At 42.0% G+C, this 69,449-nt stretch overlaps 1 protein-coding gene and 2 long non-coding RNA genes across 3 annotated transcripts; all 3 read right to left on the bottom strand.

Annotated features, from left to right (window-relative positions):
- Positions 1–23,349: 23,349 nt before the first annotated feature.
- Positions 23,350–26,610, bottom strand: LOC147249203 (homeodomain-interacting protein kinase 1-like). Its single transcript, XM_086227193.1, has 10 exons — positions 26,337–26,610; positions 26,010–26,201; positions 25,738–25,916; positions 25,539–25,662; positions 25,227–25,346; positions 24,794–24,880; positions 24,491–24,678; positions 23,979–24,215; positions 23,690–23,863; positions 23,350–23,580 (listed from the first exon to the last, which is right to left on the bottom strand). Exons 1-10 carry the CDS (start codon positions 26,517–26,519, stop codon positions 23,466–23,468), a joined length of 1,599 nt encoding a protein of 532 aa, XP_086083319.1. The 5' UTR covers positions 26,520–26,610; the 3' UTR covers positions 23,350–23,465.
- A 3,390-nt stretch (positions 26,611–30,000) lies between these two features.
- LOC147249201 (uncharacterized) lies at positions 30,001–34,871 on the bottom strand. Its single transcript, XR_015119556.1, has 3 exons — positions 34,774–34,871; positions 31,183–31,329; positions 30,001–30,242 (listed from the first exon to the last, which is right to left on the bottom strand). It is a non-coding gene; the product is annotated as an uncharacterized LOC147249201 (long non-coding RNA).
- LOC147249202 (uncharacterized) lies at positions 31,753–34,772 on the bottom strand. Its single transcript, XR_015119553.1, has 3 exons — positions 34,032–34,772; positions 33,078–33,652; positions 31,753–32,913 (listed from the first exon to the last, which is right to left on the bottom strand). It is a non-coding gene; the product is annotated as an uncharacterized LOC147249202 (long non-coding RNA).
- Positions 34,872–69,449: the final 34,578 nt, after the last annotated feature.

Raw genomic sequence — 69,449 nt, 5'->3', positions numbered from 1 at the left:
CACTTTGGCTTTCACATGCCCTTCATTCTGCTGTGGTGGCTTCAAACCCAGCCTGGTATTTTAGGCCTTACAAATCCATCCGTCCATCCTAACCATTTATCCAAAGTCGGCTCGTAGACGTAGCAGCTCCAGCCAAGAACCCCCAGCTTCCCTGTCCCAGGTCACACTGACCAGCTCTGACTTGGGGATCCTGAAGTGTTCCTAGGCCAGCATTCAGGTGCGGTCCCTCCACCTGATCCTCAGCCTTCCCCGTGATGTCCTCCCACCTGGATGTAACTGGAAAACATCCCAGGGAGCCACCCAGGTGCCATCCTGACAAGACGCCTGAACCTCCTCACTTGGCTTCTTTTTGACTCAAAGGGGCAGCGGCTCCACCATGAGTCCCTCGTGGATGACTGAGCTTCTCACCTACTGAAGAAACACAGGCTGCCATTTGTACTCAAAATAGCGTTCTTTTGGTCATGAGCCATATTTTATTTCAAACTGCTCCCAATGCTGTGTTTCTCCAGCCCATTTCACACTCCAAGATCAGGACTTCGAGATAATTGAACTCTTTCACCTTGGGTGAGGACTCATTCCCTACTTCAGGTGGACAGTCCACTGTTTCTTGCCTTAGAGATCTTAATATTAAAAATACATTTCCTATGCTTAAATGATTATCACCTGAGATGCTCACAAATCCTAAATATAAGATTAGCCTTGTAAATGAAAAGTTAATAAATTAGGATGTGATGGTGATGTAGTAACTACTGAAAATGCTCTTAATAATTAAGATCAACAAATGTTGCTCGTGTCCATCCATCCATCTTCTTCCACTTCTCCTGTTAAGGGTCACAGGGGGTGGAGCCTATCTCAGCGGCTTTCAAGTGAGAGGCAGGGTTCAACCTGGACAGGTCGCCAGTCCATCACAGGGCCAACATAGAGAGACAGACAACCATTGGCTCTCCCAGCCACGCCTACGGTCAATTTAGAGTCTGGATTAACCTGGTCCCCTCTTGATGTCTTTGGACTGTGGAGGAAGCTGGAGTACCAGAGAGAACCCACGCAGGCACAGGGAGAACATGCATAGTACAGAAGGACCCCGTGGCCCAAGCTGGGGCTTGAACCCACAACCTTCTTGGTGCGAGGCGAAAGTGCTGACCACTGCACCACTGTGGATTGACGTTAATTATTTCATGGCAAGAAACAGTCTTGCTCCTTCAAATCAACTGAACCAACGCTCACCTACATCAAAACTCAACGATCCACTTGGGCTTTTAACACCAAATAACATTTTAGTATGATGAAGTAGCCTTGTCTACTTTTAAGCATTTTTTATTGAATTGTTTGCTATGCTAATAAGCTTCCTAAATGAAAAGTAACTTATATATTTGTGTCCTTTGTATATGTTTCTTAGGATGACTGGTTGAAGCCTACAAAATGAAGTGCTGCTAACCAACATACTTAACATGTGGACATCATTTGTCACAGCAGGTAAGTAAGAAGTGGCATGTGACACATTCTCTTTGGTGATGAATTGTTTACTCTTGGGAGTAGGAGGGAAGCTTTTGTCTGCATAAATAGACCCCAGGTAGCAGATAGGTGGTATCTGGGAGATTGATGTGTTGAACTGTTTGCATTTAAGATTAATAGTGAGAAAACAACATACACACTCTCAAGTCTCTGTGGTGTTCTGTGGGAGCAGCTCTCAGACCTATGTTGAAATATCAACAAGAACAATGAAAGTCTGTTGGACTGTACAGTCATGGCTCATTTGAAACAGGCCAATCAGCCAATCCCAGCGTGTAGTGAGATGGGGGGGGGGGGGGTGAAGAAACCCTCCCTAAATGAGAAAGTCTTTGGAACAGTTGTCTTTGGGCTGAATTGGATTTGAATGTATATTAATGGGGCAGCATGGCGGTGCAGTGGTTAGCACTGTCGCCTCTGTATGCATTTGTCCTCTTAAACTGCAGTGAGATGAACCTCGTAGCCACCCCAGAGGGGTCTTGTCATTTCCTTCCATTACAGTAAGGCTACAATAACCTGAGAAATAATGGTTCAAAAAATTCTGCCAATCAGATAATACTTTTGAACTGACAAGTGTTTCCCTTTTTTATTTTCTCTTCCCCCCCCTTTTTTTTAACCATGATGTTACCTTCTGTACTTTTTTTGATTATTGTTTGGTGGAGGCCGGCACGGTGGTGCTGTGGTGTCTCCTCACACCAAGAAGGTTCTGGGTTCGAGTCCTGGCTGGAGCACGGGGTCTTTCTGTGCGGAGTCTGCATGTTCTCCCTGTGCCTGCGTGGGTTCTCTCCGCCCTAAAGCTGCTGGGATAGGCTCCTGCCCCCCCCATATCATCCATTTAGTATAAAAGTGGGAGTTTTTGTTATTCTTTTTGAGGAAGAGTGTGCGTGATCAATGCCATCAGCAACAATTTACACATTTACAACAAATGAGGAAATTCCTAATGCATGAAATTAGTAGGCATTCACCTATTTGATTCATGAATGTATTATAATTAAAGTTAAATATTTTCTTCATTACATGTCAACAAAACTTGAATGATAGTTATTGTTAAATGTTCCCACCCAAAAATGATGCTTTCTTTTAATTAATTTGTGTATTTGCTCTTAATGTAAAGAGGGAAAACTGCTCACTGGAAAGATTCAAGGACTGAAGTAGGACAAATGTTTGCCTCACAGTAAAGGGCTGAAGTAGCTACATTGTGTCTGTATAACTGAATGTAATAAGGACCCCCCCCCCCCCCCAAAAAGAAACTGAACATTCAGAGTTTGGAGAGACCTCTTGGTATTGTCTCTTTTCTCAGTTGTCTACTGTTGTTGTGTTCTCAGACATCTCGCCCATCTGTCCTGACAGAGGTCATAACCACAGTTTGACCCAACAGCAGGCCTTTGCACAAAAGTTTGTCCACTCACCCAAACATTCTCCTCTCCAAGCACAGCCCTGGAAAAACAAGCACCGGCACACTTGTTTACTCCTCGTGTGTGTGTGTGTGTGTGTGTGTGTGTGTGTGTGTGTCTGTGTGTGTTTGTGTTTTGCATTTGCAGTCTGTCCAGGCAGGGCCCCTCCCCTCTGCCCTCCCTCAAAACCAAGAATGCAGCTGACTGGTGACCAACTGCTCCTGTGCTGTGTACATGTTTTATTATGAGCCCCTGTCTCACCAAAGGTAAATGATAAATTGTTGCAGTTAATCTGACAGCATTTATAACATTTATTCGTCCTTTATAAACAATAATTGCGTAGCCTGGTTTTGAAGGAGCTCACAGTTTCTTCTGGATTTGTGATAGTCCAACATTTAAGTGTTCTTTTCTTTTGCTTTATGATTGTGAAATTTAGTTAAAAGGCCTTTAGTCAATGTTATCGCGCATGTTAAAGATACAGGTTGAATATAAGCACATAGGAAAAATTGAATCTGATTCATGAGCACCACTGAAGCTCCACCCTTCTAATGTATTACTGTAAAAATACCATCCATCCATCCATCCATCCATCCATTTTCCTCCGCTTATACTGTCAAGAGAAGGGTCGGGGGGGGGGGGGGCAGGAGCCTATCCCAGCAACTTTTGGGCGAGAGGTGGGGTTCACCCTGGACAGGTCACCAGTCCATGGCAGGGCCAACACATATCGACAGACAACCATTGGTTCTCCCAGCCACGCCTACGGTCAATTTAGAGTCTGGATTAACCTGGTCCCCTCTTGATGTCTTTGGACTGTGGGAGGAAGCTGGAGTACCAGAGAGAACCCAGCAGGAACAGGGAGAACATGGAGACTCACACAGTCTGCGTGCCCGAGCCGGGGTTCAAACCTGGAACCTTCTTGCTTTGAAGCGACAGTGCTGACCACCGCACCACTGTGCCACCCTCTGTAAAAATACCACGTTTACATTTTCCAGTACTTTCTTGATGTTGAATGTGTGTTTGATCAGATAATTGTATTAAGAACAGACAGGGATTTCTTGCTTTATTAGACATAGTCTGCAGGCTAGAAGGTAGGCTTTGGTAGAGCGGATGGAGCCTGTATGACCCACTCGATGGTCTCTGGGTTACAGACACTCCACGAACAGCTGACTGCTGTTGTGGAGACCTGGGACTACAGGCAGTGTGTTTCTGCCTCCACCAACTAACTCTTCAGTGCGCTCTGGTTCATGGTTATCAGGCAAATGATCCCAGTCAATGAAATATTTCTCACTTTGAAAATGAAACCAAGTGTTTCAGCTCAGGCTGGAGATGGTGATCAAGTAACAGGTATGACATTTATCTTTGTTAATGAATATCAATATTAATATCAATAATGAGGTCAGTTTTTCAGATGTTGGTGTGATGCGTCACAATTTGACCACATCATGGAGGGACAGAAACCAAGTCTGGTTTGATAGATTTTGAGCATTTCCATAACCTGTGTCTATGTAAGTCTTTCTTTTTATTGTTTTTTTATATACCACTGGATGGCGCTGTTGTGCTGGAATTGAAACTGAAGTTGCTTGAGGGAGAATGGATAGCATGGCAGCACACCAGCTGGCAGTACTGATGACAAGCAAAGCATTCATATAAACTCCTGAGTTTTTAAACACTTGAGCGTCCACACTCACAAAAAGACAGACAACTTCCCACTGTGCCATTTACATTTCAGTGCAAATACCTATATAATGTATTATCAGGGATAACTGATTTTCTCCATTAAAGAGTAGCAGATCTCATTACTATGTGTGTGATGATGTGCAGCTCAATAACATACAACCTCAGTCTTCAAGGAATGAATGAATGATTTCCGTATATTCCCATTTGTCTCGAGGGTATGAAAATAAGCTCCTCCTTTGCCTCATTAACTTAAACTGGATAATTTCCTGAGTGATTTTGTTCATTCTGCTCTTCAAGCATCTGCCTAAATGCTGGCAGGTGCACAAATTTCTTTGGGTAACTGGGATTCGGGGTTGGCTTCAGGCATTTTCATGGAACAATATTTTTTAAAACCAGGTGATAAATACATAAGTACATCCAAAGAGCTGTCATCTCATTTGCCTTTCAAGCCTTCTTGATGTAACATGTCAAAGTAAGCAAAATGATCCTTTGCTCTTATTTGGACAGAAAAACAATCACTGCAGAACAGAGAATGTGTATAGAGATAGCTGGCCATCGATAGACAGTAGCAGTTTAATAATGATGTGAATGAGGGGTAAAATAAAAATCATCATATGTTAAAAGAAAGATAGATGTATGATGGGGTGAGTTTTAATGTTGCATGTTTTGTGATTGCGTTTGCTTTCCGGTGTTTTGATTATGTTTATGGAATGTTGCATGTCATTTTGTTTTGTGTTATATTGCATGGTGTGTTTTGTGCTTTTTACAGGGCTTGGTTACTTATTGGAGATTTAAGTTCAATTGCATGAAGTGTTTCTTTTTTCCTAAGGGTCAGGGTTAGGGTTCCGCTTTGAACTTGACACGGCAGCAGTCGCCTAATTAACACAAGGAACCACAGGTGCTGGTGAGAGTGGGTGTAACCATTCTTTGCATTTGCAGAGGCAGTGAAGCAGAGCAGGGGCAGAGGACAGAGGACCGAAGGGAACAGCCAGACAGCCAGGAGCCCTCCACTACAGAAGGAGAGCACCCACACCTGACGTTATTCCCCAGGAGGAGCGCAGATTGAGTATCGGACTGTGTGGACCACAAGTGTAGAGGAGGGAGACTGTTTTATATCTGGTCTTATCTGTTGGTTATCTCTTATTCAGGTTTCAAAAGTGATGATGATGATGCCTGTATCCTCGGGTGCACCATCGGTACCAAAGTGTGGGGGCCCAACTTTGGAGCTCAAATACGGGGATTGGAAAGAATAGTTACAGGGGCTGGTGCAATATGTTCAGACTAAACAGCAGATAGTGGTTGTTTTAATGGGGGCATTAACAGAAGAAAAAAAGAGGCAAATCAGTGTATGAGAGGAGGAAAGTTGTAACACAACTGTAAAAAAATCTTTGCAGCGCTTGATGGTCTTTATATGGGCAGACCCCATTGGTGATGGTTAGAGCACAGTTTTATAGATGCTGGCCACTGTTGCCCTCAGGAAAGAGGTACCAATCCCTCCAGGCCCGCACCTCCAGATTCATTAACTTGTTTTACCCCAGTGCAATACAGGCACTGAACACATTTCAGTGCTAGTGCATAGTGCAATATATTTACCAACAGTGCAATAGCCAGTATTTATTCATCCCACCTCTTACTGGCTGTTTTTTGTCTGTGTACATATATACACATTATTTTTACTTATCTTTTTTATTCTATCCTTATATTTTAATCAGAGAGTTGTCTTTTTAAATCTGTTGTACCGTGAGTGCGATGACACTAAAGCATTCCAATTCTGATTGATGAACCTGTACAATCATATGTTGTCAGGCTAAGGGAGCTCCACTGCAGACTGCAGCAACTTGGCCCAGATGGAGCCCCAGTCAAGGCAGTCATTTCAGCAGCAAAGTTTGGGATACCAGACAGTCCAGTCCAGTATAACACCCTGTGTTTTCCTTGGCACCATGGGGCACACCAGCAGGGCTCTATACACCAAAGTCCTATCCGTACATCCAGTGACAGGACCTCCGTGCTGCCGCCTGCCTCTGTCGAAGGGGGAAGAGTAAAATCAGTGCCCAGCCTGTCCCCCTGCCGGCAAATTCAAAGCCAACCTGGCCTCTAAGTTTAGTCACTTACCTTTAAATGATAATGTGAATGTCCATCAATGTAATCATGCCACCACTCCAGCTGCCCTGCCGTCAACAAGGCCGGATACCCTCCGTGAGAAGTAGTGGGTGTTGATACAACAGAGTGTGGAGGTCAGCACCACCAAGCCAGGGAGTCAGTGCGCGTGAGTCCGGTCGTGACCAAGGAGCCAGCAGCTGCAGCAGGAGGAGATAGCAGCAACCTGTCTGCACAGTCCATCTTCCCCACAGATATCTGGCATCTTCGTTTTGGGAGTGGGAGGAACAACTGGTGATTGCAATCACTGTGTTCAGGTGCGTTCGTCTGCAGCAACATTTACCTTTGTTTACAGTTTATGATCACAAGGAAACCAGTCCAACACTTCCACAGCACACAATGATAATAGTTGCGCAAAGCATCAATAAAAAATCTTGTCCATCACTTCATAGTGCACAGCAATACAATAATAAACAAACCGTTTGACCAAATATGGGGTTACCTGATCATACTAATAAAACCCAAAAGGCAATGCTTTTCAACCTATGACAGCACTCCCAGAGCCCCGGGCTGTTTCTGTTGCTCGAACACTGGTTGGCTAAGACAAGGCCGACTTCTCGTCCACCTCCACAATTTGCATGATTTCCCTGTCTCCATAGGGCAGTACCAAAAGCTGGGTTGTCTGTTTCAGGTGGAAAAATCCAACATTCATGGAGCACGTGATGTCAGCCTGACACCTGATGCTGATGGCATGGTGGAGGTGAGGTTGGTAGATGTCAAGAATGAGGTGCAGGAGGACCAATCGTTCGGAGAGTTGAAGCCGGCTGATCGGCCTGACCTGGCTCAGGAGGAACAAGGTCAGTTGGCAGCTTTGTTGCAAAAGTAGGGGAGCATTTTTTTGAAACGCAAGGAAGACCAGCATGGACACCATGAAGCCACCCATCTCCACAGGGGATGCAGCCCCCATTAGAGAAGGCTTCTGTCCCTTACCGCCCCTGATGTATAAAGATATTCGGATAGAGATATTTGACTAGTTTGTTGGAAAATGGCATTATAACTGAAAGTTCCTGGCCTTGGCAGCCCGCATTGTTATGGTGAGGAAGAAAGACAGCAGAAACAGTCCAGTTGACTACGACACAGCACCACAAGTATTGACGACAGACGAAGTGATAGAAACTCTAGTATTAAAACAGACTGTTCTGGAGATGTACAGCAGGTACCCTGGCTTCAAAGGCCTTAATGAGGAGTTTGATATTCAGTCGTGTGAATACATGTCTCATACTGCCATATTTAGTCTAATATCAGCCTGTTTTGAGTGTCTTTGTCCTTCATGAGGGCATTCTACCCTGATTTAGGGTTACATCCCCTCAGTTTAATAGACAAAGGCTCCTCTAAATCACCTGTACTCAACCTTTCCCTAGTCAGGAGCCACTGTGACAAAATGTTCATCTATGTCACTTTTCTACCTCAAAGCAAGATGCAATTGAGAATATGTATAATTCCATCCATTTTCTTCTGCTTGTCTTGTTAAGGGTCACGGGGGGCTGGAGCCTATCCCAGCAGCTTTCAGGTGAGAGGCGGGGTACATCCTGGACAGGTCGCCATTCCATCGCAGGGCCAACACATATAGACAGACAACCATTCACACTCACAGCCATACATGGTACCGGGAGAGAACCCACGCAGGCACAGGGAGAACCGACCCTGGAACCTTCTTGTTGTGAGGCGACAGTGCTAACCACTGCACCACTGTGCTGCCCAATATGGATAAATTGACTACGTTATTAAGGTATTAAAAACATCTTGTTTAGTGTAGTAACTGTAATTTATTATTATCACTGCAACCATAAATTTCATTACTGGGAGTGTTTCAACAGTTTTAGTTAAATGATCATTAGGGAAACTAAAGACACAGGAATGGCTTGATGATCAACAATGACAACTTCCTGTCTGTTGACCAATCACATACTTTGAATTCTTCTTCTACTGTTTTCTTGCTGGTAGCACCAATCAAGAGCAGCCAAAGATCACCAAAGGACAAGATGGTTATCTGCCACTTACTGGCTTCCTATTCTTGGTGGAACACTGTGCTGCTGGACTTGCTCATGGTGCTTCTGGTGGAAACCAAATCTATTAGAAGAGAGGCTTTGAAATACTTGTCCAGTGAAGGTAGTATATTTAATATATATTGTATTTATGTATATACTATCTGGGTATCATGTGGAACTATGGGCATTCAGGATGGGGACATCGACACTTACGATGCAGCCACAAGCTCCAAATAACACAATAAAATTTGTAAACTGAACATCTTTGTTGTGCAGATCTCTTGCTTTCCTTATCCATGAACACATCCCATTGGGTTTTTGATGTGTGTCAGGTTTTTTTCATTTCTTCAAAAATGGAGGACCCTTCCTCTCAATGATGAACCGTATGCATTACATCAAAATTGATGTATGCCAAAATTCTTTTTCAAAATCTACCCATTTTTTTCTATCAATCACATTCTTGGTGTGACACATTGAATTAATCTCCTAATAAGTAGAACTTTGAGTACGTATTGTATTATTAGGATATGACTCTGTGCCCAGAACTGTTATTATCAGTTTTAGGCTGAGGAGGTCAGTTGCTAACAGCTCACTGTTACATTACATATCAAAGAAATCTGAGCTATCTTAATACAGTTTCTGATATACCACCTCTCTTTCTGGATCACTATGACATGGAACTTGAGGGTAACTAATTCCTCACGTCAAGTTCTTGGACATGTATTGTATCCAGATCCAGCAGTATGATTCAATATTCTCTTTCTTCAGTTTATTTACAAGCACACATGCCTACTTCTCATAGTGTAGATCCTTGCTGTAAATATGCTGGCAGATAATTTATTCTTACATCAAGCAGGTGGTTACGAGGAAAGAGAATGCAAGTAGATATTAACAATCCAATATTTAGTTTCATTGGAAAGGCAATATCCTATCAGGCAGTGCAGGGGCTCTAGGCACTGTGTTTTCATTTACCATCTGAAGCAGAATGCACATTAAACCTGGAATGTATCTGCAAATGCCTTAAGCAGGAAATGCGTTTCACAGTAATCCTAGATCTTACTGACACCTGCCAATCAACTAATAGTCACCTATTTGTGATGGAGGAGACTTAATTAAATCAAGGAGACAAGCTACTTGCTCAGACACCTCCATGACTCATCATAGCAACAAGTCTCATTCTTGTCACATCAGCACTGGAATGAGGCAACAATTATTGGGAAGAATAGTGAAATTTGGTTCCAATAGCTTCACCCAAAACTGAACTCACAAAAGCCACATAAAAGCAATAACCATTAATTAGTTCAATTCATCAAGTTAATTGGCTGTGTTTAAATAATTGGATGGAAATAAAACAGAGCGTTAACAGCAGATCATTAGTTGGCTTAATTTGCCCATGCACTTGGAGAGAAAAAAGCTATGCAAGCCTTCATTAAACACACATCAACATTTAATGATGCCCCTGTATGCACAGTAAGAGCTTTTTCCACTCAGGCTGAAAAAAAAATTTGTATAACAAGATGACATATGATGAAGCAGAAATATCAAAGGAAAAGGGAAAAACCTGTTCACACCCCTCAGTGATCTGATGAGAAGATGAAGATAAAAGATGGGCAATAACAAAAAATGGCTTTACTTTTCTCTTTTTCTTTATTTTCCATCCATCCATCCATATTTTATACCTTTTATCCATTCTGGGTCAAGCGGGACAGTTGGAGCCTATCCAAACCCAGGGGTTCACTCTGGATGGGTCACCAGTGCGTTGCAGGGCCATCAGGAGCAATTAGGGGTTCAGCATCTTGCTCAAGGATTCTTCGAGATGGTCACCAGAGGGGAGTTAGGATTGAACCAGCAACCCCCTGGTTGCTAGATGGCCATACCACCTACAAGCCATGCTGCCCCCTTTTCTTGATTGTGTTTGTATCATTCCAAATTGCTTTAATGGGATATTAAAAATTGATTCATTTTATTGTTTGTAGGCCTGGTTACCTGTAAACATAGTACTGACTTATGACTATTAGCTTTTAAAGATGATATGAAAGACATGAACTGGTGCCAGATGGGTGGGTCAGTGTATTTCATAAAACTACCTATCCACTAGGAATTTCAAGCACAATCATCTGAAGGGTTTACAGAGAATGGTCCCCCAAAATAAAAGAAGTATCCAGTGAGTGTCAGTTCCCTGGGTGACAGTGTCTTGTTGATGGTAGAGGTCAGAGGAGAATGGCCTCACTGGTCTGAGCGAACAGACAGGCAATAGCAACTCAAATAACCAAGTGGGTTAGCCATGCTGCTTGTATTAGCATGAGAGGAGACACGTTAAAAGAAGACTGGGATGGAGGAGATGGATCAGAAAGTGTCATGTAAGGCACAGTGATGCAGTGGTCAGCACTGTCACCTCACAGCAAGAAGGTTCTGGCGTCGAGCCCTGGCTAGGGCACGGAATCTTTGTGTGGAGTTTGCATGTTCTCCCTGTGCTTATGTGGGTTCTCTCTGGTACTCCAGCTTCCTTCCACAGTCCAATGGCATGCAAATGGGGACTAAGTTAATTGGATACTCTACATTGACTGTAGGCGTGGCTGTGAGTGTGAATGGTTGTCCGTCTATATGTGTTGATCCTGCGATGGACTGGCGACCTGTCCAGGGTGAACCCCACCTCTCACCCAAAAGCCGCTGGGATAGGCTCCACCCCCCACGACCCTTAACAGGATAAGTGGAGGAAAATGGATGGAGGGATGGATGGATCAATGCAGCCTGGGCCTTGTCCTGGATTGGTAACTGGTATGAAATTGTGGATCGTGAAGACCTCTACGTTAAAGCAGATGGGCTTGGGTAGCCGATGAACACCATTCCTTACAGCTAAGAACAGGAAATCAAGGCTATGATTCACACAGGCTCACCAAAATTGGACAGTAGAAGACTGAAAAAACGTTGCCTGGTGTGATAAATCTCAATTTCTGCTGCAACATTTGGATGGAAGGGTCTGAACTTGGTGTAAACAACATAAAAAAAAAATTCCAGCTTGTACCAACAGTTCAGGCTGGTGGTGGTCATGGTGTCATGTTTTAATCTCTAACTTGACATGACTTTTTTGACAAAAATGAAAAAGGTTTTTAGAGTGTATCATATTGTTCCTCACAAGGATTAAATACTCATTTTGGAATCTTGTGAATCCCCATTTGTTGATAAATTTTCAGCTGTCATTCATATGTTAGGTACTCTTTAAAAGTATATCTTTGGTAGTATCTTGCCAAAAGAACTCTCACTCTCTGTAAAACAGAACATGACCAATCTTTCCACGATGTGAAAACTGGCACGCTTCAATACTTTTTAAATTCTTCATCGCTGCTCCATCAACTCCTGATGACAGGTATAAGTAGTTAAAGATGTCTTTGACTTATGCATGTCATCATCCTAAATTGAAACTGATGATGGATGAGGCAATATGAAGCTGTCAGAGGTACTTGTCCCTTGTTTTATGTTCCCATTTTAAAATTAAAGCTATAGCATTGTCATATTTATTTTAGCTTGGTAATACAAAAAAGAGACTAAGAACACTGATCTAATGATTGCTGGAAGTTATTTTGTCGTTCAGCAGAAATCGAAAGACAAAACACTGAAGATTTAAAAGACAGCAGGGCAGAATAAGGTGAATAGCACCAAAAGCAGTGCCCCTTTAATGTGACTATCATAATGCTTGCTGGTCGAGCATAGCAAAAAATTCTACTGTGTGTTTTTCCTTGTAACATTTCCGCACACCATTTGGAATCAAGGACACAGATAAACTGGCAGCATGGTGGTGCAGTGATTAGCACTGTCGCCTAACAGCAGGAAGGTTCTGCGTTTGAGCCCCAGCTTTGTGTGGAGTTTGAATGTTCTCCCTGTGCCTGTGTGGGTTCTCTCTGGTACTCCGGCTTCATCCCTCAGTCCAAAGACATCAAGAGGGGACGAGGCTAATTAAATACTCTGAAATTGACTGTAGGCGTGTCTGTGAGAGTCAATGGTTGTCTGTCTATATGCATTGGCCCTGTGATGGACTGGCAGCATGTACAGGGTGAACCCCGCCTCGTGCCCGAAAGCCGCTGGGATAGGCTCCACCCCCCCCCCCCCGCAACCCTTAACAGGATAAGTGGAAGAAAATGGATGGATGGATGGACACAGTTAAACCACTAATGATTAGAGCAACCACATGTCCCAAGGGTTCGTAAGAGTCAAGAATTTCTCTTGAAATGGAGCGAATTGTGCCCAAAACAATGCAGTAATCCGGAGGGAAAATGAATAGTGAATACCTATCGACAATCCAATGCATGTTAACTGTGATGCTTACCTGAAGAGGAGATTACAAAGGAAGTCCAAGGTTTAAAAGCCCCAACATTCAAAGTTAAAGGCCTTTGGCATGAGTTGCATCTCAGAGAAATTCAAGGTGAACTTGGATGTACAGTGCCTATTCTCCTCTCAACTGACATGCTGTCACTGATGGAGTTACCACAAGCAGTCTTTTCATAAGCCTGCTCAAATTTGAGCAAAGCATTCAGTATCTTCTTCCAGAAACCAGTGTCACATGTGTAAGCATGTAACAGAGCAAGCAACAGACTTTATTTGGTTTGAAACAACAAGCAGAAAGCCACACTAATACATTTGATTTGCATGGTTGGACAACTGCTGAAATGTGCTGCCTTAGTTCCCTTAGAACTGAAGAGTCTGCAGAGAAAGCTGGATAACTAGGACCACAACCAGGATATCAAAACAGCCGGCAAAGAATCAACAGAAATGGTCATGACAGCAATGCCAATGCAAGGTACCTTCAGGTGATTGGATGAAGGCTAACAAGTCCCACAGAGACGGGACTACCTTTCTCTCTTAGAACGTACCAGAGAGAAGGCTGGAAGACCAACAATCATTCTGTCCCAGTAGGAGAAAAGTTTGACTTGGACCTGAACAATAGCTAGGAGGTGTGACGGTATGTTCCTGGTTTAAGAAACAAACCTCATTATGACAAAAATATAAAAAACACGTTCAACATTATGACCCTGGTCCTGTTTAAATGTGATTATTTTCAGTGCAGCAGAAGCAAACTATATTTATCCAAATAGTTGATCAATACTCAGGTTTCACCTTTTCAACATTCTAAAAAAGCAGCATTTGAACAGCTTTTGAATGTCAATTTTCAGAGTAATTGTTAATCCATGAAGCTTGAATTTTTTTCTTTCACAGAAAGAAAGCATAGGGATTTCAAACAATTGATACACAGTTTTGCAAGCAAGATACAATGTAGCAACTACGTCATTAAACTAGAGATCAGATGCAGCCTTGTGTCGTTGCTATAGAAACGAATTAGCTCCAGCTGAGCTAAAGTTATTCAGCATCAACATTGTAGTGTTTTAAAAATGGAAAAGGAGGAATCCATTGTCAATTTTAATTTACAGTAGGAAAATAATTTTAGGACTAGTGAGAGAGCGACAAGGATGATGGAATGACACTGACAGCAGCTGCCAATGTTAGGCCTGCAATGTTGCCAGCAAAAGACAAGGCCCAGTGTACCAGTTTCCGAGATCTGACAGATGAGGAGCTGCGTACAATTGAAGTTGGAGCCCCTGAATCAAACATGAAAAGGCTTTGCTATCAAGGTTTAGACCAAGTGGAAGAGCCACCAGAAGGATAGACTGATAACTGACCTGGACACCTGCAGTGCTGATGAACTAAACACATTTTAAAGGCGTTTTAATGCTACAGTTAAAAGCGCTGCAGGCAAGACATACAGTGTAGCGATGATGACTGGCATCAGCGCCTCACTGAACCGTCACTTCTCAAGGTTCAATTTATTTGCAGACAGTGAGTTTACCACCAGCAACAGTGTGTTCAAATCCATCATAGAAACCCATCAAAAGACTGGCCAAGACAAGGGAAACCCCCCCCCCCCCCCCCCCCCCACACACACATCACAGAGGCTGACCTGAAATTGCTACATGAATCCACACATCCCTGTTAGGTCTTGTCTCCAAAGTGTGGTTTGATGTCCAGCTTTGCTTGGCGAGGTGAGGCAGGGAGGGCAATCAGGAGTTGACTGTGTCCTCATTTGCCATAAAAGTGGATGACGCCAGGGATGAAAATGTCAGTTTGTCATTAAATCTGGTGATGAAGAACCACAAACATCCAAATGATCCAAACAAGGAGAACCGCCGAGGCGCAATGTATGCGGAGCCATGCAACCCCAGATGTCCAGTCCTTAGCTTAAAATATATCTCGCCAGATGTCCGCCGGGTGTCCCCGCCTTCTACCTACATCCACTGAAGGACCCCCAACCCCATATCTGGTACTCCACACAGTCGATGGAAAGAACTACCTGGGGGACATGCTTCCACAATTGACCAAAGCAGCTGGTCTGACAACCAGATACACCAACCACAGTCTTAGAAGCGCAGTTGTCCACCGTCTGAGGCCGGGTTGGAGTCCAGACAAATCATGTCTGTTACGACTAGGTTATAAATAAATCACTGTGTGGTAATAATAACGTAAAGTCTACTGCAGCCTACCTCGTCCAATTGATCTTTCTCTGCCATGAATTGCCCTCTGTCCTTCTCCATGTCTCATTTTACCATCAATGGGAATGTCCAGTTAATACAAATCCATGAATCAGTGAATAGCCTGAAGAAAATTAATTCTCTTGTTTAGCCTATAGGCTATTTATTAATTTGAGTTTGAGTGTATCTCACCAAAACAGCCAAAATATAATGGCTAAATAATTGTCATACGTTTATTGCAAATAAAAGTGATTCAACTATTGTTCCAGTTTGCATTAATAGTCTACTAAGCCTGGAGCCTAGATGAATGCATGTTTGATCGATTGTACTTGAAATCCTCCAACCACAAATACAAACATTCCATGATGGAATAAGGAATGCATGTTTGATTGATTGTAATGAAAGGGGCCTACTTTTTGAGGGAGATGAACTCGGAGTATACATTTTATAAGCATGCAACACAAATGATAAAAAGCACAATTATGAAAGTATTTGAATTGTTTTGTTATGTTGGCCAGTTGGCAAGAAGTTGAATAAACGGGATAATCACCTCAAGGCAGGACAATAAACAGTCTGATATGCCCTCGTGGACGGCTGATAAACGCGGCTGACTTCGTCTTGGATGATAAGCTGTCCACGAGGGCATATCAGACTGCTTATTGCCCTGCCTTGAGGTGATTATACCTTACATATCTAGGACATAGAAGCATAGCACTGTTACTGATATTAAATGATTTTTGAATGCTTTAATTCATGTACTTTCAATTCTCTCTCTACCTCTGTAAAGCACTATGAATTGCCCTGTGTATGAATGGTGCTATACAAATAAATTTGCCTTTGCCTTTATATTTTCACACCTTATGAGAGCTGCCTGTATAGAATAGAATAGAATAGCTTTATATTATCATTTCACTTTGAAGGTAAAATGAAATTGATATATTACGTGTTACACATATAGTGATATAGTGTGTTTGTAGACTTCTGGACCAGCTGCCTTATCACCATCATCCCACTCCTCCTCCTCCACCTGCTCATCATCATCAAGTCATCACAATCATCATCACAATGTAACTTTTACCAGTAGCAGAGTTTAAACCAGAAGGAAAACAGAGTTTGAGACAACTCTGCAGGCCTTCATAAATTTATCTGCAGAGGCAAAGTCTGCAGACGCAGCAAGCATAGCACCAACACCAGGAGAAAATGGGATGATGATGATGCAGTTTTTAACATGTCTTGCAGTGGCTTCTGCCCATCATCCTGGATGGATGCCAACTTATACGTGGTACCAGCCAATGCCACAACCAGCACCACCACATTCTGCCCTGCAACCCACCCCAACCCGTGAGCTACATGGATGCAGATGATATTCCTCTGTCCTTCACCCACCTTTAAGTCTTTATTTCCCCACTGACATGTCAAGTCAGTTTTATTTGTATAGCGCCAAATCACAACAAAAATTGTACATGTGCAATAAACCCTTTGTTTGGTGATTTTCTTCTTTTGTTGTAAAACATTAAAATTTAAATTTAAACATTTGTGCACTACGGTAGTTTCACTCAGTGTTGATGTTGGTAAATCTGTTGATTTGTTTCAGAAAAGAAAGCTGACACACTGGTTTTAAAGACTTTTATTTCATGTGACAAGTAAACAGGCAACAGTCACAGTCTAAAACATAAAAATATTCATTCAACCCTTCTAGAGATGTACTTTACATTAACCACCATCTTCCCGATATGTCTTACTCACTGAGAGTGGGGCTCCACAACATTTTGCAAGACGACAGAATGACTCCCTTTATTACTGTAGGGAGTTTTTTGTGTTGTTGGAGGGGGCAATGGTGGGGATATGAGAGCCATTTTTTATTGGGGAAAACACCATTTCTACTCTGAACCATCCACAATCTCATGCGCTCTGTCCTCTCAGGGCAAACGATTAAATTTGTGCTGGATTATTTATAAAGCATAGCAGGCATCCCTCACATAGTTTGACACTGTGGTGTTGCCAATACCAAACAACTCAGACAATGTATTGGAAGCTGTTCCTGATGCAAGATACTGAATTGCCAACACCAGTCCTTTTCTCCTGTTTTATGGCACTGGAAAAATGTGTGGATCTTTTATGCAGCAGCAATTGCAGTTTCCCTCATATGTAGACAGACAAATCTGCAATGTTGCTGACTGGCCATCATTGCTTATCAGTCAATGTCCCAGTAACAATTCTGTCACATCAGTCTTGACTTAATGTGCACTCATAAAGTCCTCTTGGGTCTTGCAGCTCATTACTTAGTTAGATGGTGTTGTCCATGACATCTGACAATTTCGAAGAGCCCATGGAGATATAGTGCTTCTAACATCTGGGTGACCTTGGTTTTTCGGCATGTGTTTTTTTTACATGCCGGCAAACTTCCTTGCCTTTATTTCTGGAGACCAGAAGTGCATTTTTCTTCTACTTTTTCTTGCTGACAAGATTTTAATGCATTGCTGTTTCCCATCTGTTAAAAACAACGCCTTTGGTCTTTGCAGGGGGAAATGATTAAGGTGTTTATTTACATGCAAAGCGGGGACTGAGATCTGATCACATAGCCCCAGCAGATGCATGTGGAGATACAGTTTACAGCCTAGTGTGGACACACACAGCAGGGATGTCCACTTGTGATTGGATCACATCAAGATGGATCTTAATACCAGGTGGGTGCACGGCCTCAGACAAGGAAAGAACATAAGAATTCCTATGGAGCAGGATGAGAGGCAGGACAGGAGGAGGAGGTTGAGGGAAATGAGTGAAAGGAAACAGATAAAAGAGTCAAAAGAAAACTGATAAGGAGCCCAGAGATGATGTTTGGTTTAGAGAATTGGGAAAAGAGCAAAGAAGAGGAGGGGGAAGATGAGCAAATCAGATATGAATCTTTGCTGAATCCAAAATTTATGATCTGAATGGTTTTGTTTAACATTTTCCTTTCAGTTGAGAACATTTTTGGGGTTGCATCAGGTGAAGAAACACAATGAATGTAAATATAGAACTTGATAATTTTGTTTATTCGTATGTCTGTAATTTATTGTATTAGTATTTTCTAAAATCCATGAGCCTGTTGCAATGTTATTTCTGCTGTATACCGGTCTGGTGTGGTCTGAAAGAAAATCTAAATTGTTTCTCTTGTGTTACTTGTCATTCCTTATGTTTTGCTTCCTGTCTTATTCCGTTTCTCACCTGTGTCTCATCTGTTAATGAGTCCTAATCAGTCATAGCCTTGTTTTGAACCGCAAAGCACAGGCCCTTGGTACAGCCAACCCCTGCAGGACCTCTGTGCCCTCTATCATGATGGTCGCACTGGCTGGATCAGATGCTGTGCCGCCTTTGGTGATTAGGATCCTCATCACCCAACTGTCAAGATCTCCAATTTGGCCCTCAGAATCCTGAATGTAAGAATATCAGACACAAATCAGTATTCATTGTCTGGCACAATCAACCCCCTAGCTACTAGGCTTGTCATGAGCACCGATACTTGGGTACCAAGTCGGTACTAAGATGTGACGGTACTGACATTTCTAGAATACCCGAAGTACCAGTGGTACCGAAGAGCCAGATGTGGCCGCTTCTTTAGTGTTGTTTTTTTGGCTGTAAATGAGCGATTATCTGGCAACCCTCCCACGGTGCTGATCACGCATCTGGGTTGTCAACTACAGCGACAGCTGCCCCTCAATTAATTGAGAAGAACAACGCCAAAAGTCGCAAATGGAAATACTTTGGATTTGAGGCTGATGAGGAGGGATTACTTATTGATCCGCAAAAACCGATATGCAAAAAATGCCGTCACCGTACCACGGTGAAGGGGAGCAACACATCAAACTTGGCAAATGAGCTGCCTGGCAAAGTAACATGAACGTTATGTCCAGCCTCATCTGTCCCTCATAATAGTTAGGTGACGTTGTCTGGCAGCTCGTTTACTGAATCGCCAAACGTACTGTTAAACCACCCCAAAATAATGCATGTTAATCAAACGTTAATCCTTGTTTGAGAGGGCTGGCATTGCTGTTTAGCCAATGTTCTAAATTGTAACTTTTTTTAGGTTAGGATTGTGTGTGTGTGTGTGTGTGCATGCACGCGCGCGTTTGTAATAGGTTAAACTACAGGGGATTTATTGTTTAATTTATTTAATTTTTGGTATCGAGTATCGTGGAATTTAAGTGGTATTGGTATCGACTACGAAATTTCTGGTATCGTGACAAGCCTACTAGCTACCTATGTTTGTTTTTTCTTTTTTTACCAAAGTGGAAGGCCAATGGTATAACAGTGCTCTGGAGAAAAGAAAAATTGTTTGTACCGCATTTCCATTCAGGACATGCGCTTTGGTAAAACAAGTTACTATGTCCCTGTGAATCACTGAGTGCAGAGCAACAGGCAGCTGCCAAAAGAAACAAGAGGGAAGGCAGAGACATACCAGTGAGTGAATGACAGTCAGCACGAAAGTAAAGTTCAATTTCGCTTCAATTTCATAACTTCAATTTCACTCCTAGATAGGAATGTCTAACAACCAATTTATCAGACAATTAAAAAATATCAATGAGCTGTGCTGTGTCCATGAGAAAGATGTTGCCACCAAGCAGCGAATGGCAACCTCTCTGCGAATTTCAATGGTGTTGTTCTGATAGAGAATTCAAAAAGAAAAAAGGTCAAATATCTACTTTTTTTTGTTGCAGTGGTTGGTTTAATTTCTCCTATTGTAAATATCAAACCATGCACCTTCAGAAGTTCCATGATTTTCTGGAACTTGTATTTGGCAGCCCCTCCTCATGACATCACCAACGGCATCAAGTTTAGTATGCACTGGTCCAGATTCGCCATGAAAGTTGACTCCAGATTAGCGGTGGTGATTCTTCCTTAATCTGCGACACAAAATAAAGCAGAATTCAACTATCATTCAGTTGAAACCATACTCCTGCTTAATTGCCTATTCCAAATACAGCAACAAAATAAAGGAATGTCTTCTGGTCTTGTGCGATTTAAGGCTGGCTCATGTTTTGAAAGAGCAATAGCATTCCGAATGGAGACACGGCAGAAATTGTACACCATGCACATGCCATAGCCCATAGTGTCAAGCGTGGTCTTTCTGGGAGTTTCATATTTGCAAATTTTACAACACCAATTCATTGAGAAAATGTACCCAGATTCGGTGAAAAACTTCTAAATCACTCAATTGTCAGATCAACAAGCAACAAATCAGAATCAATCAGTCAAACATCAACAGCTGTTGTCTCTAATGCTAACGAAATGCTAAAATGGCGGTCCGAGTGCTCACCTTTCAAGCAGCATCAGCAGCCATGCAGCAAGAAGTCCCCGACAGAGAACCTGGAAGCGCACCATTCCGGGTGAACAATAATAAGCAGTGCCGAACTCTTCAGACTGAAGACGTGAAATTCCAAAGCAGTTAGCGCGTTTCTCTGCAAGCAGACAGCGTGCCTCGCCTATCCAAAACGGCTGCACCTAGAGCCTCTCGTCTGATGCTTGAGAAGCCACGCCCACGCACCTTTTGAATTTCAGTATGAAAACGTGTGTAATGCCAACTTGATATTTGTGTCTTGTTGGGAAGATGCACCGTTATGGAGTCAAATTAAAGCTGCAAGCAGCGTTGTTAGGGCCTGAGCCCCCGCGCGGCCGTCACTGACACCGGCCCGAATCCAACGGTGTATTGGTCAAGTGTGTAGGCCTTGTAGTTTAGGAGATAGAAGCCTGAGTCTGATCAGAGAGTGAGAGCAGAGCTGAGAGCTGGCCCTTTAAGAACCCCTCCCCCACTGCTCTGTCTCTGATCTGTGCTGGAGTGGAGAGCAGAGGAGGATCACCAGAATTGTGGTGTGGAAAAGTGGAATAAGTCGGCATATGTTGGTCAAAAGTGACACATAATACCATATTTTTGTAGGGATTTTGTCAGGAATGCAGTGGTGGGTTTTTTTAAAGCTGTGGGATGTATGGTGTAGACGTGAGAAGTGTTTGTTTGACAGTATGTACCCTGAGAGGACACGGTCTCCCTATAGACTTCCATTGTAAGCGTGAAACGTGTCTCCCCCACTTTGAGGGCTTATAAAATCCAAACTGAGAAATTCATATAAAAACTTTGAATAACTTTTAATCAGCACAGTTGGGAGAGTAATGCGTGATGTGTGAAAGTTTGGAAGCGATACCATCAATGCCCTCGGAGGAGATAGATTTTGTTCGGGGAGTAAAAAAAGTCCTGATTTTGACAGTTTTGTCCAAATTGTGGGCATTCTGTTGTAGATAGGTGAGGGATCAGGGTGTACTAATTTTGCGTCTTCATGAGACGAGTCCAACGGTGTTGGTCTTATGTTTGTGGGACATTTGTGGGAGGAGTTATAGCGTTCCAAATCATCTCAAATTATCTTTTAGTTGTGTGGCTCCCTAGGTGGCGCTATTGACTTTTGCGTTTTTTTTTGTTGTTGTTTTTTTTTATTTGTGAATGTTTAGCCAGACCGGACAAGTGTGCTGAATTTCAGCGAATTTCATGCATGTTAAGGGGGTGAAATTACATTATGTGCATAATGCGCATATTGCGCGCTCATTGACAGCAAGAACAGTCTAGTACCAGGTTTTGAATGGGTGTGTATGTGAAAACTGGCTCCGAGCCGTCTGGTTAAACTGCCTCATGGGTGTCTGTGGGCCTGGGACACTGGGTAGTGTGTGTTTTTAGTGTTTTTAGTGCTGCTAATGTGTTGCTCTGCCGAGCAAACGTAATAGGGTCTTCGCCTGAAGTACCTTCAGGCTCAGGCCTTAATTACATATAAATGGATATGGATCATTTTTTTCGACTTGGTTTAACAAGATGCATAAAGTTGATTACTTAGGTATAAAAATAGATGCTGCAAACTTAAATGTTTGTATTGAAATTGAACATCTACTTTAAGTTGAATTTATTATCCCTTTGCTTTACTTGGGTCAATTTAAAGTATCCAATTAGCCTCGTCCCCAATTGCATGTCTTTGGACGTTGGGAAGAAGCTGGAGTACCTGGAGAGAACCCACGCAGGTACAGGGAGAACATGTAGACTCCACACAGAAAGATCCCGTGCCCGAGCCAGGACTCAAACCTGGAAACTTCTTGCTGTGGGGTGTTGTGTCACTCACTGTAAAGTGTAAACTGATATTTTGCTCAATAAATCATTGAGTTATATTGATGATCTGTTTTTTTCATGTATGCATGTCTGCCTGTTCCCTGTTGTTAGCACTGTAGTGGGCAATTAATGTAAAAAGCAGTTTTCAAAGCATTTCCAGGGGTAGAGCGGGAAGGGTGGGGCTATGGGGGCTGCAGTTGTGTGGGGAATAGACACCTCAAAACTGTAATAAAAATCACCCAAAACTGATTAAAAACTGCAAAACTTCAGCGGCGCCGCGTGCCCTTTGGGGGTGCACTTTTTAAAAAAATGCACACCCTTTGGGCCCTTCCAGCAAGACTTTTAAGCCACTTTCACCCCTGGAAGGGATGCCTGATCAATGACCAACCAGATCCACTCTTATTTATTCATTACCAGGAGCTCATTCATTCCTTCATTCTTGTGTACGTCATCATGGTGGCTTTGGCACATCCTGCCATGCCCCAGCTGCCAGGCTTCTTTTCAGGCCCATGTTGAGGCCTCTAGCCTTTACTCAATCAGGCCCCAGCCCTTCTCCCACACAGGACAGGAGAGGCCGTATCCACCTGCACCCCTCTTTCTGTTGTCTAATGCAGCTAGCAGGACTTGTCTAGGGGCATTTACCTCACCACATTCCCACTCAGGCTTCCAGTCCATCTCTACTGTGATTCAGCCACATTGTTTCTTTATTTCCTGCACCATTTCAAGAACCTCATCGAAATTTGAAGGAAGGCTTCATGCACCAGCTGTCATGAGCACTTTCTGTGTCTCAGCAGAGGTTTCACAACTCACGACAGAAAGAAATGAACGCCATTCACACAAATATTAAGATGTTCAGTATGAAAATCACACCCATGTATCAATCTTGAAAATCTGGCCAAGAATTACTGATATTTCAAATTTGGAGAAAAATGCAACATATTTAATTTTTCGAATGAACTGACACAAAACAAGCTGAGTATATTTTTGAGGTTAATATTATTGTGTTTAAACAAACACATTAAAAAAATAAGAAGAACAGGTAAATAAAACAAGAACAGGTCCATCCGAGCTGCTGTTCTCTCTCTCCTTCTTGTGCCAGGTTTTCTCAGGCGACTCTAGCATGAGATTTCCAGGTTCCACCATAATTCTTCCTCCTTCTGTGACCGGACCGCCTAAACAGGCCTCTGCTGTGGGTGTGGCCCCACCTAAGCGTCTTCCTCCTGGAAGAAATTATTTGTCAAACAAGACGTTTAATGGCACAAATTGCATTTCTACTTTACTGAAATGTATTATCTCTGAGTCTTTAAATACTGATGTAGGTGAGCCTACCTGTGCTGATCTCCAGCTTCTGCAGTCCTCATTCTTTTGGGGTGGGGGGCTGTGCTCATCCGATCTTCTGAGTGTGCTCGCTTTGTCCCCCTGGTCTCACCCCTGTGGCCACTGCTGAGAGGAGAGTCCAGTTTGCGCCTCTTAGCAGGGGGAGGGGCCAGCTGATGGAATCGCCTGGCCATGTAGAGAGGAAATATTATTTTGCTGTTGTTGTGTGCGAGATGTGTTTGACTTTTTATTGAAAAATGTTAATCTTTCAGTCTTTAAAGACTGATGTGGGTGAGCCTACCTGTGCTGATCTCTAGCATTGGCAGTCCTTAGTGGATTGGGACTGCGCTTCCTCTTCTTCCCTTGACTACCACTCTTCTGTCCACTCTTGTGGGGAAGGTGGCCCAGATGGCTTTTCTTAACAAGAGAAGGACAGAAGGCCTCACGGACCGGGATGGCAGTCCTAGGGGGAAACTGCTGTGGAGCTGGCTGTGTCCTGATGTTAGCAATGGACATGATCTTGAAGCAGGACTTTGCACTGAAAGAAAATCAAGTAATCCATGAACCTTGAAAATATAACATATACAGAATGAATCATATTCAGATGAAGCAAATGGATCAGTTCTCTTTACTACATGGCCTGTATGGCCTGCACCCGTCATCAACTCAGTGCAAATGCAAAACTTATTAAAAATAACTTGTAGGATAAAATGTAGCAAGAGCTCATTCATATATGTCCCAGACATTACACATAAATCCACAATCACAGAGAGAAGGGAGGAATAGTTCATCAAATTCAGAGTTTGGACTTACTAGGAGCTGCTGGAGTGAAACCCCGTCAAGTGGCTCATGGTAATAAAAGGGTGCTCCTGAGCCTGGCAGGGTGTCATCCGCTGGGACGGATCGAGGTGCAGCAGTCCTTTGATCATGTCCACGAACATGAAGGTATCTGCTGCCCTTGTAGCCTGATCTTCATCCCAGATGAAAACTTGTTTGTTGCACTGAAAAATCAAATGAGAGTTCAGATGGATCACTCAGCTCTCAGAGTAAATAGAAACATCATTGGCATTTTTGGAGCGTGTTACACCTTTATTCATTTCTACTGAGGTCACTTACATGCAGGAGATCATCCAGGCTGTTCAACCAGATTGCCCTGGTCTCCTGTGATACAATCCCAGCATCTCTTTGGATCTGCTCTTTTGACTGGGGGGGCAGAGTTCAAAGTTATGTCAAGACATATGCCTAAAAACATTTATTTAATCCTCTCAAAATACTCAATCAAAACTAAACCAATGCTTTGTGTGTGTCAATGTAGAGCCTCCTTCTCTTCCTCTGATTGCATCTTAACTCCACATGTCTAAATGAGGCACCAAGTACAGGCCAATTAGAGGTTCATTCTTTAGAAAAACCTTTCAGTCAATGAAAACAACCCTCATCTCTTACCTCTCAGGAAAAAATGATGAGTAAGTGATGTTGTTTGTCAAAATATGAAGCACTGGAAAAAGTGTGTGGATTAGTAAGATTCAAGCATTACTGGAGAGCTCCATACCTTTAATGTCCAGGCAGTGGTGTGAAGTTCAGAGGATTTCTGGAAGAACCTTTCTGTCTTGCTTCCAGAAGCCAGAATGTTCTCTGGGAGCTGACCCTGAGTCCACATGATGTACCTCAACTAAAGATACAACACAAAGAAAGTCTGTTTTAAACAATTCATTCATTTACATAAATAATATAACGAATGCACAAAGGAGTGTGAAAAGAATGTGAAAACCTGTAAAGATAAAATGTACTAAATATACACTTGACAGGTTCAATAAAATCTTGATCTGAGTTCAAAACAGAACAGACCTGATATGCTACTCACCATGTCATATTCAGTCATTGCATAGTATAGAGGGACACCAAGGTAAAGACCTGCAGCGGTGCAGCCGAGAGACCACATGTCTATGGCCTCATTGAACGGAGCTCCCAGCAGGATCTCTGGAGACCTGAGAGAGCATCAACAGTTAAGCTTCAGCCACCAAGACAATACTCAGAGATCAAATAGGGTTGCAGTTACTCACCTGTATGGCCGGGTCTGAATATATGAGCCCACCTTGGCAGAAGACACCTCAAAGGCCAGGCCAAAATCAATGACCTTGAGTCTGTAGGGCTCATGCCAACCGACCAACATGATGTTGTCTAATTTGAGGTCTGCATGGATGATTCCAATAGACTTCAGGTGATGAAGAGCATTTGCTATCTGAAAAGTTAAAGAACAATGTTAAAAGTATTTATTCACAAATCTTTTTCTGAACTCTTTATTACTTGCAGAACTTGACATGATAGAAGAAACCTGAGAGATGAGAGGCCGTATCTCTTCCAGTAGGAGAGGTGTGTTCTGTCTCTCATGCATGAACTGCTGGAGACTCTTATCAAGATGCTCAAATTCGAGGCATATGTGTCCATCGTTGATGAAATGGCCATACCATTTCACAAGATTGCTCCTCTCTGAGTGCAGGCTGCTAATTTTCTTTAAGGCTGCAATCTGAAAATTTATAAGAATAAGATTTTGAAATGTCACAAAGGAGGTGGCACAGTGGTGCAGTGGTTAGCACTAGACTCATGTCACCACGTACTATCACAAGTGTGGATGCTGAGAATCCTCAGGTTGCCTTCTTACCTCTTCAAGGGCCATACCAGCAAAATATCCCTCATTCTTAATCATTTTGATGGCCACTGTCTTCTGTCTTCTGTCACTGTTTTCATCTGTCTTAATACATTTGGTGACGAGACCAAAGGAGCCTTGTCCAAGGTAGGACACCACCTGGTAGGTGGAAGTCTCGGAGTGTAGCCAGCAAGTCATGGGCTGACCGTGGTGAACCGAGGAAGATATGTTTTTACAGCTAAGAGAAGACTTTCTGGGTGGCAGCTGATTCTGGTGGACAACTGTTAATGTGCCGATATGGATGAAATGTTTTTACTGACGAAGCTGATTTCTTTTATATGGGCTTTTGATGTAACTGATACGTGTCTAAATTCCGTGCTCTGTGATCTCTAAGAAACCAGTTTCTTTCTTCTTACTTTGATCTGTCTTTGATCTCAAGCTGGATTGGAAGACGATCGATCTGCTCCAAAGAGGTTCTGGCAAACCATTTGTCACCTCAGATGGGGAGACGGCAACTTGCTCACACTGTTTATGGTGGTGATGGGAGAGGCTGCTGACTTCAAATTGATAGATAGTTGGACAGTGCTGTACTTTGAGGAACTCCTCAATCCCACCAACACATATTCCATGGAGGAAAGAGAACCGGGTGAGTACTTCATCTCCAAGGCAGAAGTCGCCAAGGCAGTGAAACAACTGTGCAGCGGCAGAGCTCCGGGGGTGGATGAGATCTGCCCTGGGTATATCAAGGCTCTGGACGTTGTCTGGGCTGTCTTGGTTGATTCATCTCTGCAACATTGCATGGACATTGGGGAGCAGTGCCTTTGGAATGACAGATTGAGGTGGTGGTCCCCATTTTTAAGAAAGGGGACCAGAGGGTGTGTTCCAACCATTGGGGGTCACACTCCTCAGCCTCCCCAGAAAGGTCGATGCCAGGGTACTGGAGTGTCGTGGTTGATAGTTGAATCTCAGATTGAGGAGATTGGATCAGCTCTTTACTCCCACTAGGGTGCTGGAAGGGGCATTGGTTTTGTTTTCAACCAATCCACATCTGCTTTGTGAATTTAGAGAAGGCTTATGACCATGTTCTCAGGGGTGTCCTGTGTGTGTGTGTGTGTGTGTGTGTGTGTGGGGGGGGGGGTTCTCCATGAGTATGGGGAGGATGGCCCCTTGCAAAGGGCCTTTCAGTCTCTGTACCGAGGGAGTGAGAGGTTGGTTCACATTGCTGGCAGTAAGTCAGACTTGTTCCCAGTGAGATTTGGAACCCACCAAGGCTGCCGCTTGTCAGGTTGTTGAGTTTGGTGGTGGGAGGATGTCTCTGCTTTTTGTAAATGACGTGGTCCTCTTAGCTCCATCAAACAACGACCTCTAGCTCCTGCTGGGGCAGTTTGCAGCTGAGTGTGAAACAGTTGGGATGAGAATCAGCACCTCCAAGTCTGAGACCATGGTCCACAGCCGGAAAACGGTGGACTGCCCACTCCGGGTCGGGGCAGAGGTCCTGCCTCAGGCAGAAGAGTTTAAGTATCTCAGGATCTTGTTCTCAAGTGATGGAGGAGGATGGATGGAGCGGGAGATTGGCAGATGGACTGGGGCGATGTCTGCAATCATGCAAGTGCTAAACCGGTCCGTTGTGGTGAAGAGAGAGCTATGCAAAAAAATGAAGCCCTCAATTTACCTGTCGATCTAGGTTCCTACCCTCACCTATGGTCATAAACAGTGAAGATCGAAAGAATGAGATCGCAGGTTCAAGCGGCCGAAACGAGGTTCCTACACAGGGTGGCTGGGCTCTCCCTTAGAGATAGGGTGAAAAGCTTGGACATTCGGGAGGGACTTGGAGTAGAGCTGCTGCTGCTCCATGTCAAAAGGAGTCAGTTGTGGAGTCCTGTGAGGATGCGCCTGGATGCCTACCTCGGGAGGTTTTCAGACATGTCCTAGCTAAACACTTCCATGTTTTCCACATTTTGTATTGTAAACTGTTTTCTTCTCTGTAACAACATCTACTGCACATCTGTCCGTCCTGGGTGAGGGATCCCTCCTCTGTTGCTCACCCTGAGGTCTCTCAGATTTTTCCCTGTGAAAAGGGTTTTCTATGGAGATTTTCCTCAGTCGATGTGAGGGTCTAAGGGCAGAGGATGTTGTTATGATGCCAGGTGAAGCCCTTTGAGACAAACTGTTTGTGAAAACCAGCTATACAAATAAAATTGCCTTGCATCTTGCCTTGCACTAGCGGGAGGAGGCCTCAGGGCTGAACCGAGACATGCTGGAGGGATCTTTTGGCTGGCCTGGGAACATCATGGTGAAAGTTGCTGGGGAGAGGGTGCTCGCTCTCTCTCTCTCTCTCTCTCTCTCTCTCTCTCTCTCTATATATATATATATATGTATATATATAAAAAATGTCAGAGGGAGAGTGGTGAGATCACTTATCAGGAAATTCCTGTTAAGAGGGGAAATAGAGAAAGAATCTGCTCATTAGACGCAGAGAATTTGAGGTCATCCTCTTCAAATGGGGATCTTTTATATGCCGCTAGAATCCCTCCAAAAGTTCCAGAGGTAAGGAGTGTAACAATAATAAAGAACAGTAGGAATCAAGGGAACTGGAACAGGAACACATCACATGAACCCTGAAAAACTGCAATTCTGTCTTGGCATATCAAGCATATGACCTTCAAACGACATTTGTAACAAAATACAGTCTGTAGTTGTCCACTCTTGGTTGAAACATGACGTTTAGTCAAACTTTTCTCTTTTTTTCCTAAAAGAATCAACTCAAGGCATTTTGTCCAATCTAAATGTCGGCAGTGGCCTTGATGGGAATCGAGTTTAGAAGCAGCACACAGAATTTGAGTGTGAATGGTTGTTTGTCTCTATGTTGGCCCTGCGATGGACTGGCGAGCTGTCCAGGGTGAACCCCGCCTCTCACCCGAAAGCTGCTGGGATAGGCTCCAGCCCCCCCTGCGAACCTTAACAGGTATAAGCCGAAGAAAATGGATGGACGGAGGGAAAAAAAATTAACGCAACAGTTTCCATTAATATTTCTCAGTTATGACAACTTAATTTGAAATTGCATTGAACCAACAAACAATATTACATTGGACAAATTCGCTTTTCCTCTTCAGTCAAAGCTTATTTTGAGTAATGCTCACTGAATCACTGTTATCATAAGGATGAGTTTTTAAGTTGGTAACTCAAAAAAAATATGTTAAGTCCTCTGACTTTATCATACTATTTTAAAGTAGTTTAATTTGTTGTCTGGTTAATAACAATGCACACAACCTTTTAAGTTGCAGAAATTAAAAAATATACATATATCTACTTTTTAAAAATATTTTTGGTGCTTTCAAGAAAGACAGTTCAACCACTGCTTTTGTGCAATTAACTGCTTATTTTTATTTTGAACTTGAGCATTGCAAAAACAAAGTAAGAAACATTTCAACTGCTCCTCTGTGCCAAAAGTTTGTACTTCCTATGTGTAAGTGTGACCAGCTCAAAATTGCCATCGAAACTACAAAGTCTGCATAGACACAGAACAGCAAAAGCCAACTCGTCAAATGTTATGGCAAGAGACAAACTGAAGAGACTAAAAGCTGCATAGTAACATCAGTATAATCACAATAAGTAAGCCATCAATCATTCTGAAAACAAAAAGAAAAAAAAGATTCTCTTTGGGCTAAAATATGTACATATTTATTAAACAACACTGAAGGTTGAACATACTGTATAGCATAATACTAACTAGCCTGACAGAGAAACCTTCTCAGTTTATTTCTGTGTTGCCTCTTCAAAAATCACGTCACCTGAAGGAAATGTGACAGTTTTGGTGTTCTGAAACAGACGGATCTGCCATTTTTAGGGGGTAGAACTGTCTCCAACAATGGCCATTTTATTCATGGGACTTTCAGAGCCGGTCTTGACCTCTTCGTTGTCCTTTTAAAGGAAAAGAAAAAGGAATTATTGTCTTTCATCGTTTACAATTGACCTTAAATTTGTCTTACAGTACATCGTCTTGTTTAATTCGTTTCTCGACCGTGTTATGTTGCATAAAATAAGAGAACCGGTTAAACCACAGCCATTTGTTCATCTTTTCCTTTACAGTGCTATCAACACTTACATTACACTTAAAGGGAAATCCGAGTGTAATTTTAACCCAGTGTCTAAAACATCATGAGCCTGAGATTAAAAAAGCTTCTGATGTCCACAAATCATGATCACAACAAGCACAATTCTTCATTAACAGCACAAATAGGGTAAATAGTTTGTATAAAAAAAAAAACTCACACTTTTCTCCAGCTGCTTCTGCCTAATAGTGTGTTCATGGTAAGTGGAAACTCTGAGCATTGAACAATGTAACCTTCCGGTTGAAAAACCAACCAGAACGTTTGATGGCTCATATTATGTACTGGCACCTAATTTTATTGTTGATGAAGTATGGTGTTGCAAAATGCCATGTTACAAAAATATGTAGTCGTGGTGCGTACGCCTGAAGCAGCTGGAGAAGAGAGGGTGGGTTCTGTTCTCGTCTTCTTAAAATACAAACAGGCAATGGGGGTGTTCTACTCGGACTCATGGTGTTATACACCCTGGATAAAAATTATGCCAGCTTTATTTTTAAAAAATCGACTGGCAGTGAGTAGCGCTGGAGCAATCTTATATTACCGACCCCAAACTCTTTGAACAGATCCTCTTCTTTCTCTCCGAGGTACACAACAAGGCACCGGATGGCTGCTCCTCTCCACATTTCAATTGTGTTGTGCGATATGAAACAAGGGTAGTGTGGGTGTCAGGATAAAGTATTCAAATGAGGCTAATCTGCAGTATGTCGAACTGCCCATAGCGCATTCAGGCAAACTCTCAATATTTATCATACCTTAATAAGTAGGTCCTTAATTTGCCTGATCCTTGCTGAAGCTCCTCCTCTCGATGAAACCACATCCATTAGTTTCTTGGTGCACTGATCAAGTTTGGCCATGAAAGTCACCTCCAGGTTTACCACAGTTCTTTTGAACTCATTTATCTGTGGAATATAACGTGAAGAAATTAGCGACAGTATTTCCAATAGCATTGATGGGGACCAAATTATTAGAGTGAGTGAGTGAGCACTTGGAGAACATGCACAAGTCATCAGCACATCGTCTTCAAAGTCTTGCAGTGAGTGAGGAGTGTGTTTTCTGCTTTTGTGGGAGCCAAATGTCCCATGGATATTGGTGCTAAAATCATAGTTTTTTAAACACACATACCACAGTCTCGTATTTTTTCAAATGGTGACTGAGGTGGACAAACAACTCCATCTCTGATGAGACTGCACTCGTGCTACAACACTGGCAAGTAGGGCTGAACGATCTTAGAAGATCTAATTGCGATTTTTCTGGCAGATATTGCGATTTCGATTTTCTTTAAATCAAGCTTCAGTGCAATATTCACCATGTACAGTAACATTTACAAACATGACAGAAAATTACATCATAGCATTAAAACATTAAATGCCATTACTCTAATGCAAGAATGAAAACTAAAGTTAAGAATTGATTTCAAATGTATTTATTGACAAGAAACATGCATGTACATTCTATGAAGTCCTTGACCAACGGCAGTTATTACAACTGAAACTAAAAAGAGCCCTCTTTGGCTGTTAACTTAAAGTAGTGCAAAAAAATCCTTAATTGTGTTAAGTTAAAAAAAAAAAAAGTTAAATAAAATACAAAACAATTCCAAAAAAAACAAAAAACTAAATTCAACAATTACCAAATGATCTTGCCCAACAGCCTTATACTCAAGTAGGTATAGGTCAAGGTCAGTCTTTTATGGCTCAAGGGAGCTAGCTTATCAACATCTATAGCAGCAGTGAAAGTACTTTATTCAACCCTACATTAAGAAACCTGGACTCTTTTTACAGTAAGTGAAACTGAAAAGTAATGGTAATAAAATAAAACTTACTAAAATAAAATGACCCTACCTCTTCCCTTCTGAAAAATGTCAGACATTACAATAGGTGGGTTGTTCATTTATGGCTCAGCAGCGACCAAATATTGCAAATCTATTCTTTAAAACAATATGGCAAAAATAGCAAATATCTTTTTTTTTTTAAACAAAAGGCTGACACCACAAGTCAGGGTGAAGTGCAGAACAAAAATAAAATCTCAAAAGTACTAAATCAACAATACTTGCTTTCCTGACATCTCTACGTCACTCTTTACAGATTTTTTGTCAAGAAAACCAGCATGTCAACCTTTGATGGTTTTAGACATGAGCGCTGACATGTGACAACATTGCCACTGGCACTAAACAATCTCTCTGATGGCGAACTGGTAGCTGGTATGCATAGGAATTTACAAGCCACTTTGCTCAGCCATGGAAAGTTAACATTGTGCACTCTTCACCAGGCCAGTGGATCTTCCTCTCCATCAATAGTAGGAGTCACCAGGTAGTTGTCCAGTTCAGCTTTCATGGCATCCTCCAACTGCGTAGTGGAAGAAGGAGGGACAGCCTTGCTCTTTAAGAAGCCGCCCAATGTCCGCTTCCCCTTCCCTGTGGTGGATGGCTCTGTCTCTGCTGCACCCTGGGGCATGGGATCTGTGGTGCTGACACGAGCCCTCTTTTCCTGCAAAACACAGAGATAAGAGCTGTCAAAGTTTTGCAGTCTGATGTGATTTAGAGCAATTGGGCATTCTATGTAAACATTAAAAAATGTAATATGTAAATATCACTTGGATTTGATGTGGCATTTTGTATTATTAAACTACACAAAGAAACAGGACAAGTTACCTTTTGTGCCACCTGTTCCATTTCAATCTTCACTCTTTCTCTGATGTCTGGGACATTCTCTGCACTTATGTAGTCAGTCTTGAATCTAGGATCAAGGAAAGAAGTAATGTCCACTAGCTCCTGTGTGGCTGGGTCGCTGTATTTATCTTCAATGTAGCCAAGAGCTCGATTTGATTTTCTTGGTAAGATCTGTGTCCTCGTCACTTTTAGTCAGGGTTGATGTTCTCAGGAGATGGAGAACTGGCTTCAGGTATGACACACTTACATAAGCTTCACCGGACAGGGCATCTGTAAACTCCTGAAGAGGAGCAAAGGCATTGTTTATCCAAGTGACATGTCTTCAGACAGGACCTGAGACAACACCTTGCTCAGCTCCAACACCCTCCCGATCATTTTTTGCCTTGAGCCCCATCTCGTCGGACATTCTGTTATCAGTGAGTGCTCTGGTACATTTAATTCTTGCTGTGCCTTTTTCAGTGCCGTTTTCTTTTTCCAGCTATGAGAGAAGACACCAATCATCTGTTTGCAAAGTCCTGTTGCCCGTTGAACTCTTGCATCATCTTTAACAGCATTTTCTGGACAAAAAAAAGAACATAAACATTAAATGAGAATTACAGGCTGAAAATGTAAGGATAATAATGGTAAACTTTTGCAAGGCAGATTTTCTAGCAAGAGAACAAATTAAAACCAAGAGAGTCATTATAGACAACAGTAAGAAAATAAATTATCAAATCAATAGTGGATGATGAATACTGTTATGTACACAGTATTCATCATCTACTATTGATGATAAATAATCTGTTATTATAATATTAATTATTCAAAGTAGGTATTTGTAAGGGCTTCAAAGAAAAACATTGAGAAAAGCTATACGGACTATACTGAAAACACGCACACATCATATTAAACCCGTATGAATGGATAAATTAAACAAACACACACTCTTACACTTACCAGTTGCAGGATACAGTCTGTGTCCAAAACATTGAACTCTGGTCCATGGATTAAGTTCCATAGCTTTGATGACGTTTGCTGCATTATCCGTTGTGATGCACATCTGGTCCTCTTCTTTCAGACCCCAGTTTGACAGACACTCTCGCAATCCCAGGGCAATATTCTCTCCGGTGTGGTCAGTGAGAAAGTATGCTGTCTGCAGGCAGCGACTTTTCAACTCAAAGTTTTCATTTACGAAATGTACAGTCAAACTAAGATATGGCTCGGTCGTTCTGCTTGACCACGTATCAGTAGTTGTGGCATAATACTCCACATTTTTCAGCTCTGTTACCACTTTTTCTTTACACTCCGCGTACAGCTGTTGGATGGTAACCTGGTTGAAGTAGGTGCGATAGGGAATCACATATCTTCTGTCCAGCGTGCGGAGGAGGTTTTTAAATCCGTCTTTGGTGACGGTGTTAACAGACACCATGTCCTTCGCAATGTAGTGTGTTATGGCAGTCGTTATTTCCTGGTGTCTTCTGCTGCTCTTATCATTCGGAGTTACACTGGCAAAAGATGCTGTAATTGTAGTCTGTTTGCTACTATGGGCCTGAGTAGTATCTTCGCCAGACTTTTCACCGGACTTTTTTGTCATGCACTCATCATGCAAATGCCTGTGGTGATTTTTCAAGTGCCGGTATAAATTGGTTGTGTTTCCGCTGGATGTTGCAACTTTAGCGTGGTAGGTTTTGCACAGTACCTGTTTCTGGTGCATGTCTGCAGCCTCAAACCCAAAATACTCCCAAATGACTGATGTGCTGTTTTTCTTGGGGATTAAATCCCCTAATGCCGCTTCTGGTCCAGCTGAAGCCATTTCAGAAATGAAGGAGCAGGTGGAGCAGGTTATACTGATTGGTTAGCGTGACCTGTCCACGAGCAGCATGCCGCTTCTGATTGGTGAGCTTGGCAGGATGGTAAGGAGACGGCATGTATGTGTAAAATAGTTGACACAACAGATCCTGGGTCAGTCAGGAGCACTGCAAAAAAACCGCAGCTTTGGCGATCACATGATCGCGTTATCTGAAATTGCAGTTTCTGCAAATTGCAATCTGCAATTTCGATAAGAAAACGTTAAATCGTTCAGCCCTACTGGCAAGTGAAGGAAAGAGTTTCTGACCTGACACCTTGCTGAACTTCACGTCAGTGATTTCTTGATAAATGTGATCTCAGGCTTTATGTTCTGAATGAACAAAACCAGTGCTGGTGAATACATGGCAGACTCACAACCCATCTTTCAAAACAATGACACATTTAACAAAATGTAAATCTGAATAAAGTCATTTAAGTTTACATCCTTGCATTTACTTGACTAAAATTTCCACCTCCAGATTTTAAACAGGTAGACAAAATAAAATGGAGAATTTACTCACCACTTCGATTCCTCTCACAGAAACATCAGACCACCATTTGGGGGAAGAACACAGCTGCACATGTGAACTCTCTCTCTCTCTCTCTCTCTCTCTCTCTCTCTCTCTCTCTCTCTCTCTCTCTATATATATATATATACACACAAACACATTTTTTTTAAAGAAAAAATGTGTTACCCAGGTAACAGTGCTGTAACTTAGTTAGCAGTCACATGGTTAAACAAGGTAGGGGGAAGAGCACAGATACACATGTGAATGAATTTTTTTTTTCTTTAGAAAAAAATGTGGCTGTGGCACTTGGATAACAGTGCTAGCGAGCAGTTACATGGTTAAACAAGCTAAATTTTAATTATCTCAATGATAGTCTGTCTTATTCAGCTGTTTGGGTAGGAGATGGTACTTAAAATGGAAAAGTCAACGTTGAGAAAAATTAAGTTATAAAGCTAAGTTTATTATGTAATGGCAACTTGAATTTTGTTTTAAGCTTACCAACAATGAAATTTGAGTGTACATGACATGCTAAATTAAGCTTTTGTAATTACCAACATAATTATTTGATCACAACTTAAAAAAATAAAGTTAGCAACTTAGAAAGTTTATCTAAATCAATTAATTGCATTTTTTAAATTGCATATATGTATTAAATTAAGTGGTGTCAACAGATACTCTGACTTACTTTTTAGAGTGCAAGCAGAGATAAAATATCAGACCCAGCAACATACACACAGTAAAGTCAAAGCGCAGAAAAAGAAGTCAAAGCAGGAACAAAGATACAATTATCTATAAAACAAAGGTGGTCAGGGTCAGAAATTGCAATGAGGATTCCTCAAAGACCTACATACTATTGTCTTAATGGTTGTAGGATAGAAATAGAGTGGAAAGTATATAATGAGTAAAGGCAAACTGGAAAGCATAAAACTAAGTGAAAAAATATGGTGTGAAATCTGATATATAAATAGCTGAACATATTTCAATAAAACTTAATATCTAAAATAAACTGACAATGTAAAAGAATGTAGATTTAGCAGAGTAAAACCTACATTAGCAGAACCACAACGAGAACGATGACTAGTTGTGGCTCTGTGTGCACTTGGGTGTAAAATAAGACATAAACTTGTTAAAAGGCTGATCATAACAGGTTGAGGCCAGTTTTCAGTCTTACTGCAGGACCTTTCACAAATTAAATGAGAAACAAGAACAGCATGAGCCATGTCTAAATCCATCCATTCATTTTCTACCGCTTATCCTGTTACCAGTCCCGAGGGTGTGTGTGTGTGTGTGTGTGTGGAGCCTATCCCAGCAGCCTTTGGACAAGAGGTGCGGTACAACCTGTGTGGGTTGCCAGCTGCTCAAGGGGCCAACACATATACACGAACAACCATTCACACTCACATTCATACCTACAGTCAGTTTAGAGTATCAATCAGCCTAGTCTCCGATTGCATGTCTTTGGACTGTGGGAGGAAGCTGGAGTACACAGAGAGAACCCACGCAGGCACAGGGAGAACATGGAGACTCCACACATAAAGACCCCGTGCTTGAGCTGGGGTTTGAACCTGGAACCTTCTTGCTGTGAGGCGACAGTGCTGACCACTGCACCACTGTGTCTAATTAATGATGGCCAAACACCAATAAGACAGTTTGCAACCTAGTGAACACTTCTCTTTTTGTCAAAGACCAACATGAGTATGAACTGAGTCCCATTGCTCATCTTACACAATGATATGAGAGCAGTCGCGTTCTCTAGATTTGTGATGAGGCATGTGAACCATTATTGGTTTTAATATTAACTCAGTTATGTACATCCACAGTTTTCTTTGGTGAACTGGTACTCAGATAAAATCCCATATGGAGCCATGAGGTGTATGCCTTTTAGCCATCTAAGAAATAGTTATCTGACAACCTGATGCAAGAACATCAAACCAACCTTCACTCCAGGACTGCTGTGTGCATTGGTTGGCTTTTGTCTGAAATGTATCCTGCCGCGCCCTTGTGTAGTGAAGTCTTATGACCCAGTTCTGGCCAGTCAGCGAGTGGCGAGTGACTGGCGTGGTAAAGTTTCTGAAAGGCTGTGAGGATAATAAAGTGGCACCATCCATCTCTTCATTCTCCCCCAAAGAAAAATAACAGGAATATTAGGGGGCACAAAGATTGAGCTTTTCTATTTGGGCTTTATTTTCCCCTCACATCTTTCAGGGCGCTGGGCTAAGTCCTTCACTAAGCTGCACCTACCCTGAGGAGCAACCGAAGCATTCAATATGCACTCAGTCCATTAGGAACTGAACTGCCTGCATTAGCACCAAACCAGAGAGGAGATTCAATTTCCATGGAGCTGAGGGGGAAATGCTGAGGACTCACAGTGAATACAATAACAAATGTCCTGAAATTGATTAAAGACAGACTGGAGGACTGTACAAGAGTCTATACCAGGAATGAAACTCCTCTGACTCTGATGTAAAACCATAGCTTCAATGCTTTATGTTCTTTGCCACAAATTCACCTTCCTCTATTTCACAGCCTTGTGTAATATAGGAATAAAATCAAGAGTTTGTGCATAGAAATTCACATGGGTGTTACCTTTAAAAATACCTCAAGCTAACAGATGTCACTTGAATATCACAGTACATCTGTTTACATGTAATCATACATCCACATATATGGCCCTGTGTTATTGTATCAAGCAAGTTCAAGCCACAGACTGAACCTACTGGAATAGCTCACATTTGATCATGATCACAAAAGCCTATTTCCTGATTTATTTTGCTCCAAATATGAAAGAGCATTACCACTTTACCAGCTGAGAATGTGCAGTAAGAATATGTTCCTGGAATAAAAGCTGTCATCTTTGTTGTGTGGACCCAAATGCAGACACAGGTTTCTTTATGGGAAGGGAGTTAAATGTAACAAGAAGGGAAGACAAAACAGAACTGAACCAAACCACTGTGATAGGAGAATAATGGAGCAGGCTGAAAAGGTTGGATAAATCAGGGAAGGACTGTGGCCAGGGGGCCGACAACAGAGAGGGAGAGAAAGATGATCCTGACACGAGCAAGTAACCCCTTTTTTCCCCATTTAATTTTAACCTTTATTTTGAGTAAGTAGCTGAGGTTTCCACAACTTTACATCCTGCAACCAAACAAAGAATAAAGATGTCAAGTAAAACTGTAACGAGATGACATACAGTGGCTAGACATCACAGGTTTGAAGGTAAAGCAGTGGTTCCAAAACAGCTGAACCCCCCCCCCCCCCCGTGTAACTGGAAATATCTTCAGGCCCCGCTGTAAACTGGACCCCACCTTGCTTTACAGAATTGATACATCAATCAATCATTAACACTGATCATACAAACATTTAATAACAACAAACAAAGATACAACTACAGTTAATAAACACTGTCAAGAGTCAGTATGATCTAATTATGTACTTGGCTAATGATCCCAGGACAATAAGAAGTCATTGATGGAAAGACTAGGAGTAATTCCTACAGTAATTATTTGAATTCACATTTAACTTTGAACAAAAAATTGACTCAAAGTTAATTAATCAGCACAAGACAGGAACAAAGTTTCAGCACAAAGTTCCTGAAGGGTATCCAGCACAGACCAAGTGGACACAATGCAGAGTCAGGGACACAGGTTGGAATATTTCTCAAGTACTTTCATCAATCAAATATTAAAAAAAATATAGAAATCCAAATCACAGGTCAAAAACTTGGAATCTCAAAACAAAATTGGTCAACAACACTAGGAATAAAACTGAGAAACAAATGCTGGAGTGCTGACAGAAATCTGATGAGACAATCCAGCACAGAAGGAAAGGCACAGCTCATAGATGCACTGGGCAGATTGGAATAAGACACAGGTCTATGACATTAGGGGAGTGCAGGCAATCAACAGTAGGGAAGAAAGTAAGACAGGGGAAAACACACTGCAAAATAAAAAAGGTAGTAGAAAGACAGGACAAAGAACTAAACCAACCTCATAAACAGACATACAGAACTACTGGGCCCTGACACAGGGAACCATGGAACTGGTGCAGCAGGGGGACAGTTAGTTGCAATACAGTTGTTAGTTGTGTTCGCAAGAGTCTATCAGTGAGGGAGCAAAGCTATGAAACTAGAACACACCTGAGAGTTCTTTTGTCTGATCCAGTGCTCCAGTAGTTTTGTTTACTTGTAATCTGATAGATTATTTCATTATCTTGGCTCAGCCTTTACCTACCAGTTGGTAGATTTACACTTTGATTTAATTTTGGACCCTGTGTCCCTCTGATGCCACTTGTGAAGAATGTCTTGCAGTAAGAGCCAGTGCTGTGTCAGAGAGTCCCCTTGTGCCCTAACTGCCAGGTGGGCTACTGTACATCTTGCCCTCATACTTACATTAGGGACAGTGAGGTAAAATGAGCCAGTGGGTAAGTTGACCCACCCCTTGTATCTAGGTAACCGTACACATGTTTTGTCATGTGACCATAAATTCAGGAACCACCAATCATTTCTATCTTGCTGTGATGCAGAGAAGCACATGAGAGAAAGGGTAAATTTTTTTTTTACACAAAAAAACTGTTTTTTGCTTGTCAAAGTACATTTTCTGCATAAAATGACTTTTATGTCAAAGCAAATTTATCCAGGTCTAAAATTATGGGCAATGAAGTGAGTGCCAGATTTCTCAAGAAGAAACTGAGGCATCACTGACAGTAAGAAACTCACCTGTGTATTCAAGGAAAAGGATGAGGCATCTTTCACATGGAGTGGTGTGCTGAATAAGCTAGATCAACCTCAAAAGGGTGGAGGAACTGCAAGGAGGTAGCAAGAGTTCATATTCCCCTGCAACCTTGACAGTTGGAATATTGAATAGTTCTTTTAATTAAATGGTAAAATGGTTTTAAAACTAACTGGTGATTTGTTCTCACACGTTCAAAACTGCACAATATGCTCAAGTTTACATTTTAAAAAAACTTGAAGAAGAAGGAAGAACAGCAAAACCTTATAAAAAACCTTAAAAAAACCTTATACACACATTTAAATCATTTATTTATGTCCGCATAAATACATAGACAATCTCCTCAGAGACATTAACAGCCACTGAGTCCGGCCCCACCCACTCCAGGGCCACGTTGGACCGGCCGCATAGGTCATTAAGGTCTGGCCGGTCAGACCACACCCCAAAGCCAGGGGCGCAGGTGTCCAGTTTGCCACTGGGTTTGTTCTTGTAACCCAGGAAGCTTGGCTCCGCCCCCTGCTCCAGAGGGACCTTGCTCCTCCTCAGGTCCAAGAACAGAGAGGCTCTGGCCTGCTCTCTGACCTGCTGGTCATCGCTATTCAACATGTTCAGAAGATGACTGAGTCTTGTAGCAATGTAAGTCCATTCAAAGTTCGGAACCCCTAGCCCACCCGCCTGCTTGGTATGAAATATGAAATATTAAAATATGGGGGTTAGGGAGTTCACTGTTGTTCAAAACATCCTGAATGGCGGCAGATCGTTTCGCTTGCCAAAGGTAGGACAGCTTGTTTCGGCTCACCTTCCCTCTCCACTGGTCGCCTCCCGTTGATGTTAATGACGGCTGCACAGTCTCTCGGATGAACCGCAATTGCGATTCAATCCAGGTGGTAGCTAGAGCTGGTGTTAGCACCTCGGGGAGTGGTTCCTTCACCAGGAACTTCTTCAGAACCCGAGCGATGTATTTCAGGAGAGGGAAGCCGAGCGGGGACCCCAGTGATTCACCATTGTAAACTCTCCACACACACACACACACACACACACACACATATACACACACACATTAATCTAAAGGCATTTTTTAGAATTATACATGTCTCAAATGTGTCACCAACTGACTGGACACCCAAAAATGAATTGTATTTTTACTGTGTTTGCTTCTGAAGTAAAGCATTTTTCAATATTTTCAGTGGCCATTTTGAATTTGACCTCTACTGGGCCTCAGGGGTCAAATCTGACTTGCCTCCACACCTGAAAATAAATCTCATGGTATCATCTAACTATGGTAGAAGTTTAATGCTTTTCTCAAAAAGTGCAAAATTTTTTTGGTAATCCGCTGTACTATCAGGGTGCAAGACTACTTTGATCCAGGGAAGATAGAGGTGGTGTCATGACAAGGTGTTGGCAGTTCTCGCACGCATCCTGGAGGAAGAGGGGAGGAAGAAGCAACCAACTAAAGCAAGACCACTGCTGGGCACCATCAACTTTATGAAAGAGGGCCAAAGACCTGTCATCCACAGCCAAGCCAGACAGAATCTCCCGCAGTCAGCCCAGAGATGGGAAAATGGGAGTTTGACCTTGGGCGGAAACTTGACTTCCCAAAAGCGGTACAGTCCACCACTCCAAGACCTGATATCATCATGCAGTCTGCAGAGGGAAGAAGGTCATCCTGATGGAGTTGACAGTGCTATGGGAGGAGGGCTATAAGGAGGCTGCAGAGACAGAAAAAAGACAAATATCAGCAACTTGTCCAAGAATGCCACGATAAGGGGTGGACAACATGGCTGATGATGGTGGAAGTTGGATGTCAAGGATTCACAGCTCAATATATGTGAAATCTAATGACAAAGGTTGGACTGAGAGGCCACTTTAAGAAAGCAGCCGGGAAGCCAGGAGAAACATCTGAGCAAGTCTCCTGTTGGCTCTGGCACAAGAGAGAGGACACAAGCTGGTGAGCTGGAGGAGAGAGCAGTGACCTGGCCAGTCACTGCTGACCCGCCAACCAGAGGGTGTTGCGGTTAATGGTCGAAACACCCAGAGAGGTTCGGGGACCGCCTGATGACCTCTCTTTTAGGCCAAGGCTTCACCAATTGGAAACGGGAGTATTATAGCATTGCAGATGTATTATACAACTGTTGAAACAAGTAATGTATTGCAATTAGTAAGAGTAAGTTGACATCATGTATGAACATTTTTTTGAAGATGAAAGCAGGTTTCTGTTGCACTTGGTCAAAGTATAAAAAATAGAGGAAATCTGTTTCTAATTTGTCTGTATAAGTAAAACATTTATTTGGAAGTCAGCCAATAGTGTTTGAATGGAAAAATAAATTAAACACACAAGAGATATCACAATTCACTTGCTGCATCTCAGTAGTGAATCAACTACAGAATGGTGACAGACATTTGAACCAAATATCCCAGGTTCTGTTACGTTGTGGTCTAACAGTGGTTGCAGGTAACACATCCTGGAGCAGAAGAGTTCAAACTGTGAGGATGACACTGTTCAAGAATGAGAAGTATTGCTTTGGGTTTCACAATTATGTAGTTTATCTGTTAAAATAGAAATCGTTGAAGAGGAAATAATGTCAGAACTTGTTTGATGGTGCAGATGATCTCGTGGTGGAATTATGGGATGGGTTTTGCTGATTGAAATCCACTCCTAAAATTGCCTGCTTTTATTTCAATGTAATAAATATCATATTGCTGTCAGAATGTGGGGATTTAACCATGAAGTGGGATCAAACATGCTGTTGTTGGGAAACAACATTCTCTCCTAGGCAATATAATATTTTGCTCTCATGAAACAAGCTTCTGTAAATAAAATATGTTTGTATTGATTTCATGGTGTGGGTGCAGGCTGATTGTTTGAGGTGTCTGTTGTTTGAGGGGCTGTGATGATGTTAGTATTCCACAAGTACATCCCATGACTATCACAGGTTACCTTTATTCTTTATCTATTTTACCTTTATCTAAGCAGATGAGTCACCAGCTCAGGGGTAGAGTGACTGTCTAGCAACCGAAGGGTCGCTGGTTCGATCCTCGACCCCGGTGACCATGTCGAAGTGTCCTTGAGCAAGATACTGGACCCATAATTGCTCCAGATGAGTAGGTTGGGGCCTTGCATGGCAGCCTCCACCATCAGTGTGTGAGTGTGTGCGTGAATGGGTGAATGAGATGACACTGTAAAGCGCTCTGAGTGCCGCTAAGGTAGAAAAGCGCTGTAAAAAATTTAGTCCATTTACCAGCAAACCAGTTTTTATACACATAGTTTTCAGGTTTTATAGCGAGACATTGCCAAATGTTTTTGTTTGGATATTGCTTTCTATCTTGATGATAACTTGGGAAATAGATGTGTATATAGTGGCACAGTGGTGAAGTGGTTAGCCACACAGCAAGAAGATTCCAGGTTCGAGCCCCAGAACGGGATCTTTCTGTGTGGAGTCTGCATGTTCTCCCTGTCCCTGCGTGGGTTCTCTCCAGATTATCCGGCTTCCTACCAAAGTCCAAAGACATGCAAATGGGGACGAGGCTGATTGATACTCTAAATTGACCGTAGGTGTGGCTATGAGACTGAATGGTTGTCTGTCTATATGTGTTGGCCCTGCGATGGACTGGTGACCCGTCCAGGATGAGCCCTGCCTCTTCCCTGAAGGATGCTGGGATAGGCTCCAGCCCCCCCACAGCCCTTAACAGGATAAACAGAAGAAAATGGATGGATGGATGGATGGATGGATGTGTACAGTCTTTGATTTTGTTATCAAATATTTGTCAAATTTTTGAAAGGCATTTACACACAGTAACACAGCAGCAATCACATCAGGTTGATTTTATGTCAAAAGGCCTTAGATCCTCCAGTGTTATCAAACCAATATATGATTGTATCCTCTGTTGTTCCCATTGCAGTGTACTGTCGACGTTTCCAGATACAGTACACAGTATCTATAAAAGTAAGCATACATTGTTTGAGGAGGTTTCCACCTTGTGCAACCATCTTTTTAGCTATGGCCAGGCCAGCCATAAACACACACTTCTGGGTTTTTTGTAATTTAAGCTGGGCCGAGGAAATTGAGATGGGGGAATGGACAGATTTTCTTGTACAGTCTTCCAGAAATTAGCTACACCAGGACATTCCCAAGCCATAGTATAAACAGTACCAACTACACCTGTAAAACATTAACTTACAGTTAGGTTGACTTTAAGCTTCATACTGTCAAGTTAATGGGGGGTCATTTATGTGGGTGACTGAAATTTGAATGAATCTGTTGATGGCTGTTTAACTTTACCCCAGATACCATCCCATTTAAAGTCAGGGCTGAGGTCAGGAATATTTGTCTGCTAGAACGAATCCACTGGAGAAGGAAGACATTTTCTTTCTAGTAAATAACAATATAATCTGGACCCAATTGCTCTTGTTTCCTGGGGCTTGAGCAATAAGTGTTCTTCAAGAAGACTCTGCCAAGGTACCATCAAGTTTTTTGTGGTTTTCCTCAAATGCAGGTAAAAATTAAAAGTGGAACATTGTGAATTAAACTGGATGGAGGAGTCTCCCAAGGAGTATAGATCCCTGTCCCCAAATATATCACTTAAGATCGTATCCCTTTGTTCAACCACTGCTGACACAGACCAGACTTAATTGAGCATTTGCCAGTCAACAATCCATCGTAGTGAAAGAATGAAATTCCACTCATTTTTCTGTCAACCTCCAGACTGCTATGGCTTGAGGTGCCATGGGAACAAGCAGGCATTTATTTAACGGTGCATTCGAAAAATAAGACTTAATTTAGTTTCAAAGGAAGAACCAGACTCTCCTCCAATGCATACCATGCAACCTCAATTTTGTTATTTTTCATTTATTATTACTGGTCAGATAGTGCAGAACTATCTTATTGCGTTATGGATAATCTCAAAGGACTTCGGTAACCTCATGCCGAATCCTGTCCCAAAAATGTGAGGGAGGTGGTAACACTGCATGAAAGGTGAGATTTTTGTCAATAAGCAGCAGTCTAAATTACTGTGTGATTACAAGTTAACATTTGTCAGTGTCTGGCATCTGTCAGCATGGGAAACATTTAGAAACAGCCAGAAATTGACACTTTCCTTAAGTGCTGGGTTGTTTGCCTTAGTTTGAAAAGCTTAGCATTGCATTTCTATCAATAAATACACTGTCTTTCACAAAAAGATGCAGAAGACTAGTCCATGCTTTCATCACTTCCAGGCTGGATAATTGCAAGTCCCTCCTATCAAGCTGCACCAGTAAGTCTCTAAAAGCCCCACAAATCATCCATCCATCCATTCATTTTCTACCACTTATCCTGTTAAGGGGGGCTGGAGCCAATCCCAGCTGCCTTCGGGCAGCTTGGATTGATCGCAATACACAAGTGGCCATTGAGGATCATCTTGTTACAGCATTATTTAGAATTTTGCTGAAATGTAGAGATAAGACAATACCATCATCATCTATATCTGTTCAACCAAAATTCTCTGCATCCATTTCCATAATCCAATGGGGCGGGGCTTAAATCAGTAGTCTAGATTGCTTGCCAACTGTTTTGCCCCACTGCCTTGCTTTTTTAAAATTGCCCTAACCTTGCAAAGCTCTTGTGAAAGAGCTTCATGATTGCAACCATTTATTTGACATAAACCAAATACCTGAACATCTTGGAGGAAGGTACTGCTTTTAGGGTTTAGGGCCTGAATACCTTGTATTATTTAGCAGTTGGGCTTTAAGAACCTTCTTTCCATTTCACCAATTATGGAGTGAAGGATGGGGAAGAGAAGTGTGTCACACCACACGATTATCACATTTACACCTTTACAGCAGATGTGTAACCAAGTTAAAACTAAATCAAACATAAAACATCAATAGAAAATAAAGTTTAAACATTTAATGTAAATTTTCAATGAATTATCTCTCTTAACAAAATAAATACTTATTACATGTTAAAAAAATATCCATAGTTGAGCCAATCTGGACCTTATCAGGAATTTTCTCAATTTAAAGCTAGAGGATCCTTCTGTACATCCCAACCATAGCCCTCCTCCACTGACTATCACTTACTGCTTTGTCTGTTTTGACAAGTCGGCATTCCGAGTCGAGTTCTGATCTCCATGGATGATTCACTGCTCCATATCAAAACAGGCCAGTATTTCCTGCTTCTATCCGTGTGTTTGGCAGGCTGAACACTACTCGGACATTACTCCCTCTCAGGTCAGAAGTTGAATTGCTTGACAAACAGTCCAAATCGGCCCACCTCTGACTGAGCAAACGGCCAACACAAGGCACTAAGTTGCCCTGTTTGTGGCAAAAGTTATTTATTATTATTATTAAAATTATTATTATTATTTATTTTTATTTTTTTTACAGATTTTCTTGTTATTAATTAATTTTCTGCATCAAACTATTTCACTGTAAATCTTCAACCCTGGTGACAACCAAGGTAAACGAGTCCAACGGTTGTCAGTCTTGATATGTTCACAGGGGAATGAAAGACTGCAATGCTGAACTTTAATCTAGCTAACATAATACAAATGGTACCACCAGCAGGAATAATCTTGCAGTGTGTGGGACACTCATCCGTCAGGTGCATCAAACGAGGTCATCTTGAACCATGCTGCTTTGAATATGACATGAGAGTCAGGCCCAAGTCTTCTGCTTCTAGTAAACTAGACTTGTGTAGTGCGCCTGTTCTCTTTGTGGTGAAGACTTGTGGTTTTCCACTGTCATGCCGTGTCAAGGACTCTGCCTGGCACTGGGATAAAATAACTGCCAGTGCAGTAGATCGGCAGATTATCAGAGAAAGTATTTTGAATCCCTGTCCCTTTAATACCTGTATCTCAGATATTGGTTTTGGTTCTTACCACTTAGGGACAATGAACACGAAAAATAAAAGTTTTTTTTTTCATATTGGAAACAAAACATTTTACCCTTTATTTGGTTGGGTTTATTGAGTGTATATCTAATATTGTCAAAAAGTCCCTGCAGAGGGAAGGTATGAATGATTTTTAAAAGTCGTTTAAACAAAAAAAAAAGACCTAGCAGACAAAAACAAAAACCCCAAAACAAAAACAATACAAGTGTGAAATAGCTCTCCGCTCCAACAGTAGTCACTGATCTGAAGCGTTTGGTCTGTAACACAGGTCCTCTGCTCTTTAATATAGAAAAGCAGATATTTATACTTGTATCAGAATCCTGTGGTGTCTCTTTGTTAAACTTTGAACATGTTAAACTCCCAGACAGTTGACAGATCACAGTAAAGATGACACTGCAGATGGATATGGATTTTAAATTTCTTTCCTCTGTTGGAGCTCTACCACTTTCAGTTGCTGGCTGAACGGTTCAGGCTTCACTTCTGTGCAAGTCAGAGTGAGCCTGTTCGATCAAAGGAAAAATATCTTCATATACTCTTTTGCTGTGGCTATGAAATGCCTCCAACATCAATGTCTTAAATCATGCTATGATCACAATAATATCCTGGTCCAGCATGAATATCTTTGTGTTTGCCAGAGAAGAGCCACTTCGCATGAACGACACCTAAAACTACCATGGAAAGTCAGCTGTCCAGCAGGTGGAGAGCAGCTTGAGTCATGAAAATGGTATGGAAGAGAGGAAGCAGTTTTGCCAACTCCTCAGTGTAAGAAATAGCTATTGGCTGTCCTAAAAGTTGCTAGGACTCATTAGATAATGTCATCAACTAATCTGCACATGTAATTTTCATGTGATAGATATTATTTCTATTATATAAATTCATGTCATAACCGGATCAAAACAATCGATAAGAGGAGACCTGGTGGCACCCTCAAGGACATGAACTGGGGGATGGAGTTAAATGCTTTCACATTACTTTCCTAAAATGTATTGGTATTTACACAAACAATCTCCCAAAGAACAGAAACAGACACTTTGTTTTTTAGCCACTTCTTACAGTTTAAGTTGCCAAGGAGGTCTGGACAGTCACCAGATCTCGCGGCAAAGTTGTCAAGTTGGCAACACTGAGAAGAAGAACAACTTCATGTTCACCAAAACTGAGGTCATGCTCTCAGTAATTGATGAATGTTCTCACTCTAGTACAGTTCGTGAAATCAAGGTGCAAACAAAGCCAAAGAATCAGAAAAAATATTCACGCTGAGACCACATTTCAGCTGTTTGCACCCTGACAGCATGTCCCGTTGTGTGGAAGGCATAGAGAAAAGAAATGGCATTATATGAATCAGAATGTGAAAAAAACATCCCATCTAAGAAAGAGATCTAAGACAGTGATGTGAGGGGCCTCAAGGACTCATTTAACACAGACTGGTGAGAGGGTACCAGTGTAACTGGGAATGTAACTGTCAGGTGTTTCAGCTGTTGCACGACTAGTGACGTGACATCGGCTGTAGCATGTGACAACAATGCTTCATTTGTGTAAGTGTCATCAGTGTCAGTCGGCCTAAACATGCAGACAAAAAATAAATCCAGTATCGTCACGCCTGAAATTAATCTCCTTAACGTGCGACAGCTTTGCTGCGACGCATGTCTGCAGAGGTGACGGTGACACTGAACCCCTCAGCTGGGGAGTCAAACCATACCCTAATTAATGTCACCATGATTAGGAATTCTAAAGCACAATTTATATGCAGTAGTCAAACTCCAAATTTCTTCAACATCACAAATGGACACATTCCATTGATCAGCATCAAAGTTTGAGGAGGGGTGGGTTACGTCTGATATGACGGTCTGCATCGCTTGTTCATGCCTAAGAGAAGATCCAAAAATACAAAAGCATTGGTGACTTCAGGAAATTCTCCCTAAAACTCTTGTGCACATCGTGTAAAGAAAGAAAACATAGTCCATCACTCAACTTCTGTGACAGTGTCTTACTGGTGACAGTTCCAAATGTTTTCTTGTTATTCATATTTAACCACAACATACAGAGCAATGTCGCTCTTATCACGCAGGGATGAGTCGTCTACTGGAAATTCTACCCGGAAATGTTGTTTCCCTCACCATCCGATTCCTTCAGTCTCCTCATCTTCTATGTCTTCATGTACTGTGAGTGGGCAGCAGCAGACCTCACCTGCTTCGTGCTGATGAGGAAACGTTGTATGATTTATACATGGTCAGGGATTATTTTCTGGCTGTGGATCACCTGTCTAAATACAAGCAAACTTACGGCAAATTTCCACAGTTAATTTGCGAATAATTCTTATTGTTTAAGTTGGCTGATATGTAACTCATGTCAGCCAAGTCAAGTCTTATTTGATGAGACTATAAGTGACATTTCCATCATTGACTTGAAACATTTCTGGGTTTCATATGGACCACATAGGGCTTTCAGTACACTAACTTATTTCTAAGTTGCAGTGCGTCGTATCATCAGAATCATTCATTTCTATCACCGACATTTTTCATTTTTGAGGAATTACTTTCTGGTTTTGGGTGACCTGTTTGATTATTATTAGCTGAACAGAAAGACAGACAGACAGACAGACAGGCAGGCAGAGGAAAGGAGGGGCAGCTGACAGTTCTTTCTTTTGGTTTATCAGTCAAAACTTAAAAGCAAAAAGGAGAGAAATCACATTCATAATAATAGCAGGGCTGCACGGGACCTTTGAGAAGCCTGGTCGTCAATCTTGTTGTTGGGGTTGTCCATCAGATTACGACAAATTTATCAATACAGATACGAATAAACAGGGATGAGCCAGATACTTGGATAAAACAAGTATCTCATCCAGATACTCCAATTTAACAAAAGTGAGTAACTAACAAGTGTGTGTCAGTAACGATGTGTCATTATCCATGCTCAGGTGTCACATAGAAAAGGGAAAGTTCTCAATGGGTGTCTGTGTCCAACAACTTTCTCTGATAGGCAGCCGGCCTGTCAGTCACACACAAAGTCCCTCCCTCCACACACACACACACACACACACACACACACACACACACACACACACACACACACACACACACACACACACGAGAAGTACAGTTCACTCCGACTGCCTCCATCATCACACAGAAGATGGATGTGTTTCCTTGTTGCAGAGTGCAGACACAACTTTGCTGTGTACAAGATTAACTTCTCTCATTGTGTTTGTCTGACAGTGACCCAGAACTATTGGTCAGCTGCTCTACATTACAAGTCAGTCAGCATCAAGTAAGTGAAGCTCATCTGATCTATAAATAGTTCATTTAGTCCTCTGATCAGAAACATATGAAGCTCTATGAGCTCGCAGATGAATGATGAATGTAGCAACCTCCGATCAATACCCTCTGATCTCTGGAAACTGCTTCAACAAATAACACACACTACCCTGCTCCGGAAAAAACCCCACCCTTCCTAGTCTGCGGAGGATTAATATGAAATAATACATAAATTAAAATTTCACAGTAACTTATTAACAACTTACTTACTTGTGATTTCTTTGCTCCCCTTAAGCCAAATACCAAGTCCAGCACCTCTGATGTATGCAAATACTCTTCTCAAATTGTACACATACAATGCACATAAACCATTTGTACTTCATAATAATTTACGTCATATCAAATAACTGTACAGCATGACAATACACGGCACAGGTTACACAGGATTTCTTCTCTCACTCACCATTTGCCAGCCACGTCTTTGTGGCCCATCTAAAACTTCCAGGGAAACAGGAAGCTTATTCTACTTGATTGCTGCCCACTATAAAGATGGGGTTTTATATATTAAGGTCATAAATCTGTAAAGGACAAAATTGGAAGTTGTGAATGTCTATAAAACAAAGGAATTAAGAAGGTATTTGGGGACTTTATTATGGATTAACATTCCAAATAAACCAATTCATGAAATTATCTTATGTGTCAGGCCCAGCTTGATTTGAGTGACTCGGAGGCAACGTAGCGGCTGAATGCAACCTGGTCCAACGTGAGTGCATGAGGCGAGTTTTAACACCACCCTAATTAATTTGTTGTGGGTAGTCGGCCAAAGTCAAAATGTCTGCACAGTCAAAACGGCACTGAATTAATGCTCCAGCCAGACTCTTGAGTGTCAAACAGCTCCGATTTTCGAGGCCATTTATTTTTTTGGCAGATTTTAGTGAGGGCTTTTGTAGACATATAGTCTCTCTTTAAAGATGTTTATTTTATCTGCATCCCACATAATTTACAGCGTCGTTGGCAAAAATAAGAGCCTCAGCAACTCTCACCTTTATCACGAGTCCCTTACCAAGCATTATCCAGACAAACACGTCCTCTGTTTTTCCTAGGTGAAGAGGAAGTTTGTTGTCAGCGAGCTAAGAAGTCCCCTAATTTAGAAGATCATTACTTAATGTCCTCGCCACTCCTGTTAATTCCTCTTGTGATACAAGAATTGTTGAATCATCTGCATGTTGAAAAAGGTCTGATGAACAAGCATGCTCCATATTAATATATAACAGAAATAATACAGGTGCCAAAGAGAAAAGACTTTGTAAGTATTTTGCATCATGTATGACTGCCATGGTGACACCTCAATGCCACACAGAATGATTAGTGATCGATGACCAAAAGTCCTGCTTCTAAATCAAACCATAACCATTTGTTTATTGGCAATCACTGCAGGTCAAGTAGCCACTGTTCCTGTGGTGGCTGGCTTGACCACCACACATGCATGAGTTACGTAAGATGGATACATAGCAATAATATGGTATGAAAACAGACTGTTACAAGACATGCTCTCCTCCTCAAATTGACAAGTACACCACAAATGTAAAAGTAGGTCTTCTCATTATGCAAAATAATCTGTTTTGTTATCGTATTTATATAATTGCCTTATTTTTTATAATATTTAATTTGTAATCAATCTGAATGATTTATTATTATTTTAATACTCCTACTACTAATAATAATATAATTGTTGTTGTTATTATTATTTAATCATTATTTATGGCTTCATACCTGAAATGCTGCTGCAGGTAGTGGTTGTTCTCTTATTTGGGGGGATGGAAACACCATATTGATACCCTGCAATTGAAGGAGTGGGTGCGGTTAAATTTAATTAAAGCACGCCCCCAAGAGGGGATATGACTCCCCTAGCAAGAATTTGGCAGGCAGCTGGCTGACTGTATTGTGGGGAACTTTTAGCTGGCTTCCTCTATGAGGAGGGATGTAATGGCCAGTGTATACTCTCCCTAATTGCCTGCCAGTCTGTTTCAGAAACAATTATCAAACTTTCTGACATCTTATTAGAATCTCTCAAAGTCTAAATATTGACTATCTGATCTCAGAGCTTCTTCCTGAACTGATCAGCAGTGTCATGTTTCATTCACTTCCTCCTTGTAAATTCGTAATGTGGAAATTTCCAAGTTCATCCCCTGGAAGCTGTAATTAGCTAAACAAGCTGACCAAGAGGTAGATTCCAGTTCTTGATAAGTGAGCTGGAGCCTCATTTACAAAGGTTGTGGACTCCCAGAAGAACTGTGCCGCCACTTTCAACACAAACTTTGGGATTTGTAAACAACAAATGGTTGGAAAATGTATGGTTCCTCCCAGAAACTGTCAGTTCTCCTGTGTCTGTGCATACTCAAGGGACAAACTGCAGCTCCAATTGCAAAAAAATGAATCTCCAGAAATGGCATGATATTTTTTTACTGCGTCAAATAAACTGAAACCCCTTATATTTCATCTGGGTAAAGTGTACTGGCAGAGTTTGTGACATTTTATTTTTCCCACATGAACAGTTGTGTAATTGTTGAAGAACCCCTTACATGTTCTGCTATTATGAAATGATAGTGACGTGATTAAAACTTATCCCGGAATAAAAAAAGACAGCAAGTCAAAGAAAAAAAAAAAGCAAACAGTTGCATAACTTTTGTACACAGTAATGCAATTTCAGATCAGTTAGTTTAGCAGGTACACTGTAAAAATTGTTACTTTGACTCAAAATTGAAGCAACATTTTCCAATCAATTTTCTGTTGTTTTATGAACTTACTGTTTTTTTGAGTAAGTACAACCTAATATTATTCACTTCACGTCATGTCACAATATTAAGTCAATTCTACAAAAATCAGATAAGAAATTAGTTTTTATCAACGTAAAAAGAGGCAAGACATTAAGTTACATTAGATTTAATAAAGATAAGTAGCATTTAATCGATAACTTCAAAAAATTATGTTAAATGCACTACATTGTATTCGTCTTTGGCAAATATTTTTTGTATTATTTTAAAATTAACATGCTTAAAAAAATTAGTTATCTTCAACACATGTTAACAAAACAGAGGAGGTCTTCTTTTCCTTCATTTATTGATCATGCCTCATACAAACAATGGCACAACTATTTTCCAATGCATTGTAGGCTTTCACTTCAAGGACTTTTTAACATGCTCCCAGAGCTTGCAGCTGGCTTCCGCTTAAACATCCAACATGTGATTTACAGAGTTTATCTACAACGAAAAGCTGTGAACACTACATCTAATGATGTGTCCCTGACGGTGCATAACAAGTGCCAACATTGTTAGTTAAACCAGAATACGTGCATGTGTGTGAGTGATCGTGCATGTGTGTGAGAGTGCCAATGGAGGAGTATCATCTAAAAGTGCCGTTGGAGGGTACTGGAGGAGTGAAATTTTAACATTTAACAAATGCAACAATTTCCCATGAGCCACCCTTTTTTTTTAAAACCCAATATGTTTTGTTCTGAATTCTCTTGAATGAGAAACATTTGAATGAATCAATAAAATCCATTAAACTTTTACTGTAGAAACATGAAATGGCTTAAGTTGACTGCGCTGACAATCCAGCTCAACAGTCGAGGATAGAATTTTGCTCTTCAGGCTCATGTGCTTGGAGGATGGCTTTGGCCGCATCACATCAAGTCCCATCAAAAGTCTTTGGAATACCTCAAAGGTTCTGCTGAGTTTTGGAGGGTATTGAAGGTTCAATGCATGCGTCATTCCCAAGCGTAGGCAGCAGATTGTCGAGGTCAGTCAGGACTGGGACTCCCTCAATGACGATGCCAGCTGCATCAGGGTACGGCATCTGTAAATCTTCGTGCTCTCCATTTTCATGTCCTCATGGACTTTTACCTCTGTTACCCCCTGTAAGACAAAACACAAATGTGTGAATTAATATTCCATGGAAACTGTGAAATTTACATGGAAATTGACAAAGTTTGATTTCAGATATAAAGCCATTTAGCTTCGAAAAATAAAGGAATTTTTTAGCTTTGAATTAAATGAAGCCTAAAGGAATATGATTTTTCATGTATTCTGGCAATAATAACCGACAAGGTATTTTTACTAAATAGCAGAAATTTTCAGATCAATAATAACAACACTGGTAAGAATGCAAATTTCTCTGCAGACAGACACAGTTTCACATTTCTTGGGGAGTAATGAGAATTGCTGATGAAGAACTCTTTATTTATGTTTTTCCAGACAAGCAGTTGTGAAAAACCTCTATTTCAAAACCTACTTACACTGAAGTCAGAGAGGAGCTCTCGTCCACACTCCCCCATGCACACGATGAGGCGTCTAATGCGTGCATCTCTCTTCTTTACAACTGAGGCATCAGCCTGTTTAACTCCATTTGTAACCAAAAAATCAAACACACTACTAGCATTTATCTTGAGAAAAGTTACTTTACTCAGGAGCTGCTGGAGAATCAAGCTGGCTTGATAAGACCTCATGTCTGGCCAAGTTTTTAACCTAATGGTACAAGAAGAAGCGCTCCTTTTTCACATTTGGACAACAGGGTACATTAAAATAACGTGAATTGTTTCTAACATGTGTCATATAAGGACGTGAACTTCCAAAGTTGTCTGCTGCGTCTCAAACAGATGCACTCAGACGGAGAAACCGATCACCACGCCCAGACGAGTCTGCTCCTGCATCAGAAGGCGGGCTCTGATGATGAATTCGCAGATAAGCCATGAAACTGATTTGTGTGAAAGTAATTCATGGTGAAGTTCTGCTAATCAATTTTGTAATATTAAATGAAAGCTTAAACAAGTAAACAATTAAGTCAGAAGAATAAAGTGTTTTTTTAATTTATTTAAAACTTAAATGGAGACAGAAAAAAAGGAAACTTAATTTATAAGAAGGAATCCAGTTTACAAAATTAGGTCCCAACAACAAGGCACGTGAAGGACTTTTTACAGTGTACAAGTGCATGAGTCTTTTTTTTTTTTTACAGTTCCTTATGGTTTTTTTATGGCTAAATTTGTTTCTATATGTATACTGTATATTTAAAAACTACTCTTTATCAAAACTTCACATAAACATTTTCACTGCCAGGCCAAACAATGGTTAGAAAAATCAGATGAATTAATGTGTGACATCATCTGGGAGTCAGAGATTGAGATCAAAACTGAGATCAACTTGAGAATTTTGAGATCGAGGTGACAAGTTGAAGTCAGACCAACAATGCATTTTCTTGTGCAAAGAGTTCTGACTTTGGTCTCAGAATAATACAGCACAGAAACTTAAGGAGTTTTGACAGGGTATCATATTATATAAGTCATAAGTTATATAAGTAATTTTTACAGCCAGGCCAACCAAGGTTAGCCCAAGTGTCAGGCATCTGACAAGATCGATCATATTACTGAGCAATATGATCTGTAGCAGGAAGGTGGCTTATCATGTAAATTTGAGAGTCCATACGAAGCATCATTCAGCTACATTGATGAAATAGCATCAACAAATATGTATATGCTAAGGTGGCATGGTGATGTCAGCGCTGTCGCCTCACAGCAAGAAGGTTCTGGATTTGAGCCCCGGCTGGAGCACGGGGTCTTTCTGGGTGAGTCTGCATGTTCTCCCTGTTCCTGCTGGGTTCTCTCTGGTACTCCAGCTTCCTCCACAGTCCAAAGACATCAAGAGGGGACCAGGTTAATCCAGACTCTAAATTGACCGTAGGCGTAGCTGGGAGAGCCAGTGGTTGTCTGTCTATATGTGTTGGCCCTGTGATGGACTGGTGACCTGTCCAGGGGGAAGGCTGCTGGGATAGCCCCCCCCCCCCCCCCCACAACCATTTACAGGATAAGTGGTAGATAATGGATGGATGGCTGGATGGATGTATATGCTAGAAGTTGAAGAGCTTCTTCCGGAGAGTTTAAAACTACATTTTATAAGGATATTAGCAGCTACTCTGATCATTTATTTTAATCATCGGATAAAAAACAAATATCAGAACAACAAAGTAATAAATCAGCTGTCAAGGAGGATGGGTGCTTCAGTCTTGCGTGTCAGTGGTTTATGTCATCATGAAGTCTCATGCTCCTCTCATCATTTTTGCTGTGGTCAATGGTTTCAGGTATTTAAAGTTTGTATGTTCTAACTTTCAGTTTGTTGAATTCACAAGTGAACTCTGACTGTTACTCTGCAGCTGTAAAATGATCAAAGCGACATCGCTGCAGCCAGATGATGTTGAAACTTAAAATGATGATTTGATGTTACAGATTTGTAGACTTACCTACCCGTCAGTCATTGATGTGTCAATCATTTCCGAAATAACTTGGAGTCATGTGCTGAATATGATTGATGGGAAGATGAGTGAGAGCAAACATTGTCAGTGAGAAGATCAGCTTCTTTAATGTCTGTGGCTAAAGCTTTTATTTTGAAATTAAAGTAAATGAGAACTGGTCTCCAAAAAGCTTCAAAACAGCCAGTATTATGTCTCTCTGTGGCTAAATGTCTATGTGAAGCTGTCATAGCTATCAGCATGCTGAACCACAAATAAATGATGTTAAGAATCGCTATCAAATCCAAGTTCCCTCTTGTCAGAAAGGTAACTGATTCACATGACTATAATCTATATTAAAACCCATAATGTCATTGCAATAAAATCCATAATATTCCTGTAGTCAAAATAGTGTCTGAGGTTAGGAAGAACGTAGGAGATAATCTGACAGTATCTGTTCTTCCTCTGCAAGCCTCGTTATCTCGTTTTGTCAGTGAAACAAACTGAACGCCACTGCTCCAGTACTCATGCGCATGCAGGAATTGTTTACTTTCATAGCTGGTTTCATTACAAGTGTAATTAGGGAGCAGGATTCTTCCTTGTAACTGTGTATCAGAGATCAGTAAGAAAAGTCCGAATAAAGTGAGAATTCTGAGACAAAGGTTAGAGAGAGGTTAATGTATACTGAGCTGGTTCAGCTGGTAACTAACATCTAAAATAGGAAACTGGTAAATCAAGTGTGACTGCCAACATATAACATAATAACTACAACATCAGTAAGCGTGTAAATATAGCTCATGTGAGCATTAAGGGCAAGGCACCTTGGAAAACCATGTGAGTGCGAGGACTTTCGAGGCGTTAGCTGTTAAATCGCTGCAGCCATCAGCCTTCTGTTCTGAGCAATGCCAACAACATCCTTGTGAAATCAAGATTTTGTAATGAATTCAAATCACACAGTGTTTTGATGACATGAATTGCTGAGTGTGGTTTGTGGTGAGCACTTTGGACTCTGAATCCAGCGACCTGAGTTAAAATAATGTCTGTGTGGCTGGTGCTAAAAACTGTACAAAGGAGTTTATGTTGTTGTAAGACTGCAGTTGTCACTTTGAAAACATTAGATGCCATCCTGACTGACATGCAGACCTTCTGTGCACTTTATGTAAACACAATCAATGGAAACAACAAATGACCCATTTGCTCTTATGTTAGTTTTAAGAAGGGGCTTAGTCAGAATGGTGGAGCGGAGTATGGTGCTGCATTCAAGTCATCTCCCTGGGTGGCATGGGTTCAAATCTCTCTTAAGACAGTTGCTGTCATGACCAGGCTTGGACCCAGGCGCAGGGTTCAGGTGTATCAATGAAGTCTTTATTGAAGGTTTCCAGGCGACTCCAAGTTCGAGGAACAGAAAACAGGCTATGAACCTATCTTACAAGATCACCCCTCTTCCATACGGGAAGAGTTATGACTATGAGAAATAAAAATCACTTCACTAAAAAGGAGGAATAAATACTATAGGCTATTAAAGGTTATTTGATAAATGAAAAATCACTCCAGCTACAGAGGAAACAAGAACTCAAAATAAAAAGCATAAACAACAAAAAAAACACTTCTAAATAACTGGAGGCACTACGCTATGAAAAGGTAAGGAAACAAAAGATCACTCCTCACGGAGGAAACAAAAGGCTATGAAAACATTAACTCAAGACTGGACAGAGGTTGAAAAACTTAAAAATCTCTCACTTTGAGGAAGGAAAACACCAAACAAGGCTGTGGTCAAAGGGCTGGGGTGAACGCATGGGGACGAAACACACTGGCATGAGACAAAGGGAGACGCAGACAATGCACAGACACAAGGTAATTGGGAACAGGTGGAAACACTTAGTAATCAGACCAAGACGAGTTAACTTTCAAAATAAAACAGGAAATGACAAGACAAAACATGGATACAGGACAAAAACCCAACTTGACCTCGCCATAGTGTGACAATTGCTTCTTTTTAAGCAGTACTATTTATGCACCCAGAGTTAGTTATTAGTTATAACTAATTTAAACTGCCCCAAGTAGTTGGACACAAAGCCCCTCTGTTAAATTCAGTTAAGGTTACCTTTTAGGTTTAACAACTTTTGTGACTGTGACTGCTCGATGACTGTCAGAACAGCTGAGATGACAGGATGACAGACTGAATGTCTGAATTCCCCCTGGACATTGTCTGGCTGTCAGAGATTTTGAAAAAAAGGTTGTTTTTTTTAGGATACTGGGATAAAAGTCAGAGTTAAGGCATGTTCACACCAAATGCGATGCAAATTTTTCGCGTGATAAGTTCACATGTAAAGCCTATGTAGAGAGGTGATTAAGTGAATTTGCGTGTATACTCGCCTGGCGACGAGAATGACACGAATAACGCGGCACGAATTGTCTATGCACAAGCTGAATATTTTCAACTTGCGCGACACATTTGTTGTGCAATTTGAGATTCCCCTGGCGTCACTGAAGTCACGTCAACGGTCCTGGCACATGTAGTTGGTGTCCAACCGTGATATCCTGGCACCGATCCTCGCCAACAGGTCATCGAACTGGGCCCTCGTCAGCATGAAGTACCCCTGGAAACGGCCGTCATCCAGGTGCAGTTCCTGGAGAAAATGGTGAAATTCACCCAGCTGCGTGCGCCTCCAGATTGTGTCATGGATCCAGATACAGTGGCATTTATTTTTCCAACCAATGGGTTGTTAAGTCAGCCATGGTTGATGATGGAAATGAATGGCAGAAATAAATTCTTGCATTCGCGGGGGAAAAAAAATTTGTGAGAATGACACGAATAAAAACAAATGATCCAGCGGTCAAATTCGCGCGAATTGAGTTTGGTTCATTTGGTGTGAACACGCCTTTAGAGATCAAATTCAGAACCCTGACATCAAATAAAAAAAACTTGGGATCACAGAGGTTTGTGACATCACATATGCCATGGCACCTCAACAAAAGGGTGCTGCATTAGCATCTAAGATTTAAAAAACAAACAAAGGAAAACAGCAAGCCAATTTATATAATGATGCTATATCATGTTGCAAGGCACCTCACACAAGTGATGTTGAGATGTGCTGTCAAACCGCTAACATTAGAGTCTGAGAGGCGTACTAGTCTAGCTGACTAAGCTAATAACTAACCTATAAAGTAGGTCCTGTAGCATAAAGGTTAGCACTTTGTACTTTGAATCTAATGATTTGAGTAACAGTCTCGGTGGGACATTTCTGTTCAGATCATTGGTGTGTTAGATGCTATGTACTGTATCAGGGGATTATAGTTGTAAGATGGCTGTATTGTGACTTGTAAAAAATTAGATTCTATCCTTAAGACTTAAGATCCTTAAGACGTCCATTAAGACTTTGTAGAATTGATATGATTGAACAATTTATTCTGATGTAAATAGTTGTAATTTGCCTTTCATGTAGATGGTCTAGGGTGGCACGGTGGTGCAGTGGTCAGCACTGTCACCTCACAGCAAGAAGGATCTGGGTTTGAGCCCCAGCCGTGTGGAGTCTGCATGTTCTCCCTGTGCCTGCGTGGGTTCTCTCTGGTACTCCAGCTTCCTCCCACATTTCAAAGACATCAAGAGGGGACCAGGTTAATTCAGACTCTAAATTGACCGTAGGCGTGGCTGGGAGAGCCAATGGTTGTCTGTCGATATGTGTTGGCCCTGCCATGGACTGGCGACCCCTCCAACTTGAGAATTTTGAGATCGAGGTGACAAGTTGAAGTCAGACCAACAATGCATTTTCTTGTGCAAAGAGTTCTGACTTTAGTCTCAGAATAATACAGCACAGAAACTTAAGGAGTTTTGACAGGGTATCATATTATATAAGTCATAAGTTATATAAGTAATTTTTACAGCCAGGCCAACCAAGGTTAGCCCAAGTGTCAGGCATCTGACAAGATCGATCATATTACTGAGCAATATGATCTGTAGCAGGAAGGTGGCTTATCATATAAATTTGAGAGTCCATACGAAGCATCATTCAGCTACATTGATGAAATAGCATCAACAAATATGTATATGCTAAGGTGGCATGGTGATGTCAGCGCTGTCGCCTCACAGCAAGAAGGTTCTGGATTTGAGCCCCGGCTGGAGCACGGGGTCTTTCTGGGTGAGTCTGCATGTTCTCCCTGTTCCTGTGTGGGTTCTCTCTGGTACTCCAGCTTCCTCCACAGTCCAAAGACATCAAGAGGGGACCAGGTTAATCCAGACTCTAAATTGACCGTAGGCGTGGCTGGGAGAGCCAATGGTTGTCTGTCTATATGTGTTGGCCCTGCCATGGACTGGCGACCCCTCCAGGGTGAACCCCGCCTCTCGGCCAAAAGCTGCTGGGATTCGGCCCCCCCCCCCCCCCCCATGACCCTTAACAGGATAAGTGGTATAAAATGGATGGATGAATGGATGGAAGTTGGTCTAGCACTCATTTAAGGTCAGGTACACTCAGGATGACTGGAGGTCTAAAGTAATGCGTTCAGGTCTCCCCTGTGTTTCTCACAGTGCCATCTATGAATCCAGAAGGGTATCACAGAGACCAGTCAGTGAGAGGTTAATGGCTAAATTAATAATGAACATTTAAAATAGGTAGCTGGTTAATCTAGTATGACTGCTATCATATAAAATAACAACTTGATCAAGAGCACAAAGGGAAAGCTAGCAAACACTGCGCGCTATTAAGGGTGTGGCATATTTAAATACCAAGTGAGTGTTTGTACTTTCTAGCCATTTGCCTTCTGTACCTGAGCTAATACCATTCACAACTCTCAGTCCGAGGCGTGTTTGCATTTTGGAGAATTTTACATGTCGAAGGAGCTTGTGCTGCTGATTTTGCAGTGGGTGAAATTCCAGTAATATTATCTTACACATTTTCAGTAGCAGTAATTAACAGATTAAATAAGTGCTGTTTACATGGCTCGCTTGCAAGTCAACTGATAATACCTTGTTGTTAGATAGCATTTTGGGCTCTGTATCCAGTGATCTGAGTTAAAACTTCAGTGGGACTTTTGCTAACTGATGCTAAATACAACACAACGGAGATTAATGATGTTTTAAGAGCGCTGTAGTTTATGAGACTGGAGACCGTCTCTGCTTCAGCAAAATAATACCTGATAAAAGCAGCCACTGCGTTCCCTCTTGGAGAGGGTGGAAAAGAAATACAGCAACAGGTGGTCTCCCTTCCAAATACTAACAAGGCCCAATCATGTTTAGCTTCCAACACAAGGCAGGATCAGGCCTTCACAAGCTGGTATGGGCCATGACTGTTGACTGCGTCATGTTGTCATGCTTGCCAGCCGTCACTATCATTTTAACACAGATACAGTGGAAATGGACAGCATCCTTGAATCTGATTTCAGTGATGATGACAGCTACCTGAATGATCTCTTAGTCATTCTGACTAAGATGCGACTCGTTTTTCTTCTTGTATAGATTTGATGATGTGTGACATCATCTGGGTTTCACAGATTCGAGATTCAAGTCACACTCAACTGAGAACTTTGAGATCAAAGTGAAAGGTAGCATGACTCAGAGGTAGAGTGGCTGTCTAGCTACCAAAGGGTCTCTGGTTTAATCCTCACTTCCCCCGGTGAACATGTTGAAGTATCCTTGAGCAAGATACTGAGCCCCTAATTACTTCTGATGGCCCTGCCACAGACTGGTCACTTGTTTAGGGCGAACCCCGCCTCTCGCCCAATGTCAACTGGGATAGGCTTCGGCCCCCCTTGCGACCCTTTACAGATAAGTGGTTTAGAAAATGGATGGGTGGATGGAGATCAGGGAGACAAGTTAAAGTCGGGAAAAAAGATTTTTCTTGTACAAAGAATTTGGACTTTGTTTTCAGAATTCCAATTTCAGAATAATACATTGTAGCAACTTCAGTAGTTTTGACAAGGTATAGGACATTACCATGTCAGACATTTTCACAAGGCCAAATCATGCTTTGCGTTCAAGATGAGCTTGAGGGGTCACAGGGTGGTATGGCCATAACCTGAGATATAGACGGCATGTTGGCCTATTATGATGCAAGCTCTCACTATCAGTTTTAAATTATGTATGACATATGTATTGTAATTATGTATTTCGCATAAACTTAAACAAGAGGAATACACTGTCTTTCACATAGCAAACAAGACACAATGGGAATGGGTACCTTTACAGCATAGCCCATTTTGCTTAAGAGGGACCTGATCTAAGTGACATGACCCGGTTTGAATTCTCCACAACCCTAAGGAAAGGTGATCAAAAGCTTCCTGTGTCAGCTCCTTTAGGATACCATACACTGGACCAAAAAGATAATAGCATCCCAAAATCATTTGCAGCAGCAATTTTGACAGTTATGCACCACTCAGCTCTTCACCAAATAATCAATCAGCGGTGGCAGGTATGCGGACCATTTGAGCGTCCATCAAAAGCTTTGCTCAACTTGTATAATGAAATATCATCAACAAATATCCATTATTTATTGGATACATTTTTTCTTGTGCATTGTAAATCAGTGTTCTTTTTAGCAGCATCCAGAAAATGAAGTGAACCAAAACCAGACATACATTTTGGCGTTGTTGGCAGGATGGGATCGCCTGGTGGAGGAGGAGGGTGTGTTGTACCGCCGAGTCTTCCGTCCAGATGGAGGGGAAGAAATTCTCCAACTCGTCCTGCCGTCTGCCCTCAAGCAGGACATTTTGACCCAGTTGCACCAGGAGCATGGCCATCAGGGTGTGGAGCGTACCTCGGAGTTGATGCACCAGCGTTGTTTTTGGCCAGGGATGACGTCCGACATCAAGCAGTGGGTGCGGAGTTTCGAGCACTACAAGGTGGTGAATGATTCCAGGCCAGCTGCAGGTAGCTTCATGGGGCACTTACTGGCCTCATGACCAAATGAAATTGTGGCTGTGGACTTCACAATGTTGGAACCTTCCTGGAAGGCCTGGAAAACGTCTTGGTGATTGCCGATGTCTTTAGCAAGTACACTGTGGCTGTCCCGACTCGGGATCAGAAGGCACACACCGTTGCGAAGTCTTGCTAAATGAGTGGTTTTTCAAGTTTGGTATTCCAGGTCGTATTCATTCGGACCAGGGTCGAAACTTTGAGAGTGCGCTGATCCAGCACCTCTGTCACCTGTATGGGGTTGGCAAGTCACGGACTACCCCATACCACCCTGCTGGCAATGGACAGTGTGAGAGATTTAATCGCACACTTCACAATCTCTTGCGTACCTTACCAGCAACCTGGAAGCGTGACTGGGCCTCCTGCCTTCCTCATGTACTCTTTTGTTACAACACAACACCGCATCAGGGTACTGGTGAGTCGCCTTTTCTGCTGATGTTTGGCCAAGAACCCCGACTTCCCATTGACTTTCTTTTGGGCTGTGTTCAGGACCCAGTGCCTGGGGAAGTTGATGACTGGCTGATCGAGCATCAGGCCCGACTGAAAGTGGCCTTTGGAAGCGCTCAAGAGCGTTTGTTGGCAGCGGCTGAGTGCTGTAAAGAGCGCCACGATCAGGGGCTGCGCCACTCCCCGCTGCAGGTGGGCCAGCTGGTCTACCTCCATGACCATAGTGCTTGGGGTCGTCATAAAATTCAGGATGTGTGGAGCTCTGTTGTCTACCAGGTCCGGAGGGCTCCTTCTGGTGGCGGCTCTGTTTACACCATCGCTCCAGTGGATGACTTGGAGAGGACCAGGAATGTACACCGCGACCAGCTTATGGCTCATGTCGGTCCTGAAACTGTTCCTCTCTTCCATCAGTCTCCCCCTCCTAGGACCTCTGAAGTGTCCGACGAGTCTCTTGAGGGTGACCTCTGCATTATGGTTCCCAGCGTCATAGCACCACCTGTTGCCGGGACCGCTGAGCCCAATCGAGTGGGTTGGGTGGACTGTCAACCTGTCCCGGAGAGCCCTCTGGCGAGTCTTCCTCCTCAGCATCATCCCGTGGCCCCGGATCACATGCATTACACCTTTTGTATGGGTCCTCAGTCTGCGGTGAGAGTCAAATGGAGTTTTTGGAAAATGCTCAAGTCCCATTTTAGGATGCAGCCCTCTGTCCCAGATCATTTTCAAAACTCCCATTTGATTGTGTTAGCAGCAGGTGATAACTGCAGATACATAAAAAGGTGTAAAACATATCTTGTTCAGCTAGTTGCTGAGCCAAAGCTACAGGATATTATCTGGTACAGAAAACATGTTCTTCACCCTCTTAGATAGCTAGATATCTAGCTAGATAGATGGATAGAACTCGACTGATCCCACAACGGGGAAATTTGTGTGTTACCGCAGCTCAATTAGAAGAAAGAAACAGCAATTAAAATGTATCAAAAAAGAGAACATTATATACAGAGTTACATAAGTACAAAACACTGTATAAGAGACACCAAAATAATCACAGTTTGCAATTATGGATGGAGGGTTGGACATATATAGATAAATATTGAAACAGTTACAGTAGTGTAATAATGATGTATAGAATTAGTCTAAATTTGACATGTAAAAGATGTCCATAATGAACACATTTGGACTTTAAATAGTGAACGTCAACATTAGATATTCATTAGACGTTGGAAAAAGACGTCACCTGGTGGTACAAAACAGCCCCTTCAGTGGACTGAAATTGGATGTCCAAAAATGACTAAGAAAAGACATCATTCTGATGTCATATTGCGCAGTCGGCAGTTTGGCTACAGAGCAAACAGAACCACAGAAGATGCCATCTTCCTCATTCTTCTGACTCACCTGGAGAGACACAGCATACATAAGGATGTTATGTGTGGACTATAGGTCTGCTTTTAAGTCAGCCACCCCAGGCAAACTTAACATAAAACTCCACCAGCTCGACCTCAGCTCACAGCTCTGCAACTGGATCCAGAACTTCCTCACAGAACGGCTGCAGGCTGTGAGACTGGGCTCAGCAACACTACAGGGGTATGTGCTTAGTCCCATCCTGTACTCCCTGTCCATCCATGACTGTGTCCCTGACTTTCACAACAATACAATAGTGAACTTTGCAGACCACACAACTGCGGTGGTGCTGATTACCCACGGCAATGAAACAGCCCACAGAACAGAGATTTACAAGCTGATGCCCTGGTGCTCAGAAAACAACCTCCTTCTAAATGACAAAGAACAAGGAGCTCATCATCAACTTCAGGAAACCCAAGGCTAACTTCACTCCGATCTTCATTCACATATTTGAGGACCTCACATGGACTACACACACCACCACACAAGTTAAAAAGGCACAGCAGTGGCTGGTCTTCATGAGGACAGCGAAAAAAGCCAGACTACCACATGAGATGCTGGTAACCTTCTACTGCTGCTCAATAGAGAGCATCTTGACGTATTGTATCTCAACGTGGTACTGCAGTTGCTCGGCAACAGACAGGAAGGAACTACAGCATGTAGTGTCGAGTATACAGAAAATATTTGGAACTGGACTCCCCGTGCTGTATGAGATCTACACCACCAGGTGCCTCAGAAAAGCAACCAGCATCTGCAAAGACCCCACACATCCTTGCCATCACCTGTTTGAACTGTTGTCATCAGACAAATGTTACAGAGCCCTCTGCACTCACACAAGGAGACTGAACAATAGTCTCTTCCCCAGGGCCGTGGCTGTCCTAAACAAAACTAACAAACTCTCCACTTGACAAACTATTACAACTCCATACATGCCGCTGCCATATGACAATATTTGCACTGTTAAATTATCATGTGCCTTTGTATTTGCTAAATGTGTAAAATTGCATTTGTTGCCATTTATATTTTTTTATCCATACTCCTTATTTATTTCCTGCTGTTTGTCTATATGGCATTGTTGAGCCATAACAAATTTTCATTGTACAGTACTTGTATTCTGGAATGACAATAAAGGCTTATTCTATATGACTCCTCATAAACTTCATAGTCTGAAACTCAAAGTTAAGCCGACTGTATTATGCTTTACAGGTACCGTTGGCACTGTTTACAATATGGTTTGGTCCTGGTGTAGCTTTAATTTCTGGAAGATGGTACAAGAAATTCTGTCCATCCTATTAGCATGACTGTACTCCCATCTCCATCTCCTCTGTCCCAGTTAAAATTACAAAAAAACAACAACAACAAAAAAAACAAAGAAGAGTGGGTTTTTGGCTGGCCTTACAATAAACCTCCTCTAACTCTGAATCAGCCACATCGGATTCTTACTTTTATAGATACTGTGTATCAGGAAATGTCTACAGTACACTGCCGTGGAACCAAAGTGTCATATCCATGTATGTAGTGGTGTTCTTTGTTTTCCTTATGCCTATGTTGTCTTGTGATTTCCCGTTTTATTTTGAAATCTAACTTTTCTCGTGTCCTGCTGCTACGATTGTCATTGCACTGATTGTGTCCACCTGTTTCCCTTCACCTCATGTGTATATGTAGTCTGCTTTTCCTTTTTGTCTTGTTCGAGTTCCTCTTGTCAAACTGTGCTACGCCAAGCCATTTCACGTGCCATGTCACATTAAGTTTGCATTTTTGTTCACGTATTGTCAGGTTTGTGCTTTTGTTGCTACTTTGGTCGAGTCAAGTGTTTTGTCCATGCCATGCTCATTGTCTTGTTTGAGCTTTGATTTTTTTTTGTTACTTTGTCTAGCTAAGTATTCCACATTAGAGTGACTTAGAGTTTTTGCTATATAGCCTTCTTCCCTCATAAGAGTGGTTTTGTTTTGATACTTTGTGACGAAACATCCTCGCTCAAGTTGTGACGCCAAGAGAGCGATTACATATTCGTCTGAAAACACTGGAGGATCTGGAAGGCCTTTTGATAATATATATACTTGATCACAAAAACAAGATTATACATATCTATTTGAGAAATTATCTTCGATATGGAAAACAGTACCCATACAAGATTTGCGAGTGTCACTCTACAAAAATCTAAAAACTGGTGTGAAGGACTGGTGTATCTCCATGGGTCCTTTTTCTCCGACACCCTTCATTCATTTCTTATCATTTATCATTTCGGGACAATGCACATTCTCTCTCTCTTTTATCTCTGTCCCTCTCTTTCCTTCTGCATACCTGTCTTCCTCCATTATCTGTCTTTGTCTCTGCCCCGCTCTCCTGCTCTCTTTCCCCCCAACCGGTCAAAGCAGAAGGCCGTCCCCATTGAGCCTGGGTCTGCTCGACGTTCCTGCCTTTTAAAAGAAAGGTTTTCGTCGCCGCTGTTGCAGGATGTGCTTGCTGATGGAGAATTGTTGGGTGTAGATTCATTGAAGGAGTGTGGTACTAGACCTGCTCTACCTGTAAAGTGTCATGAGATAACTTTTGTTGTGGTTTGGTGCTATATAAATAAAATTGACTTGACTTGATGAACCTATACAAAAATACATGTAAATGTGCCAGATTATAGCCCAGGGGCTGATTTCCATCTGTAGTCCAAATTAGGCAGGCTAATGTTGCAATAAAAAAATACAGAAGATATGCAGAGTGAAACTAGCTTTACAAAACACCAAGAAACAGAAAGAAAAAGAAAAACAGGACAATTCATTCATTGGTAAGGAGATTTTCCTAAAAGGAACCTCAACGGCCTTGTGTACTACTGCTCTGGTGACTCAAGCCCGTTGATGTTTAACAAACACTTGCAGAGGGGATGGTTCAGGGCATGTAGTAATTTATCAAGTAAGCAAATAGAGGAAAATTTACAGAAATTGTCAAAACTCATTAGGTTATATTTCTCTAAGATGTTGCTATGATGGCATGCGAGAGGTTTTTTTCTAGAGTTTTAAGTGCCTTTTTGTACAGAAGCTCGACTGGTTTTAGGATAGTAGAGCCCGACATAGACCAGCCGTGATGCAATAAACATCCATCCATCTATCCATTTTCTTTTGTTTATCCTATTACGGGTCATGGGGTGGCTGGAGTCTATCCCAGTGACTTTTGGGCGAGAGGCGGGGTTCACCCTGGACAGGTCGCCAGTCCATCGCAGGGCCATGCAATAACTCAGATGAGAAAATATCATTGTGTGCAAAACATCAGGGCAGCTGCAGCTAATCAGTGTTAGACTTTGTGTGTGTGTTTTAGTGTTGCCTCAAAGAAGAGCAGTACCCAGTTTGACACCCGAGGGCTAAAAGGATCTATATAGATATTACAAAGTTTTCATCACAGTGTGTATGACATTAGACTAGATTACATTAGATATCCCTTTATTAGCCCCATGACGGGGAAATTCACAATGTCGCAACAGCAAAGTGGATAGGTTAACAATATAGATAGAAACAATGCTAGTAGAAAGTAGTGTAAATATAAACACTATACAAGAATAAGACACACAGACAACAAGGTGGCACAGTGGTGCAGTTGTTAGGACTGTCACCTTACAACAAGAAGGCTTCAGCCCCGGCTCGAACATGGAGTCTTTCTGTGTGGCACAAATTGAACTGCTCAAGGGCCAAGCCCATAGAGTAAGCCTCCCCAAGTGGGGGTGGAATATCTCCCCCTGGGCCTGAGACAGTGGTGGCCTGGCCAGAAGTTGAAAAATCTTCACCAGCCAATGCTTCCCTGGCCAAGGCAGGGCAACCAGGATTATAAACAGACCCCCTACCCTCACTCTGGTCAGAGTTGGGGAAATGAGAGCTACTGGGGAAAACACATAAAGGAGGGTCTTTGGCCATTCGTGTGCTAGCATGTCCACCCCTGGTGGGGCTCTCTGATCTCGTATAGAGAGAAGAATAGGGTACAGCATTCTTCGCTGATGCATAGACATCCACAGTTGCCTGACCGAACCATGACCAAATCTGTTTCTCCAACTCGGGGTGAAGTTTCCATTCTGAATAGAGTGGGTCGCCCCTGGACAACAGGTCTGCCTCATAGTTCAGAACACCTGGTACATAAGTTGCTCTGAGAAACCCAGGTGCACACTGA

Source organism: Aulostomus chinensis, chromosome 15 (genome assembly GCF_037954235.1).
Source record: "Aulostomus chinensis isolate RoL2024-O1b breed Wild chromosome 15, RoL_Achi_v1.0, whole genome shotgun sequence".
Taxonomy (NCBI): Eukaryota; Metazoa; Chordata; class Actinopteri; order Syngnathiformes; family Aulostomidae; genus Aulostomus; species Aulostomus chinensis.
The sequence above is the reverse complement of the archived record's forward strand: the minus strand, read 5'-3'. Positions and strand labels throughout refer to the sequence as shown.

Excerpts from the sequence above, each read along its gene's own strand:
- LOC147249203 (XM_086227193.1), bottom strand. The coding sequence starts at position 26,519 with ATGACTTGCTGGCTACACTCCGAGACTTCCACCTACCAGGTGGTGTCC. Across the intron at positions 24,679-24,793 it reads GCCTGGATGATCTCCTGCAT|TGCAACAAACAAGTTTTCAT; the intron begins GTAAGTGACCTC and ends TTGATTTTTCAG. Across the intron at positions 23,864-23,978 it reads AATGCTAGAGATCAGCACAG|GCGATTCCATCAGCTGGCCC; the intron begins GTAGGCTCACCC and ends CTACATGGCCAG.